Source organism: Arachis hypogaea, chromosome 12, assembly GCF_003086295.3.
Source record: "Arachis hypogaea cultivar Tifrunner chromosome 12, arahy.Tifrunner.gnm2.J5K5, whole genome shotgun sequence".
NCBI classification, from domain to species: Eukaryota; Viridiplantae; Streptophyta; class Magnoliopsida; order Fabales; family Fabaceae; genus Arachis; species Arachis hypogaea.
In genome coordinates, this window is record NC_092047.1 from 115,596,734 (window position 1) to 115,668,419 (window position 71,686).

Genomic DNA, 71,686 nt, shown 5'->3' on the forward strand with positions numbered 1-71,686 from the left:
TGAAGGAAACACGTGGTACGTACTTATTTTCCATACTATGGATTTGGAAGCTTTTATCATTATAAACGTTATATATATTAAATTAAATAAAATAATTGTGTGTTTTATCTTCTTAGTATTATATATTTTTTTATGCAGTGTCGTTTGGCTTAATTATTAATAACTAAATTCATCATGAGAGGTTATATTGATTATTTAAAAATAGACTTAATTATTTTGTCATATGTTATATCTAAAGTTGTTAAACGAGTGAATAGGTAAGGTTCGAGTCGACTCATTATGAGTGATGAGCAAAAATATAAATAAAAAAAGGAAAAGTTTGGGAGGCCAGTAATTTTCTGTTCAACTAGGTATCCTTTAAAAATAATACAACATTCAGTTTTTTATTACAATAATTAAAAAAAATTAAAATAAACGCAACTAAAAATTATGAATAGATTTACTGTTTTTTTAAAATTAAATACACATCTAAAATACAATCTAAAAAAATTGAAATTTAAATTTTAAATTTTAAATTTCTGTTTCAGATTTAATATATTTAATTATTAATATATTATAATTTAAATACATATCTAAAAATAAAATTATTCAAAATTCAAAATTTTGATTTTAAAATTATAAAATAAACCTTAAACTATCAAATTATTAATTAAACTCGTACAAAATACTCAAAGAAGCAGAGAAGTCACGTTTGCGCCATGTCGTTCATCCGTGCCACCTTCCTCTTCCGTACTCATCCTCAACGCTGCCTTCCTCCTTTTTGGCGCTCATTTACAACGCTGTCTTTTTAATGTTTAAATTTAAATTTTAGATTTATAATTTTGGATGTGTTTTAAAAATATTTTCTGTATAACTTCGTAATTTTAGATGTGTTACAATTATTTTTTAACGTTTAAATTTAGATTTTAGATTTATGATTTTGGATGTGTTTCAAAAATATTTTCTGTATAACTTCATAATTTTAGATGTGTTACAATTATTTTTTAATGTTTAAATTTAAATTTTAGATTTATGATTTTGGATGTATTTTAAAAATATTTTTTGTATAACTTAATATTTTAAATGTATTACAATTGAAAAAGAAACTACAATTGAAAATATTTTAGTTTATGTATATAATTATATTCGACCATTCATAATTGTATTATTAACATTTATATTGTATTATTAAAGTTGACTGATTTGATTTTTTTTTTACCAAAGGAGACTCGAACCCGCAACCTCTTAATTTTATTAAAGTTGATTGATTTTAGATGTGTTTTAAAAATATTTTGTATAAAATATCATACTATCAGATGTATTATAATCGAAAAATAACAACACAATTTTAAATTAATTGTTGATTATAATAATTTTGAAAACTAATAAGAATCGAAAAAAATTTAACTGATAATTTAAATAATAAATATTATATTCATTTGATCGAATAAAAAATCAAAAGCTTAATTGTATTATTAACGTTTAAATTTAAATATTTAAAGTTAGCCTGATTTTGGATGTGTTTTAAAAATATTTTGAATAACATATCATATTATCATGTGTTATAATTGATAAATAACAACAGAATTTTTATGACCATATCAACTACATCTTCTGTCTTAAATTCCAGATTTTTTTTGCTTTTTTGCTCAAACTACTTACGTAGAAAGTACTTTATTTACAACAACTTTATTAATAAAATTAAATAAGATCAACTTTGTTCCAATTAAATCAGCAGAGTGTTTTTATGTTTAAATTAAAATATAATTAAAAATGTTGAACATGATATTTCTTAACAAATTACATAAACACATGTGTGGAAAATAATGATACCTTTTTGGTTTGGGATTCACTAATGCGTGTGAATGTCCCATAGAATAAGGAATTTAAAAAACTATATCTGTTACGTGAAGTTACGAAAGTAAAGCAAAGTCACCGTAACTACCAATGAAGTGGGTGGGTTTTAAAATTTAAATTTAAATTAAAATCTAATTATAGATATGTATCTATAAAATAGGAACATATTACACTAAAAAAATAATTAAATATTATTTAAATGGCTGATTAAAGGCTGATTAATATTGTACAACTAGCGGTCCCAGTAATTTTATTGAATTTTGGCCAGCATGTAACTAACAGAAAAAGGTGAGTCATTGGATGAAATCTTACACCAATCTCACATTGATGGCTATTTAATGGCTACCAATCACAAAAATTGCTGATCCCCTAGCATTGCTAAAAGATATTTTTTGTTCCTTTTCTTCCCTAATTATTCCTTATGAGTTCAATTTACAAAATTATCATATATATATATATATATATATATATTAACAACAATTGTATGTTTTTATGAATTTAATTATCATGGAAGTTCAATAATTTTGTATATGATTTTGCCAGGGAGTTCAATTGTGGAGTACAAATTCGAAATAGGATTAGATGAATTTTGTGACCCTAGCAAAGGGTATGTTGTGAATGATACTTGCATTGTTGTTGCCGAGGTTTTGTATAATAAACAGCTGCCCAGTAATTATCCCACTTTGCCTAAGCTGATGATCAAGTATTTTTCATTTGACATTTATCGTTCAATGACGGATTTCAAGAATTTATGCAAAACAGAAAAACTTTCTGTTCCACAATTGGAGGAGCTATTTAAGCAACTATTTGTAACATGGCGTGATGGTATCAAACATCTTGAGAAGAGTAAGAGAAGTCAAAAGTATATTGAATGGTCGATGCATGCTTTGTATAGAGTTTCGGATTTTCTTGAGAGTCACAGTGTGAAGGATATGAATGATGATGCATGTAAGGAGCTTCAGATTTTATTGGAGGAACTTAAGACTTTTGGATTTGATGAGTTTAGTTGGATGAACTTTGATCTATCGGCAGAGCTTGAAACAAAATTTTGGAGGGGTCATAAATTTATTATAAGAATTGAAGGTCTAACTCATTTTTCGATGAAAATTTTTGAATTTTTGAATGTTGTATCTCATTTTTTTTTGTGATTTATTAGAGTGCAAGAACTATTTATAAGTGTTGATATTGTAGAAGTTATATGTTCACTTTTTTTAATATTAGTCTTCCTCTAAAAAAATACATCAATTCTTTGATTTTTCATCGTGTTAAGAGGATCAATGAGAGTCTAGTGGTGCATTTTTTAAGTATTCCTTATGTTTTTTAAATATTTATAAAGTATTTAATTTTGGATTTAATATTAAAGACAATGTGTGTTAGATTTTTCAACAAAATTATGTATTATTTAAGATTTAGCATGAATATTTATATGACAATTTTATATGGTATCACATTGGTCTTTTTTGTTAACAGAAACAAAATTATTTAATAATTGAATTTTTTATTGATGTTTTAAATCTTTTACGAAGTTTTTTGTCTTTTTTATTTTTTAAGATTGCGCTTATAGGTCTCAATCTTTTGCATTTTTTTTACCAATTTATTCTTAAACCTTTTAATTAAAAATAAACCTTTTGATAAAAATGCTTAATGGGATACAGTTATAAATCTCATAAAATCTTCTTAGAGAATTTTAACACAATAACTCTAAGGAATTGATGGAATTATCACCTTGACTAATCTTTGATTAAGATGTTAACAAAACTATTCAAAATAACAATAATCTACTAATCTTTAGGATTAGAAATTTAGAATTCAGTTAGATTAAAAGAAGATAATTTAAAAAAAAAATTATACTTTTTTAAGACTTAGATAATTTTATTAACCTAAATCTATCTTTTATATATACAAACTTAATTTTATTTTATTTTTATTTTTTTGTAAATAGATCTATCAACCTTCTTAACTTTTGTGGGTAAAAACGTACTTTTCTCAATTTTTGACAAACTTTTTCATTTTTTCCTACAATTTCATTTAGTGGGTGGCATAACTCATAAGAAGGAAAAAAACATCATATAGCAGATTAGCAGCACAAAACTCCTTTTTTATTCCTATTGGGCTCAAGCTTTTAGGCCCAGTCTTATTCTTCCTTGAACTTGGAAAGTGAAAACTGATAACCACATTCTACATGACCAAAAAGTATATAAAAAAAAAAACCACATTCTAAGAATCCATATTTCTTATACTAAAGGTCAGCAATATTTGCCAAAATAATCATAATCTTTTCAACCAAGTTGGATTGATCTAATGGTTAGTTTATTAGTTCATTTAAGAAAAGATCGGGGTTTGAATTCCACTTTATGCATGCAACAACTCATTGATCAACGACAAACTCTTATTGCAGCAAATTAGTCATTAGTATGCCAAGTTGACAGATATCGACATATCGTAAGAAACAAAAAAAAATGATGATCTTTTCTATTATTTTTAACAATTATTTATTTTACTTTAATGATAATAAAAATAGTCACTAATATATTTATCTATAATTAAATATTAATTATCTTATATTTTATCGCTACAAAATTTTAATAGTAGTTATAAAATTATTATAAATAAAGATTATTTAATAATAATAGAAAGTATATAATTATTATAAAAATATAAATTAAATAAAATATAAAATGACTATTATGTTATTGTCATTAAATATTTTTTATTAAATTTTTAAAAAGTTTTTTTTTGTGGTAAATTAAGAATATTTTCTATTTTATATTATTACTTTACGAACCACTACTACGCTAATAAAATTCAGCATTAGTCGCTTTTATTATTTTACTGTATTTTCATGTCGTGGGGACAAAGGAAACAATTGACTCTTTTGCTACGCATTTTAATTTAATTGTTTTTATCATTAATTATATACATGATATATGAATATGATGCCGAATTATTGCTGATATATCTCTTTCTTGGAGAGCACACCATTTTCGTATATGATATTTCTTCTTCTTCTTCTCGTGTGTGGACCTTTGCATTAAAAATTAAAATATGGATGAAATTTAAAAAAATAAAAATAAAAATACAAGCTGTGCAGGTTGACCTAACTAACTTGTGGGGTAAGTTTGAAACTTCTAAGTGTATAATATTTAATAGCCAATTATATCAACTAGTATTTAGTTGAATATTCAGTTTTTAATAACATGTATGTGGAGGAAAAGATTTTGTGACCTAATGTATGTTTCTCTTTTGAAAAAAAAAAAGTAAAATAGAATTATTATTTTTTTGGGTTGAACTGGTCATTATTTATTTATTTAATATATTTCTAATTTTAATTTCTTAGGCACGCACTTTGAGTTTGAGGGGGAAAAATGAAAGTGATTGGTGGAGAAAAACTATAAGTCACATGACGTGCATGCATGTATAATAATATTCATGTTTGATTTGACTCCATGATTATATCTATCTCCAATTTCATTTTTCTATATATTTTCGGTTACAATAACATCATGCTATCAATTATAAACATTTTTCTAGATATGGTTAAGTGAACGGATCTCATATTTCTCTTAATCAGGCATTGAGAAAAATTAATGCTCAATATATAGTGAATTATAAATTATGAGATCATTATTATTACCATAACTTAATGGTTATGTTCAACTTATATAGTAGCAACATATAATTAAATATTAATATTAATATACATCTACTACTTACTTTATAATGGAATTATATTTAACTTAATTTCAACAATAATAAATTTAGAGAATATATACATATAATATATCATCAGCTGCTTATTTCAAACGAAGAGTTATACATAAACTTATGGGTTGAGGAAATTTTTCTTAAATATATAAGTTAATAAATCAATATTCCTAAAAACAAATTAAAATAACATTAAATACCAGACCATTTTTTTTGGGAGGAGAGAAAATTGGGTATTGGCTGATTATGCTCAAAATTGGATAAATTTTATCCTGTTATACTTTTTTTAGTTTATTTAAGAATTTTTTTAATATTGATTTTTTAATTTATTTAGAAGATTCCTACATATATATATATATATATATATATATATATATATATATATATATATATATATATATATATATATATATGGACTGAAATGCAATAATGCAAATATAAATTAATTCAATTATTATTACCCCTAGAGAACTTAATATATACATATATATAGACATAGTAATATCTTGATATATTAAATTTTTAATGTATGAATAAAAAGTAAGAATAATGATAATCAATTTAAAAAGAGAATAAGCTAAGTACTGGTTAACCCTTCTTATAATTAGTAGTAACTAGTAAGTACTAATAAGTAGTGATTAACCAGTTGTCCATGCATATTGGTATTTTCGTTAAAGTGATAATTAAAAATTAAATGATGCGATGTTCAAATATTAATGGTGTGGAAGCATTCAATATATGCAATTATATGCAATCACATGGATTAATGTTCTTCCAAGATTGTCACTATCATTATTATTGTACTTAGACAGACACGTGAAAATTATAAAGATATCATTTCTAGTTCGAGGAAAATAGCAATGGGGAATATTATTATGACTAGTTTTGATTAGTATTATTTGATTACTAATAAACAGAGGACATCATGCTGACATCATGCATGACGAAAATTCAAATGTACATAATGGATAATACCCTTAAATTCAATTTAATTATAATAATATGTTAATGTAAAATAATTTTATATATGTATTTATGTATATATAATTATATTATTAAAAATAATTATTTTTAATATTAACCGTGTGAATGATAATTAAAAAAATAAATATGATTGAATAGATATATAAAATATTTTACATTGTTAATATACTAAAATTAAAATTTTTAATTTAATTTGTCATGATTTGAATGTATAAAAATTTAAAAAATATTTTTAAAATTAAAAGTTAACTTATTTAAATTACTTTTTAATATTCGTTAGTATTCAATACCTAATAAAAATAATTTAGATAATTTATTTTTAGGTTCAAGAATTTGAATATGGTTTGGAACGTGGTGTTTTGGTAAAAAAATGGAGGAAAATTGTGTATTATCTCTAGGTGGATATCTCTGATGCAAGGTCAACACGCAGTGGACGTGTTACCTGCTACACGTGGAGGCGTGAAGATGACGTGGCAATATGTGGTTGGACGGAGCAAGAATCACATGGGAGGCGTGATGACTCAGCATGCCGGGGGCGTGATGACATGGCTAAAGACAATTAGCTGGCTTGGGCAGCACGTGGGAAGCGTGTTGCCTCAGCACGCGGGGGCGTGCTGACACGTGGCAAGACGTGATTGGCTGAGGCAATCAGCACGTGGGGGGCGTGGTGAAAGCTCCCCTCTATATAAGGCAGTGTTTGGCTCCATTTTCATTTTGAGTAAGAGTGTGTGAGTGTTTTTTGAGTGTGTTTATAGTGTAATGGAGGGTACCGTAAACTTGATGGTGTATCGCAACGGTGAGATAATACATAATACTCATGGGGAGTGAGGTTTGTGTGCCGGAATCCGTTTTCGTTTGTGGTTTCATGCACCATGACGTTAATGGAGCTTCAGAACGGTCCCTGTCAAAGCATGAAGAACGGTACATTAATGAGAGTGAGCAGAATTCTGTACCGAAATCCAGTTGTAGTTTTTGGTGGTCTAATACAGTTTGATACCATGCCAATCACAGACGAAGTGAGTATGTAGAATATGTTTCAAATTCACCGGCAGACTCAGATGCGACATTCATAGATTGAGCTGTACATTGAGTTTGAAACCGTAGAGGCGGAAGGGATTCAAAATGATTTAGAGGTGGCGGATGATAGAGCTGCAGTGTACGAGGGAATGAATAGTGACAACGAAGAGGACTTCGAAGCCACTTATGAAGCTGGCGACGAAGACAATGATGGTGATGTGAGAGTTGAGACAGTAGCGAAGAATGTAGTGGTTCATCCCTCGATCAGTCAACCGATGAACTGGAGCGGCCGACCCACCTGCCTCTGCCGGAGGAGCCAACCCACCTGCCTCTGCCGGAGGGCCCGACCACTTGCCTCTGCTGGAGCGGATGCACCAGGGTTGTACTCGTCAACAACTGTGTATGTTCGCTGAAGGAATCTACTATCACACGACGCACCCGCTGACGTGTGGTCGGAAGCAGGACCCCGCAAACCATGGCTCGTACCGACTGATGCCCCATGTGGATCAGTCGACCCTAACGGTGAATGCATAGCACAAAAATCTAACTAACCACCCAAATTAGCGTTGGTTTAATTCTGTTATTGCTGATTTTCGTGACCGCCAACGGAAAAGTCAAACCAATCATGACCAGTTGGAATCGTCAGTATGAGTTGATGCAACTGGCTGGACTGACCCGGATGACTGTGCATATACACTTATTTTTAAATATATATAAATGAATGACCGAGCCATTTTTTTTTCGTGCGTCAAAAATATATATTTTTCTAATATTTAATAACAATGCATATTTTCTAATATTTATTTATTTATTATTTTAACACGTATATATAAAATTTTGAATATGTGCAACATACATATTTATTTATTTACAGAATATATATTTATTTTACTATAATATTTTTATATTTTATTGTAGAAAAAATATATTTTATTATAGAATTTTTATTATATTATATAATATACATTTTATTATAATATTTTTATAACATAAAATTAATCTAAAATTAACAAAAAAATTATATTCTAATATGTTAAATAACAAAAAATAACAGAAATTTAAACACACAATAAAAATATAATTTACCAACTTACATGAATTGGATGATCCAAATAATTTATAATATATTCTTCTGGAACACAATAATTACGAACCATTTTTTAAAATAAATATAAAGTAATATTTTTTTTCTCCTTTTCCTCTTTGTTGATCAGCAATCCCCTTATGATAACACACTACTTCTGCAACTCTTCTACTCTCCCTAACACGGTAACACACTACTTCTTCTGCATATCTAAATGAGGGTATGGGAGGCTCTTTATATAGAGTCACTACTCTCTCTAACGCTTGTTGTTTACCGAGGTGGAAGGCTGTCCCCTGCATGGAGGCAGCAGTCAACACGCCCGCCCGTGGTGCAGGCCACATTGAAACTCTGCGACGCCAGTTCCACCACGCCTCCTGCATGGTGCCAGATTCCTGCATGCGCACCGCGTCACCACGTCTTGGGCGTGTTGCTTGAGTCTTGACATGTGGCTGAAGAGCAGGGACACCACGCCCTCTGCGTGTTGACTGCTACCTCCACTGCTTGGTAAATTACCCCACTCTTCAATAACCTGCCAAAACACCAACCACCTTTCGATAACAAAAATAATTTTTATCATTTTTATTTATTAAATTATTATTTGTTGTTATAATAATATTTTTAAAAAATTAAAAAGAAACCGAAAAAAGGCGCTACTTCAGAAACTACTCTATATATATATATATATATATATATATATATATATATATATATATATATATATATATATATATAGAGTATAGTACTCTATAAATAATTAAGTGCAGTGAATTCCACTTTTGATGATTTTGGTATAAGTTATTTTTACCTTTTTAATGTTTAATGCTAAAATTGAAATGAGATTTTAATTAGCAAAATAGTATGTTTTTGAATTGTAGAAATTGGTGTCAAATTTTTAGTTATAACTACTTTTATTTTCTTCTTTAATTAAATTGTTAGTTGTTCGGGACTTGATGAGATCCCACCAAATAACACTTTAAAATTTAAGGTGAGGCCAAAATCCTAAAATAGCTAATCATAATTCTCCTTTATATTCAGAGAACGGTAATGTTTTTGATAAAGACAATAAAAAAAAGAGCAATGCTAAGAACAAAAGGATATTAGCCAAAAATCAGCCAAAATATTTTTGGTGAATTCAAAATTTATACGAATTAATATATATGGATGTTTCTTCTGCTAAGTATCATAATATTTTTTTTTCATACTAAATGGATGTTCTTTTATATATTTTTCGTATTTTTTTGTATTGCAAATGTGAATGTCTTTATTTCTTTAAAAATTTTATTTTTTTTAAATTTTATAGATATTTAATTATTTTTGCTAAAATATAATTGGATGTTTCTTTTGTTAAGTATTAGGATGTTTCTTTTTTCATATTAAATGAATGTTTTTTTTTTATAATTCTATAATTGTGTAGTTTGCAGTCTCTTTAATCATCAAAACAGCACCTAATATCGCAAAACGCAGAGAGCAACATCTGCAACAAAAAAAACATAAAATAAAATTTTTTTTTTATTATTTTCACTTTTTTTATAAAAATAAAAAATAAAAAACACTAAAAATAAAAAAGCAAAAGCTGCGATGGTTGGGCTATAGCTGTTCATGGCGGCGCCCGCGACATCTTCCGTTCACTGCCACATGACCGCCGCCAGCCCTGTGAAGAAGCCCTCCACCACTGCCTTCAAATTGGCATCAAAGCTCTTGAATCCAATTCGCCTCCTTTGGACGTGGTTGAGCTCGTGGTACAGTAATAACTTCAACGGTATTTGTCTTCACTTTCATCAAAGATCCTGTGATCTCATGCTTTTACTCTTTTGTATAGGTTCGTGAACGGGAGTCCGCACTTCAATGCTGGTAGGGGTTCTGTGTTGAGGGCGTCACGGAGAGCATAGAAGTCGCCGGCGCTTCCAGCAGCATTGGCAAGAGAGAGATTTGTGTGATTGTTGGAGATGAGTAGGTTAACGTGAGAGAAAATAGGAAAGTTTTTATAGGTTTTAATTAGGTTTACCTAATTAATTTTAAATTTTTTAAATTTTAAATTTAAAAAATTTAAAATTAATTATTAATATAAATTAATGTGGTTTTGTTTAGTTTTTGGCTGATCTCCTTTTGGTTCTATATACTTTTCCTAAAAAAAATAGTTCAAACAGTAAAATTTTATTTTATTTAATATTTATTAAGTGATAATTAATAAATATTAAATACGATAACTTTAAACTGTTTATTTTTTATATTATTCAACTAAATTATCTTATCAAGTCGTTTTATAGAATTAATAATTTTTTATTTTAAATATTTTTAGTCTAACTTAAATTGTTTTCTTTTATCATACAAAATACTATATATATTATTATTATTTATCCTAAATGTTGGATGGAGAAGAATCACTTTTTTTTACTCATATATATATATATATATATTCTTTTTTTACTAATTTATGTTTCTACTCCTTCTCCAAATAAATTTAATATTTTACAATATAATTTTTACACAATTATTAATTATTAAAATATATTTATTTTTTATTTTTATATCATATAAAATATATATAATTATAGAAAATATTAAAATACATGTGATAAACACGTAATTAGGGGTGAACACAGGTAGCGGATACCCAATTATTAGTCTAAATTCAAACCAAATCAATTAAATTGATTTTGAAACTAACGGGTATTCGGGCATGATCCAAATCAAATCAATTGTTCTTTCTAGTAATTGGTTCAGGTAATAGTTATGAGGTGTGAAACCCGAACCAACCCGTGAATCCGATTATGTATTAATTAAATAAAAAATTTAAAATATATATGCCTTTTAATGATTTTGAGTTTTTCTCTATTGCACTCTTGTATTTAGCTTTTAATATGTTTGGTATTTAATATGTTTAGATTTTAATGTGTATAGTATTTAATATGTTTTGATTTTAATGTGTTAGTTTTAATGTGTTTTGTATTTAATATGTTTGAATTTTAATGTCTTTAGTATTTAATATATTGAGATTTTAAATAATGTGTTTAAGTTTTAATATGTTTGATGTTTAATATGTTTAGATTATTTCTATTGATTTCATATATTTATTGTATTTACAGAATTTTTAAAATAAAAAATTCATTTTTTTTATGAATTTTTATTTCATCGGATACCTAATTATCCAAACTGAACCCGCTCATTTTTAATCGATTTGGTTTCTTTTAAATATATACACAAAAAAATATAAATTCAAATCAAACTGAACTAATTATAATTTATTTAGTTTGGTTCTAATTTTACTGTAAATCCAAACCAATCTGACCGTACTTATTCCTACACGTAATGCTCAACAAAAAATGCTAATTATTATTTTCATACAGCGAATAAAGTTATGTAATACGTTAATACAAGTCTAAATTGATAAATTCAACACTAGTGTGATAACAGTAAGTCAGATAACACAAATTGTGGATACCAATTTATATATCACAATTTTATAAATTATAAGTTTTTTTTTAATTAAAAATTGAAATGATAGTAGTACTGACTAGTGACTACTGAGAAAGATACGGTTCATTATTTAGTGCACAGTTCTTAATCGAAGAAATGCGGTCTGCATCAAATATTGACTTAGCTTCACATATCACGTGCTTAAGAGTTAAGACGTATCATAACAGGGAAAAAATTGAACGGAAAAAATTGAAAAAGAAAAAAAAGAAACAGTTACTTTTTAATTTTTAATGATATTTTTTTAGACTTTTAATCTCACACGCACCTGCACAGAAACTGAATTGATCTTCAAATAATGAAGTCATTTCTATATTATGGGGAAGAAAATGAAAGGGGAATGGTGTGGTATGGAGATTACAAAAAGCATATGAATTTGTGCGCAAAAAATCATTAGCAAACAAACAGGACAATGAATATCTTTTTGAAGAATAATATATAGAGAATTTGATACGAAATAGAAAAGCTTCACATTCACATCAAAATGAAAAAGATGGAATAAATAAACCTATAGAAAGAAGACAAAGCAACCAAAGAGATAGGTTTAATTTCTTCATGTGTTGTAGAATTAAAGAAGGGTCATCATTCAACTATATTTAGGTTTGTTCTAATTTAATTTGTATTTATCCTATCTTTATAGATTCACTCTCCTTCTCTTTTGGAGATGCGTTTGGATTTTGATAACATATCATCTTTTTTGTATTATTTATTTAATTTAGCTCTACTACATTCTCGTTAATATATATGCATGAAGAAATATGTACCATGCAACTAAGGAGATTTTTTTTTTCTTTTCCAGAACTTGATTGAAGAGTGAAAATTGTGATTAAATTTTTTAAGAGAATATGCATGTATATTATATATAATATCTTTTTTGTTTCAAGAAATTAAAGAACAATTTTTATTTTTTATTGAAAAATATTCTTCACTATAACATAGCCTTGTAACTAATACCACGTTATCCTACATGTGTATAAAAAATTAATTACTAAATTAGTTATATATATATATATATTATTAAGGTATAAATAAATATACATTAAAAATGAGTTAAATTAACACACATATTTATACAATAAATATTTTTTTATGTACATATAATATATTTTTTTAAAAACAATAAGTACTATTTTTCCTTAATCAATATCTCATGATTGAATCTTCAACCTTAGATGTAAGTAATGAATATTGAAAAAAAGTTTTGTTAACTAATAAATTTTCTAAAAAATTAGTTAAAGTGTTTAATATAAAAAGTTTTTATAAAAACTCAATTACTCAAATAAAGGTATCAAATGAATGAGAGGGCAAGTTCGAGTTTACTCGTTACGAGTACCGAATCAAAATTAAAAAATAAGTTAATTCATATTTTAAACGAGTTAAGAAAATGCCAATCTGATTCGACTCATTCGAATTAACGAATTAGATGAATCAATTTATTTGACTCATTTTTTTAATTTTTTTTAAATCTTCATAATTTTAGTTATTTTTAATTTGATATCCATCCAAATAAAAATTATATAAATAAAAATCAAAATGATTATACATTCATATATTTTATATTATATTAAATTATTTAAAGTCTAAAAACTTAGTTAATAAAAAAGATATTTTGTATTCCAAAAGAGATTTTATATATTCAAAAAAAAAAAAAAAACGAGAGCTAGATGACGAGCTAACCCGTGCTCGCTATATCCGAATCCATTTAACTCACGAGTTATATAGGTCGAGTTAACTCGTTTATATAAATAGTTGTGATTTTACTTATTCGACTTTTCCATTTTTACCAGTGATTTGAGTTGATTGACCATTCACAACCCATTTTGATAACTTTAAAAAGTAATTGAAATTTTTATCTATTTATAATATATTTGCAAAAAGGTTTAAAAATTTCAACTAGTGATAACCTTAAACAATTGCCTAAAAACACTACTTGTTAGCAAAATCTTTTAAAAAAAATTATAACTCCTATAAAATATTGAATGTTCAAGAAATAAATTACATAAGAGAAAGGAAAATAACAACACTATATGGATAGATAGTATAAGAATAATGTCCTTTTTAGAAAAAAAAAAAACCTTATTAGGTATAAATAACCTTATTACATATATCATACATAATAAGATACAATAATATTATTTGATCTATATTGTTAGCTCACTGAATAGAATAACCTTATGTTATTATTGTTCTTTTAACAAGATTCTTAAAGACAATTATTAATATAAGATTTTTTAATATTTTTTAAATATCATATATGACCTTTTTCAATTTTTTGTATGTGTGAATATTTTATTAATAGTAGATCAAATATCTTGTAAGATAATTTTTGATAATATTTCTTACTTTGGAATGTATTCAAAGAAATAATACAAATTATATCATGTGTGGTTTCACATAGTATTTTTAATATGTATTATATATACAAATAATTAATTTTAATGTATATATATATAATTTGATAATATATAATTTCTATATTTAAGAATAATAATGAATATATATAATAAACCAGTAAAAATAAAAAAAGACACACGTGATATTGTACACCAATAACTGTTTCTACATTTCCATATAAAAATAAAGAGCCATAATTAAATATATCCGTATAAAATAATTACAATTGAATTCATTTTGATAATTTTGAAAAAGTAGATTATATATTATCTATCTTACTAAGAAATATATAGTCCGGATCTTCATCACGGTTCAGGATAGGTTCCACTAAATTGAGTGAAAAAATTTTAAGTATATCGGTATATCAGTGTTTTAATAAATTTTAATCGTTTATTTTAATTATATATTATATATATTTTTTTTATAATTTAAACTAACGATTAAAAATTATTAAAATATTAATATATCGATACATTTAAAATTTTTTTAAATTGATTATTAGAGAGTACAAACCTTAACTTTTATGCTTTTTTATCCATTAATTATTATAAATTTAGAACTTGAAGAGACAATCAAGCTGCTATATATAGATAGAGATAAAAATAACAGACCACAGATATTTTATGTTCATAGTTTTCCAAATAAAAAATCATACTACTACTACTACCTAGTCACATTCTGATTGGCTTATTTGGAATGTAATTATTGAAAAGCAGATTCCCTCATAGAAGAAGATGCAAGTTGTTTACAGTTCATCAATCAATTTTTTAATGCATGCAAAGATAAGCACGATATATTAATTAGTTATTAATATTACTTGTTACTGTTATTTAGATTCCTGAAAGTAGTTGAAATACATTCCGTGCGTGTAAATTATTAAAAAATATTGGGTATATTATTATGAATGAATAAAATGACAATTAAATTTTTGAATATTTTAAATTTAAACTAATTAATTTTTATAAAAAATATCAATTTAATTTTTATAATAACAAACATAAATACATAATATTGTATCATTATTTATTATAACATATTTATTTATAAAAAATTGTCATACAGATAATAATTTTTGGAGCAAAATTTCACTTATTTTAATAGGATTTTGATAAATAGAGAACTTGATAAATGTTATATAAAAGTTCAAAAGATAATAAATGTCTCTATTTCTAAAATTATATCATTTCTATGTTCACGTGATAATAACAAAATACACATCAATAATATAAATAACGAAATACATAAACAATTCCATTTTATTTCGCATTATCTATTTATAGAAAGACATATATGTCCACCATTTATTATTATAAAGAATCTACTTAATACTTTTTTTTTCAAAAACTAATTAGTTCGAAACCAAAATTTTTAAAGATTTAATTGTAACTTTACTCTATTATTATTATAACTTATTCATATTGTCATATAATCAATCTTTAGATTTTATTTTCTTTTGGATTTTTTAGAAAACAAATCACTTGCTAATGTTATTATTAATAAACTATTTTAATTTTTTAATAAATACATTATAATTTTTGAATTAATAATAATTTTAAAAAAATTATAAATATACTGATATATTAATATTTTAATAAATTTTAAACATTAATTTTAATTATATTATATATATATATATATATATATATATATATATATATATTTAAAGTTTTCCTACTTTTAATATAGAGATTATCGTTTCTAGAATGTATTCGCAGAATTTGTGTATCCCAATTCACCTCTTTTTTCACACAGCTACCTCACGTTTTATATATATGCATGTACACCACGGTGTAAATTTTTTTAATAAAATTATTAAGAATATTTTTTAAAGAATTTCTATAATATATTGGTGACAAAACATTGTAAAGTTAAAATCTTATGGTTTTTATCTAAACATCTTATTATTAGATTAGTTTTTTCCTTTAACAAATATAACAAAATAAGAAAGTACTTTTAGAAAACCTTAAAAAGAAGATAGAAGTCTAAAAAAAAAAAAAAAAAATTCTCAATGTTGAATGTTAATATTATCCTACCTATATTAAATAAATAAAGAAATTCTCTTACTGGTTAACATAGATTCCAACAATGATAAAGTCATGAATGACATTTTTTATTAATTTCAATATTCTTAGTGTTTTGCACTAGAGAATAGAGATTCATCATATCACCCATTAGCCGTTCCTACTTCCTAGGTAATTCCGTGAAAGGCTTATTTTATATATAATATTATTTACACCTTAAAATCCACTACTAAAATTAATTAGGATAAAATATATCTTTTGTTTTTAAATTTTACTACAAATTTTAAAAATATTTTTTAGTTTTATTTTATTTTAATTTTGTCTCAAAAATTTTTGATTTGCAGTATATATATTTTTTATGATAACTAAATTTTAAAAGAATTTAGGATTAATCTAACAATAATACATGATAAATATATTTAATTTGCTTATGTTAAAATTTGTTTTTGTAGATTTATTACTAAATTAATCATAAATTTTTTAAAAAATTAGTCGTTAAGAATAAATTTGATATAAATCGAAAACTTTTAAGATAAAATTAAAATGTAAAAATATTTTTATAATAATTTTTATCAAATTTTAAGAATAAAAAATATATTTTACTAAATTAATTATTATATATTTATATATAAATATATATAATTTGATTTATTTTTAATATATATTTTATATTTTAATATATAATCGATTTTGATGGCTAATTTTTATGATTAATTTTATTATATATGTAGCATAGTTTTATATATATATATTTGGTCAAGATGAATGAGGTTCAACCTTGGTGTGCAATATTATTATTATCAATGGAAACTTTGTTTTCTTGGTGATAGTTTCCTTGCACTTTCATGAAAGGGTCATTTTCAATTCAGTGTGCAATTTCTTAGACAAATTATTGCCTACTTTTGACTTTTAGTTTGACCTGAGGCATGTGAACCTTTCAGGCTGTTTCCTCAATAGCAAAGTTAATATCCTTTACAAGTTATTATTGTATAATTTTTTAGATAGTAATTAAACTGTTAAAATTGTTTATAAACTTTCTAATGTTGATATTTTATCAAAATGATAAGTATTTTGATTTATTATACATGTAATAATTAAGTCTCAATTATTACTTTTCGATCCCATATGCTTACAACAAACAAGCAAAAATAAATATAGCTTTTGTATGAAAATCGGAGACTTCTTCAGTAATTAATTTCACAATATAGATTACATATAAATATAATATAAAATGAAAAATAGTAAAATAGAAAAAAAAAAAAAAAAAAGTAGCATGTGGCATGCTCATGGGTTTGTGGGGTAGATTTGCAATTTTGCACCTCCCTAGATACAATAGAACACAAGCCTACTCTTCTTTTATTTTTCTTTCCAATTTGTTAATTATTTAAATAAAATTATACTGTTTACACTTTTTTATTAAAATATATTTTGTAGATCAAATCATATATATATATATATATATGAGAAGTAATTCATTTATATTGGGTGTAAATTTTTCACTTACACTGTTTAATAATTTCTTATATATAATGAATTTTATTAATATAATTATTACATTACATGTCATATTATCATGATAATTAAATTTACTAAATTTTTGTAAAATTCGAACTACTTAAAAATAAAATATTATGATGATACATCAAATTAATCTTAAATTTTATGAAAATTTCTTAAACGAATTTATTTAGTAAAATGTTAAAATTTAACGATTAAATAAAATTCATTACACATAACAAATTATTCAATAAAATTAAGTTCCCTACTTATAATATTGAAACAAAAGTTTAAGTAGATCAACAATTTTAGTTCATGAAGACCAAGATGCAGAGAAAGAATCTTCCTAATAGTAGAAAGGACTCTTTCCTTCAGAATAAATCTCCAATAATTTATATCTCGATCATGTTAATTTTTATAGAATCAAAATCTAAGCACAAAATATGCTCTAAACTTATAATTCAAATTCAATAAATTTTTAGGAGACCTCTTAAATATTTACTTTCTGTGTGAATTCTTATTTATCAATCTCTTTAATTCTTATTCTTAATATTAATGATTAAATAAGTCAAATTATAGTTTGTAGATCTTTACCATTTTAAGATGCATATTTAGCATTTACCACTTAACCAATTTGGTTTGAGAATATTTCAATGCCAAAATAGAATCATTCCCTTTCAAAATAAAAAAATGATAAAATAAAAAAATTAATCACTTTTAAATTAAAATTATAAAATTCATATATGATAAAAATAATAAATTTACAATAATTAAATTTTATTTTAGTACTTTACAAATTTTATTATTTTAGAACATTTTTTTCGCCAAAATAAAATTATATTTTATAACTCTGTTTCAAACATATATAATTCAAAAATAAAAAATTTATTTAATATTCCCAAATAAAAATTTATTTAGTATTCCCATATAATACCAAATAAAAAAATTTATTTAGTATTCCCATATTTTAAATAAATAAAAAATAAAAATATTTTAAAATATTTTTAAAATATTAATATTTCAATAATTTTAACTGTTAATTTTAATTTATATATTTCAATAATTATATATATTCTATGCCAATGAGTTATAACTCAAATAGCATAGACTCTTCATACTCAATTAAGAAGTTGCGGGTACGAGTCTCCTATCTTTGATAAAAAAAAAAAAAAAAACTATTGAAATATCAATATTTCATAGGCATCGAAATTCTTCCTACAAGATACAGAAAGAATTTGTGGTAGACTTTGCCGCCTTGTTCTTTGTGAAAGAAAACATCAAATCAAACCAAACCAAAATACTTTTCCTTTTAATTATTTTAAAATTCAACATTATTTTAAACACAAAGAAAGTTTAAACTTTAAAAGTGTTTTAAACAAGTAACGCTTCTGACAGAGGAAAACAAGGGAAACAGACACACTCAAGTTGTGTCAAGAGCACGGTTATCTTGTTGCTCAGGACCACCTTGTTTTTCTTGTTCTGGCTTCAATTTTTGGAGCTTTAGCTTTTCTGGGTTGTGATCATGTAATAGAAACTCTGTAGTTTTAGTATTCAAAAGGTAAACTTGTTTATGCATGCTAGCATGTCAGACAAAAGAAAACAGTGAATAAAAGCACTTGTTTTGATCATTTTCTGCTTTTGGTTCCTTGTAATGTTGTCTTTTCTTTCATATTCATCTCAAAAAGTATCCATTTGTATCAATTCAGTAATTTTTGTTTATTTTTTTTGTAACCATGTTCATCAACTGTTTGATGATTTTTTGCAGAGAAGAAAAAAGAAGAGGGAGGTTTGTGAAGTTTTGAGTTATATATAACAATTAACAAACTCAATTTCATTGCAATAGAGCTGCAAAAGGAAAAAATATAGAAAAAAAAACATGTCCTCTGCTTGGATCACTTCCCTTTCATGTTCTTCAGCATCATCATCACTCTCAAGTCCACCTCAATGGTTGAGATTTGTGTTCCTTTCACCATGTCCTCAGAGAGCTTTGTTTTCTGCTGTTGATGTTCTTCTCTTGTTCACCTTCTCTGTGTTTGCCATAATAAAGCTTTACCAAAGGTTCTTTTCAAATGGCAACAACAACAACAGCAGCAGCATCACTTCCAACGGCCACAATAACCACCATAACAATGAGCTCAACAAGCCCCTTATCAGAAACAACAGAAGTTTCACCAAAATAACAACCTTATGGTTCAAGCTAACTCTCATTGCAACATCTGTTTTGGCTGCACTTTTCATTGTTGCTTCCATCTTGGTGTTCAGCAGTTCTATAATTCAGGCTCCATGGAAGGTACTTGATGGAGTGTTTTGGTTGGTTCAGGCAATAACACAAATTGTGCTTGCAATCTTGATCATCCATGAGAAGAGATTTGAAGCTGTTAATCATCCTGTGTCACTTAGAATCTATTGGATTGCAAGTTTCATTGTTGTTTCTTTGTTTACAGCTTCCGGGGTTATACGTTTCTCCACTTTAGATGTTGACACTTTCATGGTGGATGACATAGTTTCTTTTATTTCCCTCCCTATATCACTTTTTCTTCTTTGTGTTGGGATCAAAGGGTCAACTGGGATTAAGTCCAGTGAAGACTCACAAGTTCCTATTAATGATGAAATCAAAGAATCTGAGACCATATCGAATGTCACTGGTTTCGCTTCGGCTTCTATTGTATCCAAGGCCTTTTGGATTTGGATCAACCCTTTATTGAATAAAGGGTATAAGTCACCACTTAAGATTGATGAAATTCCATCACTTTCTCCTCAGCATAGAGCTGAGAGGATGTCAGTAATATTCGAATCGAAATGGCCTAAATCGCATGAGAGATCGAAGCATCCAGTTAGGACTGCATTGCTCCGTTGTTTCTGGAAAGAGATACTATTCACTGCTTTCCTTGCTGTTGTGAGACTCTGTGTCATGTTTGTAGGGCCAGTTCTCATACAAAGCTTTGTTGATTACACATCCGGGAAAGGAAGCTCTATATATGAAGGCTACTACCTTGTTTTGATTCTCCTCTGTTCGAAATTCGTGGAAGTTTTAACCACTCATCATTTCAATTTCAACTCTCAGAAGCTTGGAATGCTTATAAGATGCACCCTCATCACTTCTCTTTACAAAAAGGGACTGAGGCTAACTTGCTCAGCAAGGCAAGACCATGGTGTTGGTCCAATTGTGAATTACATGGCTGTGGACACTCAGCAACTCTCTGATATGATGCTTCAGCTGCACGCCGTGTGGATGATGCCATTCCAAGTTGGCATAGGCCTGTTCTTGCTCTACAACTGTTTAGGTGCTTCAGTGGTCACTGCCCTGCTTGGACTTCTTCTTGTTCTGATTTTCATTGTGATAACCACTAGAAACAACAAGCAATACCAGTTTAAGGCCATGATGAATCGTGATTCGCGTATGAAGGCTGTCAATGAGATGCTTAATTACATGCGTGTGATCAAGTTCCAGGCCTGGGAAGAGCATTTCAATGATAGGATCTTGAAATTCCGTGGCTCGGAGTTCGGGTGGCTTTCAAAGTTCTTGTACTCAATTTGTGGCAACATCATTGTGTTGTGGAGCACTCCTTTAGTTATATCAACACTCACATTTGGCACAGCTATTCTTCTTGGAGTTCCACTCGATGCAGGCACGGTTTTCACCACTACAACTGTGTTTAAGATCCTGCAGGAGCCTCTAAGGACCTTTCCACAATCCATGATTTCGCTTTCACAGGCAATGGTGTCACTTGGAAGGTTGGATAGGTACATGTCTAGTAGGGAATTGGCAGAAGATTCGGTCGAAAGAGACGAAGGGTGCAGCGGAAACATTGCTGTGGTGGTTAGAGATGGAACATTTAGCTGGGATGATGATGCCAAAGAGCAAGACTTGAAGAACATCAATTTGGAGATCAACAAGGGAGAACTCACAGCTATTGTTGGGACTGTAGGGTCTGGAAAATCTTCTCTCCTTGCATCAATTCTTGGTGAGATGCACAGAGTTTCTGGAAAGGTATATATCTAAGTCTTTGGTTAAGCAATGAGAAGTTGAGAACTATAACAAAAAAGGTTTTGTTCCATGATGTTCATTTCTGACTGTATATTTTGGTGACAGGTTAAAGTTTGTGGGAGTGTTGCATATGTTGCACAAACAGCTTGGATTCAAAATGGTACCATTGAAGAAAACATTCTCTTTGGTTTACCAATGGACAGACAGAAGTACAATGAAGTCATCAAGGTTTGTTGCTTGGAGAAAGACTTGGAAATGATGGACCATGGGGATCAAACAGAAATCGGAGAGCGTGGCATCAACCTGAGTGGTGGCCAGAAGCAGCGCATACAACTCGCCAGGGCCGTGTATCAAGACTCTGATATTTATCTTCTTGATGATGTCTTCAGTGCTGTTGATGCACATACTGGCTCTGAAATATTTAAGGTAGTTGTTCTTATCATAAGTTATTCACTGGAGACAGTTAATTTTGTGAATTGTTTTGTTAAGAACTGATTTTTCAGAAAGAAAAGAAAAAGAATCAGTTTTTTTAGTTACAAATTTAAATGTGTTGAGATCAATTCATAATGGAGTGTTTTGGTTTCCCTTTTATGCAGGAATGTGTGAGAGGAGTTCTAAAAGGCAAGACCATAATTCTTGTAACTCATCAAGTGGACTTCTTACACAATGTAGATCTTATAATGGTAAGTATCTTTAGAAATTTGGCACTAAAAATTCAACATATTTAGATACAATTTATGTCATGAATGTACTATATTTCGAAATTGACTGTAATTTTGAACTGGAGGGAGTACTGCTCATTCAGTATTTTATGTAACTTAGTGATTCTAATACACATATTTGCTTTGAATAAAAGGTGATGAGGGATGGTACCATAGTCCAATCAGGAAAGTACAATGATCTACTTGATTCTGGACTAGATTTTGGCGCTTTGGTAGCTGCACATGAGACCTCCATGGAGCTAGTCGAACAAGGCGCTGCCAATCCTGGCGAAAGTTCGAACAAACCATTGAAATCTCCAAAGGGTGTTTCCAATCACAGAGAGGCCAATGGTGAAAGCAATTCTCATGATGCACCAAATTCTAAGAAGGAAGGTTCTAAACTCATCAAAGAAGAGGAGAGGGAAACTGGGAAAGTTAGCTTACATATCTATAAACTCTACTGCACTGAGGCTTTTGGTTGGTGGGGAATTATTGGAGTAATTTTTCTCTCTGTGGTGTGGCAAGCATCCATGATGGCAAGTGATTATTGGCTGGCATATGAAACCTCGGCCGAGCGTGCTGAATTCTTTGATGCCTCTAATTTCATCTCTGTTTATGGAATTATTGTAGCAGTTTCGATTGTTCTGATAGTGCTAAGGTCCTACTCTGTCACAATCTTGGGACTAAGGACAGCACAGATTTTCTTCTCACAAATTCTTCATAGCATCTTGCATGCTCCCATGTCTTTCTTCGACACTACTCCATCCGGAAGAATTCTTAGTAGAGTAAGAATCTGAAGGCTCAAATATACTTTGTTAAACATTAAACCAAATAAATGTTCTATACTGATATACATTTCTACATTTCTGTCATGTTTCCAGTGCATACTTCTAATGAGTTTTATTTATTTATTTTTTAACCTTGTACAGGCATCCACTGATCAGACCAATGTTGATATCTTTATCCCCTTGTTCCTCCAATTTGTTGTGGCAATGTACATTACAGTGATCAGCATCTTCATCATCACATGTCAAAATTCTTGGCCAACAGTCTTCTTGCTACTTCCTCTTCTTTGGCTGAACATCTGGTATCGGGTACGAATATAAATATGATTATTTTACTAAATGTGTTTCTTGAATAATTCTGATAGATTTAGATTTGAGATATTTAAAGCATGAGCATGACTCAGAACCAATTGCATTTTGTTTCTTATTTTGACAATGCAATGTCCAAAACCAAAGCAGCTGGAAAAGATGAATGATTGTGCTTACTCACTTTCTTGACACACGAAATCCATTGCACCTTTAGAATTTTATTTGTTCACGACTAAATATATCTCATGTAAACTATTGGCCTTATTTGATCAGTGTCAGTGTGTCACCCTTTTAAGATTCAACAATTCTTTAAGATGCTAGGCACTTAGTGCTTGTAATGGATGGAACAATTTTAGCAGTATTTTTTTTTGTTCTGTTCCACTTAAATGGTTAGAGCTTGATCTAACACTAACAATTCTTGTGTTTCTTTCTTCTTGCTGGATCTTTCAGGGTTATTTCCTATCTACATCTCGCGAATTAACTCGCCTTGATTCGATTACAAAGGCACCAGTGATTCATCATTTCTCTGAAAGCATATCTGGGGTCATGACGATTCGAGCATTCGAAAAACAGAAAGAGTTTTGTGACGAAAATGTTAACAGGGTGAATGCTAATCTGAGAATGGATTTCCATAACTTTAGCTCCAATGCATGGTTAGGCTTCCGGTTAGAGTTGCTTGGAAGCTTAGTTTTTTGCATATCTGCTATGTTCATGATCATGTTACCAAGCAGTGTCATAAAGCCAGGTAAACTAGTCTGACTATACTTTTTAAGAGTACTTTTACAATTTTCGCCTTCTCATGATTCCACAAATCTTACAATATGCATATGCAAACTTGATACATTCTGTGTTTCTATGTTTCTGTCCTTTTAGTTGTATTGGTACAAAGAAGTGGGAAGAAAATTAGCAATAGTCAATAATTATTTTTAAGTGCTTGGTTTTATCTTAATGATAAACTCTTTTTTTTTTCCTTGAAGAGAGGAAGTGAAAAGATAATTTATGTCATTGTATCATTATGTTTGGATATTTTTTTATAAAGTTGAATTGAGTGGATTTGGTTTAGTTGGGAATGGGACAAGGTTTGGTAATATTCCTTTCCCTTGGTTTAAAATAATGTCCTCCACATAAATCAAAATTACCAAGTGAAAAAATTAGTATGAAACAGTAAAAGGGTTCCACTTTGTTGCACAGAGCACAAGAAATGGGGTTCTACTATGACACTCCCCTTGTTTGAAGCATATAAATTTCAAACTTTTGTCTTCCTCACCTTTGTTGTTCCACTGTCTTTGTATTTGTGTCTCAGATAATTTGCAAACATTACATATATACACATTCAATAATGTACCAAGTAGTGATATATACAAAATACAAGTAGCTCCTGAAAATTATAATATGTTTCAGTAAAAAAAATTCTTGAAATAATTAATAAACTGACTAAGATACTTTATGTTTCAGTGAAAAAAACTCTTGAGATAATTAATAAACTGACTAAGGTTGTTACACTTGGTGCAGAAAATGTTGGTTTGTCTCTTTCATATGGATTGTCCTTGAACTCGGTGTTGTTTTGGGCAATATACATGAGCTGTTTCATAGAGAACAAAATGGTATCTGTTGAGAGGATAAAGCAGTTCACAAACATTCCTTCAGAAGCAACATGGAACATTAAGGATCGGTTGCCTCCTTCGAATTGGCCTGGTCAAGGAAATGTTGATATCAAAGACTTGCAGGTAATCTAGAACCCTCTGATGAAATCATAAGTTTACATTCTAGTTAATAGATTGAGTAATGCAACTAATGCTACATTTTCTGATAAAGAAAAGGGGTAAAGTTTGGTGTTGTGATATTTGTATGAAAGCCAAATTTGTTGTAGTCTAATTCTTTAAAGCTTTTTAACTTTGTGACTAATTCTTTCATAAAAACGTATCGTATTCAATACTTGTATTTGTATTTGTGCGACATACGTAGAACTATACAGACAAAATAGTTAACTTACCTAAATAGATCTCAGTGTAAAAGAGTGTTACAATGAGAGAGCATAGAAATTTAACTCATAGCTGCTTGGAAAACAAATTAATGACTATTTGTCTATGTAACAATTGATGATAATAATAATCTTATGATTAATAACTTGAAATTTTGTACAAACAGGTGAGATATAGACCAAACACTCCTTTGGTTCTTAAAGGCATAACTTTAAGCATTAGTGGAGGAGAAAAGATTGGTGTGGTTGGTAGAACTGGGAGTGGAAAATCAACTTTGATTCAAGTGTTCTTTAGGCTGGTGGAACCTACAGGAGGGAAAATAATCATTGATGGCATTGACATATCAGCATTAGGGCTTCATGATCTTAGATCAAGGTTTGGTATCATCCCTCAGGAGCCTGTTCTTTTTGAAGGCACAGTCAGAAGTAACATTGATCCAACTGGACAATACACAGATGAAGAGATTTGGAAGGTAGATATTCATTTTTCCATGCTATTTTTGTAGGGCCTATAGAATTATTTTGTATTGAAATTCAAATATCATAAACCATATTTCCTAAGAGTTTAAGATTAGAAAAGAGAAAATGTGTAACCTCTTCACTAAATATTAACATGGGAGCTAAAATATTCACTAAAAATTTGAAAGTGACAAATTTGTCCCTCATTGAACAAGTTGGTGTTTTGCGGAACAAGTTTATCTCTCGTCATTCAAAAGAAGTGAACATATTAGTCCTGTCGTACATGTACAAAAAGACTAATTTGTCACTCTTTTTGAATGGCGAGGAATCAGTTTGTCCCTCGTTTTTTTTTTGTTAGTGATGAGATTAGAGGTTTATGCTTTACACCAATAATGTCTAATAACAATTTTTTTTTCTTGCTATAGAGTTTAGACCGTTGTCAACTAAAAGAAGCAGTGGCTTCTAAGCCTGAGAAGCTTGAATCTTTAGGTAACACAAGAATGTCATTCATTATTTTCCTTTATGTTGCTTGAATATCACTTCCATTCCATTTTCTTCTTAACAAACATTGGCAATGTTGTTTTTATTTTTTTAAAACTTATAGTGGTTGATAATGGAGATAACTGGAGTGTTGGACAGAGGCAGTTGCTTTGTTTAGGGAGGGTGATGCTTAAGCAAAGCAGGCTTCTGTTCATGGATGAAGCAACAGCATCTGTTGATTCTCAAACAGATGCTGTTATCCAGAAGATCATCAGAGAGGACTTCGCGGCACGCACCATAATCAGCATTGCTCATAGAATACCAACTGTCATGGACTGTGATAGAGTCCTAGTTGTAGATGCAGGTATGTATGAATATGACATTCACTTGCTATTTCTATCATTTTTCTCAATTTCTCAATGTGGTGAAATTTGTGAGCTAAGTTTTGTGCATTTTTTTTCCCCACCTTAACAGGGCTTGCTAAAGAATTTGACACACCCTCCAATTTGATTCAGAGGCCATCACTCTTTGGAGCATTAGTTCAAGAATATGCCAACCGTTCTAGTGGACTATAACAAACCCTTTAAATGCATCTCATCAATATAGATATAGAGAGAGGGAAATGGAAGGGCAAGAATGAGATCAATTAAGATTTTTCTGCTTCATTCATCCTTGTGATGCATTATTTTAGAGAATTGAAGCAGGAAGAATGCTTGTAAATTGGTATCCTAATTCAATTGCATTTGGCCTAAGTAGTGCCAGTATAGTATGCCAAATGCAGCTATGATAGGTCCTAATTTTTGATGCTACAATAATAATGTTGTAATGAATAATGAATTGATCCTTTGTATTTTGTTTAATTATGTAACATTAGAAAGCTTTGAATACATCTTTCTAGCTGAGCATTTTTATTACAACATTAAATCTTGATTATTACCTTCTTGAGTGTTAGTTGAGGCACTCTTATAATTAAATCCAAAAAGGCATTTAGAGAATTACTTTGATTATCTATTATCTAATGGAAAATTGTGAAAGTTTTGGTACACAAATTTTTGTTCTTAAAATGACATTTATCATATATATTCATAAAAATATTTTTTTATAGGAATTAATTCGTTGTATATTTCCTTTAATTTATATGTATGTACACTGTGTCCCATTAAAAATAAAGTGGTTACTCTCACGAAGACATCTTTATGTGAAGATGATATTGTGAATCTTAAGATGGTTTAGTCAAACATGTTTAATTAAACATATCAAACTTAACGGTTCACAATATTTTCTTTTTATGAAGATAAAACCAAAATAAATCACAATCCAAATAGTATCAAATTCAGATTAGATTCCCATGGCTGTCCTACAGACAGATTCCCAGTGCTCCTTGGCCTGCCTAACCCTTTCTACCCTCTCCATTCTAAGTCTTTCCTCCCAATATTCCTTGCACCTGTGAAAAAAAATATTTAAGGCATGCAAATTTTACATCTTATCAATCTTAAAATTATCAAATACTTAAATGGTATCATACCTTTGGCCTAACAAAATATTTAGTTCTTCCAAGTGCACAGCACCTTCATGAACTCCTTTCTACAATCATCAAAACAAAAAATCACAAAAGTTACCGGCGCAAACATTTTTCGTTTTTAAAATTTAAATTCGAGAGACTTCTATTCAAGAAACTAAAAAGTGAAAATTCACATGCAGATGTTTTCATATAAAATTAACCGTTGAGAATCATTAGATGACAATATAATTAAATATGTCAAATTATCTAAAAAATTTTAACTATTAATTTCACATGAAAACAACTATACGTAAAATTTCATCAACTAAAAAATACCTCGCGGCATAGAGGACACTTTTGTTTAGGATCTGCTGCCTTAAGTCCATCAACAATGGTTACTGATGCAGCTGAGCAAGCACATGTGTAACAGAAAACATGGCCACAAGTCAACGCCACAGGATCAAACACTGTATCCTGTATAATGGAATATAATTAATAGTCACATACATTAATTTTTCAATATACCCTTTACCAATGCGACAATTATTTTTGAATGGAAGAAGTATACAATACAAAAAAATGATATTTATACACTAAAATCAACCACTATATATTTATGTCATTTATCGTTTAATTCACTTTCAATAGTATTTTATACTAATGGTTAATTTTGATAACAGCTAATATACAATAATATTATTGGATTATCAAAAATGCCACGTGCCGTATGCATACCAAAAATGAACTATTAATCCGTCACCATATATATATGTATAATTTAACTTGTTTTTATATGTATTTTGTATTTCAATGTATTTTATATTAGTGACTGATTTTGATATACACCTAACATAGATATGTTGCATTATTTGCGAAAAATGATGAATTCATAGGCAAGTTAAGTATCTTACTAAGCATATAGAACAAGTCAAGTCAATATCAACTTTGTAGGGTTTAAAGATTTCACAAGTGAGTGATGGTTTTCCATCCTTAAAAGTAAGGCAGCATCCATCAAACAAAGAAGATGTAGGGTCTTTAGTGTTAGTGTTGATGTATAAGGCCATAACCTCAATAAGCCATGGACTCTGAAGAATTTCCTTGTGCATAGCCTGCACTTGTGACTTGAATAATTGCCCTTGCTTTGAATCATGTATCTGCACTCATATATATATAGTACTACCCTAATAATTAAATGATATAAGGAACACTAATAATTTCATGCTTTAATTATTTAGAAATCCTTTGGTAGTTTAGTATATTTCAACTATATATAAGAAGCTAATTAAAATGTTATGTAAAGACAAACCTTATCATATTTCTTTAATATTTTTCGGATAGCGACAGCATTGATGAGTGCATAAGTGACAAGATCTTTGCCTTGTTGAATGATAGTGTTATGATTGGATCTTGTCAAGCAAAGAAGGTACTTCTTGAAGCCAGAATTTGAAGAGAGGTGTAACTCTAGCAAATGTTGTGCACGCTTGTTGAAGCACCCTACTACTTCTGATACTTCATTCAGCAGAGAAGGGAAGAAAGTTCCATCACAAACTGAAAATAATTCATTCATTATGCTATGTTAGCATATACAAATGTAATTGGAGTAGTTTAAGTAGCTATTCAATAAATTTCTTTTTTTTTTTTAAATAAATTGACAAATAAATTCTTAAAAATTTATACTTTGGATAAATTAGTTTTTGACAAAAAAATATATTAATAAAGTCTTTTACAATAATATACGTAGATAAGTTACGTTACATTAACATCTTTTATACTAATGATAGGAACTAATTTAGAGGTAATATATCCACATTTGTTATCGAGGAGAACTTTATTAATATTTTTTTTAGAAATTAATTGATTTGAAATATAAATTTTGGAGGATTATTTATTACTTTTTTTTCCCCCTTTAAATGGCTATCTAAGTAGGTACAAATAAAGGAAAAAAATTATTTTGAAAAAATACGAAAGAAAATGACAAATAATTCTTGCATAGATATATATAACTAAGACTCGCATATCATATATATATCTCCATCTAAGAATCAATAAATGTCACCCTATGAGTAAAATTCTTTTGAGTTTTGACACTATTTCCTTTTCTTTCTTTTGTTTTTTGTGCGTGCTTTTTTTTTTCTTTTTTGGACAATGTTGAAGTCAAGATTTTATTTATGAGGAAATTGAGGGCTAATAAATTACCAAACATCAAACCACTTGAACCAACCAAACGTTGAATTTTAATAGAATAAAAGAGTTTTCCTAAACAAAAATTTAAATAAAAATATAAAGTTTTTCTTGAAAACTAGAAGTTTAGAACATGTACCTTTAAATGTTCTACATTTTGTTAATAGTTATTACAAAAACTCAATCTATAATTAATTAAAGGTTCTACATACATGAACTAAACCCTTTGATTTTCAGTTGATTCCTTAACAACTGAACTTGCTCTCTTCCCTTCGTTTCAAACATATTGTATTGTAGGGAATTTAAAAAATTCATTGATCTCACTTTATTTGGTATTAAAAAGGGACAAATATTATGAAATTTCAAACTCTTTGCTAAAAAACCAAAGGAGTAATTAACAAAAAAAAAATTATATATAAACCTTACAATATGAAAAAGAAAAGTAAATTGAATGAAGAGAAAAACATTATGAAGATCATTATCACCTGGGCATTGAATAGGGCAACTTTTGGTGGCATTATTATTATTATTATTATTATGGTTCATCATGATAGGAGAATAACAACCTCCACTTCTACATTTCTTCATAATCTTTTTGTGATTTTTGAATTCAAGTCCAGGTAGCTTCTCCTCTTGCCCTTGCATGTACTTTTGGTATGTTTTGCAGAACTTCATCTCTTAATTAATAAAAACTTTCTAACAAGCTTCAATAATAATTGAGATTATTAACAAACAATCAAACCCTATCTAACATAATAATATTTTTTTTTAAAAAAAAAGGAAGAAAAACATAAAATTAAGGTTTTTCAACAAGGTTTCAATAATCTGAGGTTTTACATACATATGCTATATAAAACCCCTCTCCTCACAAAAAACAAAACCAAAAACAAAAAGGAAGAAAAAAAAAGTTTTATAGTATGGTAAAGTTATGAACCTTGTTATTAGTTACCAAAATCAACAGAAATTCAATGGTAGTTATTAGGTATACCCTATTTGATTATTAATTAGTTATCCATATCTAATATGTTATTATTTTTTAATTATTAATTAGTTATTAGTTATCCATTTCTAATATCACCATGAAAAAGTCAAACTAATGCAATCTAAATTCTCAATTAGAAAAAGTCTAATATAGTTCTTGATCTAATTATATAGATGTAACCCTCCTAAAAACAATAAAACATGATTCTAATATAGTAATAGTGAAGTTGCTTGCGGATAATTATTAGTATTATTTTAGAAAAAAAAAAAGAGTAGTTTGATCATTGATATCAGCCATCCGATTGAGACAGTAAAAGGACATTTCAATTCCATACGAGGCTTATATCTATCTATACTTACATAATAATAATAATAATAATAATAATAATAATAATAATAATAATAATACCCGTATTATTTTCTAATTAAGTTTCGTCTGTCTTATCCTAAAAATAAAAGATATATATAACTGGATTTATTTTAGTTAACAAAATTTTTTTTGAGTGTATATGTTACGGGCTGTCAACCCAGCCCAGGAAGTCGCCGGGTCGAGTCACCGCCCCGTCCAGACCCAAGAAGCTACGACCGGTCTCCACAGGTCGGTCAGCCACGCCCGACCTAGAGGGAGATCAACTCACCGCGCTAAACGCGCCACCACCCGGGTCGGAACCCTTAGGATCGGCACCCCGAGTACCGGCTCCAAGTATGGACGACCCGCACACGTGGAGGATGACAGCTTTACTCCTCAACCAATGGGCTAGGCCCCTATTAGGCCCACCCAGCACAGCATATAAAAGGGGAGGACAGCTCTCTCCCCAACATATGTCACATCCTTACCTAACTCTGCCACCCCTAGTACAGACTCTGACTTGATCGTCGGAGTGTCCTTGCAGGTGGTCACCCCCCGCTCCGTCCGCCCTCCGACGTTGCCAGCCTTCGCTCTGCGCACGCTCGGGACCTCCCTCACTCTCTCAGTCACCACCTACCGACAATCCGTGGACCCCAGGTAACGAACATTGGCGCTGTCTGTGGGGATCCCGATGCGAACATGGAGCGACACATCACCTCGGAGGAGCTCCGCGAAGGAGGCGGAGCCTGTTTGAGCAGAGCGAGCTCAACGGCCTGTGATGCCGAGCACCCGAGGCCATCCGTCCATCCCAACCAAATGTATACCCAGACCCCTGAGAGACGCCGCCCTTTTGGGAGAACAGGAGCCGACAGCGCCAAGATCATGCAGGAGCTTAGACACAGAGTTCAGAACCTTGAGCAGGAGTTGGCGGCAAGGGACCAATCCCAGGGGAACGCCAGCCGCTCACACGGCGGCGCTAGCCAGTCCCATGCCCGCACCCACTCTTCTCCCTCTCGTGCACGCGATAGCCAAGGAAGAAGCCTAACAAGGCACGAAGAGACACACACACAAGCGACCTCCAGAACCACCCGAAGCAAGTCGGAAAGCCGTTGGGGGTCCCAGAAAGAGGAGACCCGGAGACAAGAAAACCCCATCATCATGGGGGCAACCCCTTTTCACCCCTCAATTCTCAAAGTCCGGCTCCCGAGAAACTTCGACAAGCCAACGGACATGAGATATGATGGGACCAAGGACCCCCAGGAACACGTCACAACTTTTGAAGAAAGAATGAATCTGGAAGGAGTAGGCGACGCAGTCAGGTGCCGGGCGTTTCCCGTAACACTAGCCGGCCCGGCGATCCGATGGTTCAACACCCTCCCGCAGGGATCCATCACGACCTTCGCAGACATATCCCAGAAGTTCCTAGCGCAGTTCACGACGTGCATAGCCAAAGCAAAGCACCCGATTAACTTGTTAGGGGTTACCCAAAAACCCGGTGAGCCGACCAGAAAATTCTTGGATAGGTTTAACGATGAATGTCTAGAAATTGACGACCTCACGGACTCAGTCGCTAGCCTATGCCTAACAAATGGCCTGCTGAATGAAGACTTTAGGAAACACCTAACAACCAAGCCTGTATGGACCATGCAGGAAATCCAGAGCATAGCCAAAGAGTACATCAATGACGAGGAGGTCAGCCAGGTTGTGGCAGCCAATAAACGGCAGCCCGCCAACCCGCCAGCACGGCAGACACATCAACTCGAGCGATATAAGGAAGCCCCCAGAGATGGCATCCTAAACAAGCTACCCAAGCAGCCACGGGTAGGAAGGTTCACGAACTACACGCCACTTACGGCACCCATAGTGGAAGTCTACCAGCAAATCGCAGACAAGAGAATCCTATCCAGACTCAGACCCCTGAAGGAGAGAACGGGAGGCAACAAGAGCCTTTACTGCGATTACCACAAAGGGTTTGGTCACAAAACACAAGACTGCTTCGACCTCAAGGATGCCTTGGAACAGGCCATCAGAAAAGGGAAACTGAGCGAATTCTCCCGACTTATCAGGGAACCGAGGAGACGAGAGAGAGAGCGCTCCGAGGAAGACCGAAACCGGGCAGTCAAACCTAGACAAGAACCCACAGGGGATGCCAGTAATCCCCCAACTTTCGTGGTTAATATTGTGGTCGGACTAGACAGTCCCCCCAAATCTAAGTCAGCAACAAGAAAGGACTCCCGGGTGCTCTCCATCTCGACGGATAGCCCCACCACCAGCAAGAGACTCCCGACAATATCATTTGGTCCAGAAGACATATGGTTCAAGGACCTCCCTGAAAATCCTCCCATGGAAGTCACAGCGATGGTCGGGACAGGGCTGGTCAGACGCATCCTCGTCGACACAAGAGCCGACTCGAATATCCTATTCAGAAATGTGTTCGACGCAATGGGGCTCAAGGAATCCGACCTCAAAAGCCATCAACACGGAGTCATGGGACTTGGTGATAACTACATAAGACCCGACGGAACGATCTCTCTCCCGATCAGCCTAGGAACTGGCGACGCTAGGAAATCGGTTATGGCAGACTTCGTAGTCCTTAGAGACTCCACCGCCTATAACATCATCCTAGGAAGGAAAACCATCAACGAATTCTCATCTGTAATATGAACCAAGTACCTAACAATGAAGTTCATAACGGACAAGGGATCGGTTGGTTCCGTAAGGGGAGACCTAGAAACGGCAGTCGCCTGCAACAGCGCCAGTCTCTCCTTAAGGAAAGAATCCAAAAAGGCAGCTGGCGTGTTCCTAGCAGATCTGGACGCCAGGGTGGAGGACAAACCAAGACCTGAACCAGAAGGGGACATGGAAAAATTCCAGATAAGGAAGTCGGTAGAACAATTCACCTTCATTAACAGAAACCTACCCCATGAACTCAAGGGTCCTCTCATAGAGGTCATGAGAGCAAACAGCGACCTTTTTGCGTGGACCCCATCAGACATGCCAGGGTTAGATCCCGAGGTCATGTCCCACCGACTAGCCATAAAGTCAGAAGCCAAACCGGTAGCCCAGCGGCGAAGGAAGATGTCGCAGGAAAGGGCGGAAGAAGTCGCTAAGCAAACAGCAGGGCTGCTGGAAGCAGGGTTCATCAAGGAACTCGAATACTCAACATGGCTGTCCAATGTTGTCCTAGTCAAGAAAGCCAGTGGGAAACGGAGAATGTGCGTAGGCTACTCCGACTTGAACAAAGCATGTCCAAAAGACTCCTTTCCCCTCCCCAACATTGACACCCTAGTAGACTCGGCAGCGGGGTACCGATATCTCAGTTTCATGGACGCCTACTCCGGCTACAACCAAATCCCGATGCACCAACCTGACGAAGACAAGACAACTTTCATAACACCAGGAGGCACCTACTACTACAAGGTAATGCCCTTTGGGCTAAAAAACACAGGGCCACCTACCAAAGGCTGATGAGCAGAGTCTTCCATGACCTCATCGGCAGAACGGTAGAAGTGTATGTCGACGATATCCTGGTAAAAACAGCAGAACCAAGCAATCTGATAAACGACCTCCAGGCCGTCTTTTGGGCATTAAGGAAATTCAAAATGCGACTTAACCCACTCAAATGCGCATTCGCCATGGAAGCAGGCAAATTCCTGGGATTCATGATAACCTAGAGAGGAGTAGAAGCCAACCCGGACAAGTGCGAAGCCGTCCTCAAAATGACGAGCCCCGGGAGCATCAAAGATGTACAACGGCTCACCGGGAAGCTCACGGCTCTATCCCGGTATCTCGGAGCCTCGGCTGAAAGGGCCATTCCATTCTTCAACTTGATGAAGAAAGGAATCACCTTTGAATGGACCCAGGAGTGCGAAGAGGCATTCAACCATTTCAAGAGGATACTCTCAGAACCCCCTGTGCTCAGCAAACCCAGAGAAGGCGAGCCCTTGTACCTGTACTTGGCCGTGACCATACAAGCAATGGCAGCAGTCCTAGTTAGGGAGGAGGACAAAACCCAGCGCCCAATATACTTCATCAGCAAAACACTTCAAGGGGCAGAGACGAGATATACCAAGTTGGAAAAGCTAGCCTACGCCCTATTGGTTTCATCAAGAAGACTAAAACAATACTTCCAAGGGCACACAATCATCCTGAGAACCGACCAAGCCATCCGACAAGTCCTCCAAAAACCCGACCTGGCGGGAAGAATGATGGCATGGGCAGTGGAACTATCCCAATATGACTTGCGGTATGAACTAAGGCAAGCAATCAAAGCCCAAGCCATGGCAGACTTTCTCGTTGAAGTCACAGGAGAAGCCCCCGACGTACCGAGCACACGGTGGAGGCTCCACGTTGACGGAGCATCCAACCAAACGTTCGGAGGGGCCGGGATCATCCTCGAAAACTCGGTAGGAGTAGCATATGAACAATCCATCAAGTTCGAATTTCCGGTCTCAAACAACCAAGCCGAGTATGAAGCTTTGATTGGAGGGTTAATGCTGGCCAAAGAGGTCGGAGCATCAAGAGTAGAAGTGAGCAGCGACTCCCAAATCGTCACTTCCCAGGTAAACGGCAGCTACCAAGCCAGGGACGCACTGCTACAAAAATACTTGGAAAAAGTAAGAGAACTATGCAAAAGCTTCGAAGAAGTCACAATCCAGCACGTTCCCAGGGAAAGGAACGCCCGAGCCGACCTCCTCTCCAAGCTCGCAAGCACCAAACCCAACACGGGGAACAGATCTCTGATCCAAGGGCTAGCAACGGAACCTGCGATCATCATGTGCATGGCTCAAGCACCAAACCCGCCCTCATGGATGGACCCTATCTCCCGATATCTGGAGCACGCAGAAGCACCTCCCAACCAAAAAGAGGCGGAGTTTGTCAAAAAGGAAGCTCCAAAATACACAATCATACAGGGGCAGCTATACAAGCGAGGGCTCCACCAACCACTACTAAAGTGCTTATGCCCCGACCAGACGGACTACGTCCTAAGGGAGGTACACGAAGGGTGTTGTGGTCACCACATCGGGGGAAGATCTCTAGCAAGAAAAATCATCAGGGCGGGATACTACTGGCCCACAATGATGTCAGATGCCCAGAAATTCGTGAAGAAATGTAAAAAGTGCCAGGAGAATGCCAACTTCCACAAAGCACCTCTCGAGGAGCTCAATATAATGATGGCCCCCCGACCTTTCGCCCAATGGGGAGTCGACCTCCTAGGACCATTCCCACCAAGACCCGGGCAGGTGAAGTACTTAATAGTGGCCATAGATTATTACACCAAGTGGGTAGAAGCAGAACCACTAGCCAGCATATCCGCAGCGAACTGCCAAAAGTTCATGTGGAAACAAGTGGTCACAAGGTTCGGGATACCGAAAACCGTCATATCGGACAACAGGACCCAATTCACCGACAAGAAGTTCAAAGGGTTCTTAGAAGGACTAGGGATTAAGCAAAAGTTCTCCTCAGTCGAACACCCTCAAACCAACGGCCAAGTCGAAGCAGCCAACAAAGTTATTCTAAAGGGGCTAAAAAAGCGACTCGAGGGAAAGAAAGGCTCATGGGCAGAGGAACTAGCCCCAGTACTATGGTCATACAGGACCACCCCCCCAATCATCCACCGGAGAAACCCCCTTCCGACTCACATACGGGGTCGACGCTGTCATCCCAGTCGAGGTCGGGGAACCAAGTCTGAGGCTGCTCCTCGGAGGGGGGAGCGAGGCAGTTGAAAAAAGACCTAGCCGACGAGACAAGGCAAATGGCACACCTAGCAGAAGCAGCAATCAAACAGAGAGTGGCCCTCAGATACAATGGCAAAGTGTCGAAAAGAAACTTGGGAGAAGGCGATCTGGTCCTACGACGAAACGACATAGGACCCCCAACACCAGGAGAAGGCAAGCTAGCCGCAAACTGGGAAGGACCTTACAGAGTAAAAGAAGTCCTCGGCAAAGGGGGTTATAAGCTAGAAAGGTTGAATGGGAATGAGGTACCGAGGACATGGAACATGGCGAACCTCAGAAGGTTCTACTCGTAAGAAGGGGCGATCACACGACCCCAATCCCCATCCCCATGTTTCGCTTTTACGTTCTCCTTTTATGTTTCACACGAATATCTTCTTTTGCTTGAATTTGTTTATGCATTACATATTTCCTTGTCTGACAATATGATAAGCTTATCTTTTGCAAGTTCACTCTCTCCCAAGTCTCAAAATAAAAACGCAACGAAAAGAAACAAAACAGTCGACCCAACGGTAACCCGGGACTGATCACCCCGGGAACCATAAGGGACCAAAAGTAAACGGCTCAAAGTAGTAAGTACCATAATAAACGGATTAAGCAAAAAGCCACGACAGCCCGACCAAGCGAAATAAAGAGCAAAGGCCACGACGGCCCGAACAAAATCCGATAAATGCCAAACAGCACGAGCACAAGCAAAAAGTGTTCAAATACAACTAAAGGGCGCCTACCAGCAAGCCCAAAATGATAAGTATTACAAACAAAAAGTAAAACAAGACAGGAATATCCAAATGATTTAAAGGATGTCAACAATCTTCCCACCCTCCACAGTCTTCATCGCACCAACCTGAGAGAGGTCAAGGTCGGGAGCCAGCACTACCACCTGGAGCTTTATCCCTTCCTCAGTCAGCTTAACAGCATCGCGAGCTCCCTTCGCAAGATCTTTGTTCCTCTTCTTCAAGGCAGCCATCTCCCGAGCAACCACCTCCGCCGAACTCTCAGCCAACTTCAGCTTCTCTTCCAATTCCTCAACCCTCTTCTTCATGGCCGCAGTCTCACCACGAGAGGCATTCAGGTCCTTCATTAAAGCCACATCCCGATCTACCAGCCTGTTAATCTCCTTGGCGTCCTCCTCAGCCTTCTTCTCACGATCAGCCAACTTAGTCTTCAGAGACTCCTCCCGAAATCGTAAATCTGTCAAATCTTTTTGGGAGTTTCGAAGCTTCACCTCCATGGCGTGATAGTTACTCAGGACGGGCTCCACCTTCTTGGCAATAGCAGCAGCACGAAGGAGACTACGATAAATCCACCTAGCTTGACCAGAGAGGTCGGATTCGTGAAAATACGCCTCGGTACTGGGAAGCAGCTGGGACTCAATGAAACCCCCCAACATCAAAGTTCTTCTCCATAACCGAGAAGGCTTTTCCGAAATCCCTCTTCCTCTTCTTGGGGTTACCTACGGCCCTCAACTCATCATCACCAAAATCATCCTCAAAGATCTCCGTCTCCACGCCAGTAGCCTCCTCAAGCTCCTCGGGAGAAATAACATTTTCTTGGTGAGCCGGATCAGGCCCACCTGTCCGACCACTAGCTTCCTCAGTATCCCCTTGCTCCTGGCTTGCCGAGGGAGTAGGCGGGAAGTCACCTTCACCTTCCTCATTCCATTTAATGAGGTTCATCAGGTTAGCCAAAGTCTTCTTCCCACTAGCCATAGAAACTGCAAACAAAAAAGGGAAGAGAGGTGTCAACAGTAGAAAAATAAAACACAAGAACTACAAGGAGGAAAAACCCACCAACATACGACCGACCGGCCTCCCGGTCCCCCATCAACATGCGAGGATTAAGGTTCTTTTCGCCAAAAATGGCCAAAAGTATATCAGCAATGTTCCGATCTTCTGAGCTCAGCCAATCGTAAGACACCTTAATAAGATAATCGGATCCCGCACCAAAACTCCAGTAGGTCGGGATCCGCCGAGCTCCCTCAGCCGTAAGCCAAAAAGGCTGGTGATCTTTAATCGGTCTAACATTGAAGAAGGTAGACTTAAAATCATGAAAAGAATCTTCAAAAAGGCCAAAGATTCTATGCCTCTGTTGGGCCCTAAAAGACATGTAACCCTTCTTAGCCTTCCCCTAGCTAGAAGGGTTCGTGAGCAAGAAGAGATAAAGGAAGACGTTCACTGAAAGCGGCAGTTCGAGGTACTCGCAAACCATCTCAAAGCACCGAATAGAGGCCCAACTATTCGGATGAAGTTGCGACGGAGCGACGTCGCAGCGACTCAGTAAACTCATAACAAAGGGAGAAAAGGGTAAACGAAGCCCCAAAGTCGTGAACATAGGCTCGTAAACCCACAGCCAATCGACAACTCGTGGAGAAGCCAGATTCTTGTGGCAGACACGCTCCTGACCAGCAGGGACATAGACCTGGTCATGGTTGTCAAACTCACGAGTTAACTCGTAAACTCGTACGAGTTTACGAGTTTAGGTAGTGGAATCGAGTTGACTCGGACATAAACTTGTTTCTGGGTAGACTCGGGTTGACTCGGCTAGACTCGGATAAAATCGTGCAAACTCGCGAGTTTGCTAGCAAGTCAGCGAGTTTAATTTCGTTGCCCATTTTCGCCAAAACGGCGTTGTTTTGGCCCAGAAAAAAAAACACCCTACAGAAGCGGCTAACCTAAACCCACACCCACTAATGAAGGAGTGAACTAAAGTTCGAAACCCTAGTGACTCCCTCAACCAAACCCTTACGGCCAGCCTCACTTGTCACACCCTCCACTATCTAACGGCGGCGTTGTCTGCGCCGCCACGCAGAGGCCGGACGCCAGAGTCCAGACGGACCCCTCGCCTTCTCACCTCCCCTCGCCTCATCCCTCGTCCCCCACCGCTCACCCACGCAGCGTCGCAGAGCCCAGTGAAGGACCACCACGCAGAGTCGCATTCTCGTAGAGCCCACCAGGCCACCACCACGCAGAGTCGCACAGCGCCAGAGCCCACCACCAGTCCACCACGCCGTTTGCCTCCCCTCCCCTGTTTTGCCCTTGTCGGCCTTGTTCTGTTTTTCTTCACTGAAGCACTGCCAATCTTCTTCAAGTGATAAAGTCTGCCCATCTCCAAGGTAATTTTGTTAAACTAATTCAAATGCTAATAATTTTGGTTGCAATTATTCAATTCTGCAAATTTATTAAGGCCCTGATCTGCGTTTGATCTGTTGAAAAAAAAATTAATGTGTGAAAAAAAACTGATGCTGCTTGCCTGCTTCTGTAATATGTACTTCATGCTTCATGCTTCAATCATGGTTAAAATGTGTGGATAGTGCTTCTGTTATATATTTTTTTTCTTTTGTTTTCTGCTTCTATTATGTAGTTATGTTTAGTCTTTAGTTTACTGAAATTCTGAAGTCTGAATTAGTGAATTGAAACTCTCAAGTCTGAATTGTTAGTTAGTGTTACTGACTTACTATGTTAGTTTAATTGAAAGTCTGAAGTCTGAATTGTTAGTTTAAATGAAAATGTATCTGTTGTGTGATAAAGTGAGTATTGGAGTATTGGTGGTTGACTCTGGTTGCCATTGTTTTAATTTGTTTGTGCTTGATCATATTGATGACCTCAAAGGGGGTTCATATGACAATGAGAATGGACTTTTGGGTTAACTCATAACTGGGTGGTATAATATTTCGAATCACAAATGTATTGCTTGCTGTACTGCATTTGGAGTGATGATTATTGATTAAGTCTTATGATGCTGAAAATTTTTCATCTTTTAAACATTATTGTTGTAAGTGTAGCTGAAACTAGTGTTAGTTATGAATTAAGTTAGTGGATAATCTGAATCTGAATTTAGTTAGTGGATAATCTGAATCTGAATTTGTTGTTTGGGTTGTTGATTTTTAGGGATAAAAATACAAAATGTCTGAGAATGTTGGTTCAGGGATAGGGTCTTCGCTTCCTAGTATTCCTAGACCTACACCTGCTGTTTCTAGGAGATGAACATGTGAATGATGATGAAGATTTTGTTGACCGTGTTGAACCTGAGGCTAAAAGAAATGATGTTTCTGATGAAGATGGTGAAGATGATGATGTTGATGCCATGGAAGATGAAGATATTGGAGGATTTGAGTTTTAGAGTTTATTAGAAATTTAATTGTTGCTTTGTTGTTTTCTTTTGTGTTTTGGTTATGTCTTATGAACCTTTGATTGTGTAATTGTGTGTTTTATGTTGAACTAGATAAATACTTGTGAAGGATTTAAATGTGTGATCCAAAGTACTTGTTGTAACTTGTAATTTTAGTATTAGGTTAATTTATTATGTGTTTTGATGTTGAAATTGTTAGGTTTGAATGTCTATATCTGAGTAAATATATATATATATATATATATATATATATATATTTTTTTTTTTAAAAAATGTATAACAGGTAAACTCGTACGAGTCTACGAGTCGATTCTACGAGTCGAGTCTAGGTCAGCTCCACGAGTTTACCTAGACTCGCGAGTTTGACAACCTTGGACCTGGTAAAACGCCTCCTTGGGACCACCTCCACATAAGAGCCCGGATTGTCGTAGCTTCTGGAGCCCCTCCTTGGTCATCTTAGAAGGAGTATCCTTCACATCGGAGGAGACCCAAGCATAATGGTCGATGAAGTCAGCCAAAGGGCGCTGGGCCTGACTCGAGGAAGCGACACGATCGTCCATAGCTACAACGGGGGCACCACTTAGTCAACACGGAAAGTCAGGAACCCTCAAAACGAGAAAGCGAAAGAAAAACTATGAACCTCTCCCTATCCCCCCGGCATACTAACTTAGAAAAACCCAGAAACATGAACAAAAATCCAGGAAAACCCAGAAACATGAACAAAATCTAGAAAAACCCAGAAACGCGAAACCAGTGGCACCCCCTCTAGAAAGAAAGGAAGACCCAAACATACACGAAGCAAATGCACAAAAGATAAGGAGAAATAACCAAAAAGAAAGGGGCTATGAGAGCTTACCAGGAGAAGCAGGACTTGCAAAGTTGGAACAGGGAGCAAGAATGCTTGAAACAGCAGCGGTGACAGGAACAAGGAGCAGCAGCAGCGTGAGAAGAAAGGGAGAAAGGAAAAGGAAAAGAGTAAAGAGAAGAAGGGGTTACGAAATAAAAATAATAAAAGGAGAGAGTAACCGCCAAGGAAGAACGCCAAAAGACAGGGGCACGTTCGACATTTCGCCCAAAATTTCAAATCAATGAAATGATGGGCATTTAATGCCCAGGCGCTAAAACCAAGAAAGCAACACGAAAACCGAAGCCACCAAGCGCGCGAGAAACAAAACGCCACCAACGAGCTACCGAGAAAGGAAGAAAGCTTACCATTCCAGCAAAAAGGCAAACGCGCCCAACCATGAGCCCCAAACCTCGAGGCTGGCGCGTTGGGGGCACTGTTACGGGCTGTCAACCCAGCCCAGGAAGTCGCCGGGTCGGGGCACCGCCCCGCCCAGACCCAAGAAGCTACGACCGGTCCCCACGGGTCGGTCAGCCACGCCCGACCCAGAGGGAGATCAACTCACCGGGCTAAATGCGCCACCACCCGGGTCGGAACCCTTAGGATCGGCACCCCGAGTACCGGCTCCAAGTATGGACGACCCGCACACGTGGAGGATGACAGTTTTACTCCTCAACCAATGGGCTAGGCCCCTATTAGGCCCACCCAGCACAGCATATAAAAGGGGGAGGATAGCTCTCCCCCCAACGTACGTCACATCCTTACCTAACTCTGCCACCCCTAGTACGGACTCTGACTTGATCGTCGGAGTGTCCTTGCAGGTGGCCACCCCCCGCTCCGTCCGCCCTCTGACGTTGCCAGCCTTCGCTCCGCGCACGCTCGGAACCTCCCTCACTCTCTCAGTCACCACCTACCGACAACCCGTGGACCCCAAGTAACGAACAGTATATAATTAGGATAAACTTCAACAAAAATTTGTATATAATTTAATTTGTTCATTATTTCTATAGGATATTTTCTTTTTGTTATATTTCTATTGTATATTTAAGTAATTATGCAATAAAAAGTACAAATATTTAAAAATTGACCCTAAAATTAATTAATTAATGAGTCAAATAATGCTTATCAATTAGAAAATTAAACAATGCTTAAGTAATAGATGAACTATATTACTTATATACAAAAGATAATCAATTACTAATTCCACTGTTCGTAATCAATTTAAATTAGTTGCGTGATTAATATATAATTTATTCATCCAATTTTTTTTATGTGCACATAATATTTTTAATAATAATTAAGTATATAATAATTTTTTTTATGCTGATAGAGATAATAATTAATATGCTTTTAACATATCACAGTTATTTATTTATATTTTTAGTAATAAGTATATAATTTTTTTATCCATCTTTCATGTATATGTGTCCTTAGATTAGCTTCAAAAAAAGCTATGGATATGTTATACACTTATACCTTTGGCGCAATAAGAGCCAACAGTTTCAGCTTTCGCCATTGCCCATTGGTTTACCTAATAATGTTCCCATATATTCAGCCAACTAGCCAATTCAATCATCAAGAGCAATAATTGTTCATAAATTAGTTCCAAGAACTTAAACCAATTTTGTCATTGTTTTATTTATTTTTGTTACTTAAAGATCCCAATTTAATGAGACACGATAATATAACAAAAATCCGCGTGCCCAAGAAAACATACAAGATAAAGATGCATGAGACTGTTTGTGACGATTTTTATCTTTATCTTCTTTTACTTTTTGCATATTATTAAGCAATAATTAAAGCTTCATATATTATTGATTTATTCATTATATTATTCAGCCATGATTCTTGTGCAACGTAACCAACGTATAAATAAGAAAAAGAACTTCCATTTTTTTCTTTTCAACAGCTAATTTTGGCGTAATATAAACCTTTTCTTCAAATATATTTTCAACTAATAATCATATTAAATTTATACTGTTTAAAATAATTATAATAAATAATAAAATTTTTAACGACAAGATGCATAATTGGATGATTTTGTAAACAGATTTATACGAAATTATTATTAATTAATTTTATTTTTCCAATAAAAATTGTAACACCCTATCACACAAAATCTTACGCTCAAATTGTAAAGAAAAAATGGTAAGATATTACGACCTCTAAAAAAAAATTATAAGTACATAAATATAATTAAAAGAAATCATATCTAAAAATCTTGAAGAATTAACTAAAAAAAATAAAAACGATAAACAAAAAATAAAGTCACATTCACATAAAAAATAATATATTAATAACTCATATACATTTAATTTTATATATATTATTACTATAATTATATTATTATTATTATTATTATTATCATTACTATTGCTAGTATTATTATTATTATTATTATTATTATTCATAAAGTACGGAAACAAAAAGCGGTTTGGATTATGCATCAAGTTACATATATATTATTTACTATCATTATGCACTACGTTGTATTATCGTAAGGCATATATACTATAAAGAAGCGAAGGCGGTTTACTAATTATATATATATATATATTATATATATATATAGCGTATGCGAGAGGAAAAAAAGAAAGAAAATGGCGAGAGAGAAGAGCGTGACGGAGAGAGAACGTAAATTCTTCCGAACTTTTGGCTTTAATTTTTTGCGATCCGTAATTTCAATAAAAATCTAATCCGGTAAAAATATTTGTATCATTCTTTTCTACACGTTGGTATCATTTTTGATCGGTAGAAGTTGATAGTAACGTAATTTTTCTACTCCTTGAGTTCGGCCAACGGAAGTTTTAAGAGGCACAGACGATTTTGGACGTTTTTTTCTTCGATAGCTCGGACAGAAAGCTTCTTCAGAACTTTGAATATTTTGATTCCGTACGAAGGTATGGTTTTGATTTCTCGTAGTTAATGTTTAATGTCACGTGAAAACTTAGGCTAGAAGACCTTAAGATAGGAACTGAACTGAATGTGTGGTTTAGCTATTGTTAATAATTTGTTGTTGAAGTTGGTTGGTTTTGGGAAAAGATTTAATATTGGTATTTGTTTGATTTTGAAATAATTTGTTATTAGAAACGATTTGAATGACTGAGAGGTGTTTTGTTTGGTAGTTTGAACCCTTAAAGTGTGGCAGGAATTCGAGTTTTAGAGGAGATACTGCCAAAATTTCTATAAGGATTGAAGTTTTGATTTGAAGTGTTATTTTAAAAAGGAAAGATTATTATGTGGCTTGTGTATTTGAGACTATTTGTTGACCCTCTGTCGCAAGATGTGACTGGGCACTTTAACTCCCCGGATTCCCCATGGGCATGCATATATATATGAATATTGAATATTATATTTGAGCTTGGAGTTTGACTCCATGGAATATTATTGAGCTTGGGGATGCGCGCACAGAGGGACTGTCCAATGGTTAACTACTAGGGTATGTCGGGTTGGCTGTATAACCGATAGATGAGACTCATCAGCCATAGGACAGACATATAATAATTTGTTTGCTTTGTTTGAGTGTGCATTGTTTTAGTTTGCTTAACTGTTTAATTCTGCTTATCTGCTACTTGTTCTACTTGCTATAAATGCTTCTCTATCTGTGTTTTCCTTACTTAAATTGTATGTGTATGTTTTCTAAGAAATCCCTCTTGACGGAGGTGTGGGGGCGGGGGGGGGGGGGGGGGGTTGTTCCACCGGAGTCTCGGAGAATTGGAGGGATCAGAAAGTGAAGTGTTAAGTTAAAGTTAGATTTAGAACTTTAATACCTTAGATAACTTACCTAATTTTTGGTTTAGTTTATTTTCCTTAAGTTTGATTCTGAGTGTCGAAGTTCTAGGACTGCTTCTGGCTCTCCCGGGACCTTTTATATTAACTATGCGGGCACTTTTACCATATTGAGAATCTCTGGTTCTCATTTCATACTATGTTGTTGTTTTTCAGATGCAGGTCGAGAGGCGTCTCGTTAGGCGTCTAGCTCCTGAAGCGAAGTGGTTATTGGACTATCTTGTTGTATAGTGATGTATATATATGTACTTAACTTTCTCTCCGCATAACTTATTCTTTTTTATCCTCTTAGAGGTTTATGGAGAGACAGAATTTTGTTTATGTAAGCAAGGTAACTCGTTTCTTGAGCTGTTGCGCTTTTATTTCGCGATTTTTATTTCCTCTATTCTTTAAGGCTCCTAATATATTATAATCTTTCTGCTATTATATGTACACATTTTATTTTAAAGGTCGTAATATTACACCACTTTTATTTTATGACTTAAACGTAAGGCTTAAGGTGGTAGGGTGTTACAAAAATAATTTTTTATACAACAAAAAAAACTAATAATTTGTATACTCATAAAAAGAACACTTTTACTTATTATATGATATTTAACATATATACATATTTTTCAGTAATAATAAAATAATCTCTTTTAGATAAAGTTATATATCAATTATTTTATCACATGAAATGAAAATACATAATTGTCCACATACAATTCATAACAACTCAGAAATGATAATACCTGCCCGGTATGTACCCTTACATTTCCCTTTAAAGACGAAATAATTTTGCTCAGTCGTTTTCAGGCGTACCTTTTTATTCCAATAATATAAAAAAGATAAAGTAATACTGAATTATTTTTAAGAAGATAAGCACCGCTTTGTTTATATATATATATATATATACACACCATTTAATTATATATTATTAGCTCCTTATGCAAATTTAGTTGGTATTAAACTTGCTTAATTTAACCATCATCGAAAGGTCAGCTCAAAACTTAATTTAAAGAGAGTAAATATTGTATGTATTCATATTCATAGAAAAGTAACTATATATCGTACCCATAAAAATACAATTTACATTTCATAGATAGCGGTTGTTCAAGACCAAAAAAAAAAAAAGATAGCGGTTGTTAATTCATTCTATAATGGTGTCAGTGACCTTTTTATGACTTACGTATAGTCATTTTTATTTTTATTAGCCTTACTTACATAATAAATTAATAATACATATGAACGGTGAAAATTCAAGTCCATTTAAATTTAACGTAGAATGATAATTAAAAATAGTTAAGTAATTTAATTAATTTGATTAAATTTTATTTAACGTTTTTAATTATTAATTTTACATAATTATACTTAAATTTTCACTTGTATATATATGATGATTAAATCTTTATTATAGGTCTGTTTTTTCAATTTTTAAATTTTCGTAAAAATTGAATTTTATTTATAAAATAACTTCTGAATTAAATAACGTAACATTATTACTTTCAGTAAATCAGTATGAGTATTCTAATCATAGGACATAGGATGAATAGAGTTCCTTTCCAAACACAAACTCTTGTTTCTGTCACAAAAATTGCAAGTCTTTCGTGTAGCTCTTTGGTGAAGTTCGTAATGCTAATAGTTCAAGAATACATATCTCGTCGGAATATTTTTCGGTCATTCATCTGATAAAATTAATATTAAAGCAATTTCTTACATTCAGAATTACCATGTGCTAACAACAGTTAAGAATTTTTAGCATTTTAGTACTATTTCTAGAGTCTTAGATAAATTCGAAATACCATAAATCGAGTATATTATGAGTCACAGTCAGGCCACTTTTTAAATGTATTGGATGGCATATCAGAAGGTCTATTGTACTTCATAACACTCAAATGGGGACAATATTTCTTAATAACAGCAAGGACATTTTTAGAAATGTCCAGTTCGTTTTACAGAAAAAAATTTTCAATAATTTTTTTTTAAATTTATCGGAAATGAAACAATTCTGAGAAAGACACTATTTCTAGTTGATGTAATCGAGAATGTTCTCATTGAGTTTACGCTGAATTTAATGATATATCGTGACATCTTACGTTTAAATTTTATTATGAAAAATTGAAGTTAATTACTAAATTGAAGTTATTTAAATTTCATTACAATTCATATGAAAAAAATCTCTATAGTTAAAAAACATTTACAACATATTCATTATTTTTTACCCAACAAATTGAGAAAATCAAAGAATCCTTTGCTATTTAAAAATTAAATATATTCAAGTAAGGAGTATACTATAATTTTTTCTTTTTGATAGATTAAGTAAGGACAAAAATATTGTTAAAAAATTAAAATGATAAAAATGCTCTACAATATTTTAAAAAATTTGATAAAAATAATAAAAAAAAAATTATAAACATTTGTGTATATATTTAAAAAGCTTACAGAATTCAAAAAATACACTTATTTAACATTCACTAAATTTTAAAAATAAAATATTTTATTTTTTTAATTATGTCTATAAAAAATGAAAAATTCTAAGTGACTATCAATTTTTTATAATTTTAGTAATTATATATATTAAATTATCATTGATGTATATAAATTTTAAAAAATATGGGTGTAAATTATATTGATTAATATGTGTAAATTTTTGGTAAATATAGATAAATTATATATTTTTTGTGTACAAATACTTGTAAATATGAATGCAAACTATTGTTATCAAATGTTAGTCTAAAATTATGTGTATAAATTCTATAAAATATAGATACAAATTATATTAATTCATGTGTGTAAATTTTGATAAATATAATTACAAATTATATGTTAGTATAAATTATTATTGACAAAATAATGACAAAAGATAATAAATTTTAATAATCTTTTATCATTTTTTATAAAAAAATATATTAAAAACGATCTATAAAACGTTTCTTAATTGAGAATATATATATAATCAATTATATTAAATGCATATTGAAATAAGTCACTAAAATTAGAATAGAATATACATTAAAATATTATTTATACATTAAAATTAATTTCTATATATTTATGTACAAATATATACTAAATATATATGATTAGAATATATATTAGTATATATACTAGGTGTATACTAAAAAATCAAATATATATGTGTTAAAAATATATTAAAATCAACGGTAAAATATACCGTTGGAATATATATTTGTATACATACTAAGTGTATCTTGTAGACATGACTAATATCTGACTTATACTAGTGTATATCTATTATAGTTAAAAATTAATGCGTATTTACAAAGTTGAAATATATATTTATATATAAATACATTAAAAATAACAAATTTATTTTGACGTATAAATAATATTTTTTATGTAAAAATATTTTTGGTAATTTAGTAAAAAAAGGCGCACGTAATAATTAGGAACACGTAATCTGTTCCAGTCCAGGAGCTTCGATTGATTTCCCTATATATATTCCGACTTGTAAGAAATGAAGTCAAACCAAACAAAACACAAGAAAGAGAGAAAAATTTGACAGAATCAATTTCCGGATCCATCATCCATGGCTACCACCTCATCTGATGAGAAGCAAGTGATGATTGTGGCAGTTGATGACAGTGAGCACAGCAGCTACGCTCTCCAATGGACTCTCGATCACTTCTTCACGACTCTCCCCAATCCTATCTTCAAACTTGTCCTCCTTCATGCCAAGCCTTCTGCTACCTCTGCCGTTGGCCTTGCCGGCCCCGGTTGGTACCTTCACCTTCACCTTCGTCGTCGTCGTCTTCGTCATCGTTATTCATATATCATGTTTCATGCATTTTGTTCTAAATTAATGAATTTTGCAAATTTTGATGTTTTTGTATTAAGAATTTAATTTTGATGCACTGATTAAAACAGTTTTGTATGTGTACTCTAATTGACTAATTGCAAGGACGGTTTGTGATTTGACGATTGTGTAAAGCGTTTTATACTGTGAATGCATCGAAATTATACTCTTAGATTAATGGTTTTTAGTTTTGGATTTACGATTTTGATTCATGAGATGTTTTGGTTTGAGAATTTTGGTGTTGATGTTGAAAATTGTTGTGATGCGTGGGCTTAGCGTATGCAGGAGCTGCTGAGGTTCTTCCCATTGTGGACTCTGACTTGAGGAAGATTGCTGCCAGAGTTGTTGACAATGCCAAGCAGATTTGCTCCAAGAGATCCGTAAGTATTCCATCTCGTTTATTTGTTGTGATTGATATGTTAGATCGATAAGGATTATGTTTTTATAAAATGTTAGTGGCATATGTCCTGATTTTACACTAGTATAATTTTATCCCAACTTTATAAGATGTTTGTATGTATATGTTAGTGTGGTAAATACTTTATAGGAGAGGATAGAGAAGATGAAGGGAAGATTCTAACAATTATCTGATTAGTTAATGTTTCTCTGTGACAACAAAATTTGTTGGTACTTAAACTTATCAATGGTGCTACTTATGATTTGATAGGGTTATAACATGTTAGGGTTTAGGATGAAATATTAGAAGGGATTTAGATGTTAAAATATTATGAACATAAATAGGATTTATAGTAGAGCATTACCTTTACTTGCTCTGGTATTCATTTATTCAGTGAAAAGAAGTTAAATCCAACATATGGTTATGAAATTATGTCAATTCTTGTTGTTACTTTGCACGGATTTTCATAAAAGTTTATGTGCATCTTTGGTCTGCTGTGCAAGTGAATTCATTTGAAATTGGTTTTCCATATGATGCCATACCATTTTACATCAATTTTGTTGATTCAACACATCATATGTTAGTTATGAAACCTGTAGAATAATTATTTGGTAACTATGTGTTTTTTTTTTGGTATCAGGTAACTGATGTGATTACAGAAGTGGTCGAAGGTGATCCTAGAAATGTTCTTTGTGATGCTGTGGAGAAGTACCATGCTTCAATACTAGTTGTGGGAAGTCATGGTTATGGTGCTATAAAAAGGTATAGTTTCATTTACATCCTGAATTGAATCTTGCATTTTCAAGATGAACCAAAAAAACATCATCGTCACTATAGTTTCTGAGATAATGTAATTTTATTAGAGACTTCATCACAAAATTTCAACCTAAAGAGACTGGATCGAAAAGGTGTATTACAAAGTACAAACTATTGAACTATAACATTTGAAGGTGCATTTTGTTCATTACCATTTTTTACTAGCCAAGTCTGTCCTCATTATTAGAAGAAAGTGGACAAATTAGAACTCCCACACTATACGTGTACATATTTTTATATCAAAAAACTAATTTGTAACCCTCTTTCTAAATTTTAAGGGACGACTTTGTCCTGTTTTTTATCAGGAATAAGAAGAGTAAGGGTTATATATATATATATATATATAATTTTCAATGAAATAATGTGTGCTATTACAAGAAGAGACAATTTGACTTCAAAATTTCCTGATTCATTATGTTTGGCACTATCTTTGATTTTGCAGGGCAGTTTTAGGTAGTGTAAGTGACTATTGTGCTCATCATGCTCACTGCACTGTGATGATTGTGAAGAGGCCAAAGACCAAACACTGATCTATACATTGGCTACACTGCATCTATATATACTACAGCAATAAACACAATCCTTTCAGCAAAAGGAGGAAAAAAAGAAAAAAGAAGAAACAAAGAACCTATGTTCTTGGAAAATTCACAACTATGTTATTGATCTGATACAATTTGACATTATAGTTTATATTATGTTAAGCTGCAGTTTACTTTCAAAGTTGGAAACATAAAGAACAATATTGGATTGCTTCCCTTTTACCCTCTGTCATCATGTACATGAGAAATTATTACTGGATTAATGAATCTGAAGTTATTGTTCTCTGTGTTAATAATTATTGAAAGCAAATATTTTAGGGTTTAGGGTTTAAAAAGTGACTTTTTAAACTTCTGATAGAAACTATTGTTTATTAAGACTAAACATTATGATAAACTAAAGCACATATTCAACATAATATGGATTTTTCTCTTTTTTTAAAGAAAGAGTGGTGCCCCATATTAAAAAAAAGGTATGAATAACTCTCCACTATTGAAGGGATGATAATAGTTTCGTATTTGCTGAGAGTTTTAGACGTTTGGATATATAAAACCTTTCCGTTTGTGATTCTTGAAGTTGATACTTTTTCTTTCGTTACAAGGAAGGGGCATAGGTGCATAGCACTAGGTGCTACCTGTGGACTGCACACAAGTTTTTCAATTAGAAAAGGTGGCTCTAGCTTTTTTGGTGAGCTGAGAATCGTAAAATATTAAAATGAAAAAAATTTTCATTGGCTGAATTTTGTTAGAGATATGAATGGTTATAAACTTATAATCAATGAATATGACACCTGAAATTGATGGAATTAAAAATTATAACATGTTGTTATTGGATGATAAACCAATATATAAAAATCTCAAATGAAATAATTTAAATAGAAACTTTTCTAATCATACCAAGAATAAAGAAAATTTATCATTTGTCAAAAAAAAAAAAAAAACATTTATATTGTAAAATGTTTAGGGATCATGTTAAATTATATATGATTACATGCATATGAGTTGTAAACTCTTAGACTCTCTACTTAATTAAACATTTAAAAAATTTAATTATACAATTATATCCTAAACTTTAAACTTATAAAAAAAATGTTATATGTATTACTTTTATGCATCTCTCTTGTACACCTTCAACTTTAATATTAAAACTGATTGATAAAAAGTGAGAAAATATATTAAAAAAAAAGAAATCTGTCTTTTATATTATAAAAGAAAGGTGTGTATATAAAATAATACAAATATTATTTATGCATAAGAAAAAACAGAGAAAAATTATGTAGGAACTAAGAAGGGAAAAGGAAAAGAAGAGGGAGGGGGGGGGGATTATTTGTTTTGGGAAATTCATATCTATTTGTGAAATCTAAGCATAGCTGCATGAGTAGATGAAACTCCTATATATGTAAACAAGTTAAAAGTGCCTATTGAAACAAATGGCCAACGGAAACAGAGGATGGATCTTTCTCTAGTTCTATGGCTCCAACAACAGAGGTCTTTCCACCCTTCAAGAAATTCCCATACCATTCTGCCGAGAGTTTTGGGTACCTCTTCAGCTTTGGATCATCCCTATCAACATAGTATAGGCCAAAACTCGCATTATACCCATCCAACAACTCAAATACATCCATGAAAGACCATCCAAAGTATCCCTTTATGTTTGATCCATCTCTGAGAAGAAAAATTTAGGATCACATGAGAAAAATACAAACACACAAAGCAATCATGTTTTCCTTTTATGAGGGTCTAATTTATTAGCACTATGAGCCTTCTAGAATCGATCTATTCTGGTTCGAACTGAATCGGCTACTTTAAGGTAACTCATTAGCCAAAAATCAGTTTTCACATGTTATGTAACCAAAATTTCATAAGCTTTATCTTTAACTTTTTAAATAAGCTAAACAGAGTAGTAACTCAAGAAAAAATAAGCTCTCATTTTTTTTTCAAACCACAAAAAACTAGCAACTGCATTACCTTATGGAATCAAGCACAGCACCAATATATCCATGCAAGTATTCCACCCTTGTCACATCTTGAAGTGATGAATTCCTTTGTGTCCGTTGACCTAACAAAACAAGCCATTTGTCACACTACTTTACCAATGGCACAATGCATTATAATGATTCACATTCACCCCTGTTGCTGAAATAATATATGAAAGAGAGAGAGAGACCATTTTCATAAATGAATATGGGAGGATTGCCATAAAGGGTCTTCATGATATTCAGCTCTTCGCGTAAAGTCCATGGTGTGACAGGGTACTGAACAAAGGTAATGCCGTGTGGTTATGCAACTAAGAAATCTAAATAAGTGAACCAATAAGTGTGGAGGAATAACTACAGCAAGTTTTAACTTCAAATTTACCTCTTCATTCGAAAACAAGGCCTGTGCAACTGCCAAAACCAGGAAAGAAGGTTAGTTATTTAAACTTGCTACCCCCAATTACTAAGGAAGGAGTGGCAGTTGCTTGTGTGAACAAATGGAAATTATTGGAGGGTAAGGTGCTAAATGATATGGAAATTAAATTTGTTGGAAATTGTTAGGATCCGTGACAAGAGACGAGAAAATTCTATATTTCAAAATGATAGTTGTAAATATGTGTGGAATGCAATTAGTACAGCATGCTTATATGACCATGTCCAATCTTATACGAGATCCATTATCCTTAAACATAGTGAAACACATACAGGTTAGCTGTGCAGCCATGTCTGCGCCATAGTCTCGCAGATTCCTCTTCAGCGCAACAGAATTGTCTGTGACATTCAAGTTGTTGTAAAATATCATGCCTATAAAGTCACATGAACCCTTCAACTGTGCAGATTCGCGGTCCGAGAAGGTTGGAATTCTGGCACCTGCATTAGTCTTCATGGAAATGGGATAGTCTCCATGCACCAAGGGTCCCAAAATCCTGCAGAATAAATTAAAAATCAATGAGTCTACGGTGTAAAGAGAAAAACCAAATAATATAAGGAGAACATGAGAGTAGAACAACTAGTTGAAGGTCTATAACTTACCAACCAATAAAAAAATCACGGGCTCTTTGAGTGGCTGCCCGGTCTTCATCTGTATCATTTGCAGGAATTAAACCGGATGAACAGACAGCAATGCCAATAAACCCATGTTGCTTGTCCTGCAATATAACTTCACCTCTATATATAGAATCATGAACATTCTTTGCCCCAACAAAGGTTTCTATATGTGGAAGAATAATCTAAATTCAATATAAAAAGACTATGAACTTCAATTAAGAGTTGGTATAAGTAACTAAGTCAAAGCTTTTTCCTTTGCAGCAAGTAATTCCTATATACCTTGTACTTTCTTCTATACAATCTCACTGCTGAAGAACGTGATAGCAAAATATGATGAACTGCCAAGTAAGGCTCAGTTGTGGAGTCACCCCTACTGCTGTTATATTTCTGGCAAAATGGGGGCGAACATCGTGTAGGTGGGGTTGTTCCTTGATCATAACCACCTATGGTGAACACTCATTTACTTGAGTTTGAACTTCTCGTTCCTCGGCGATAGATGTCAAAGTCCCTAGCTTGGGACAATCCTTCATTTGGTGTGGTCCCTTGCACACGAAGCATCCTCCTTTGGGCACGAAAGCCTTCTTTTTTTCTTCGTACTCTTTATTTGAAGAGTATTTTCCTTCCTTCTTGGTTGAAAAACTCTTCCCCTTGTCTCCCCCACCTTTAGCAGAACTAGGCTTGGAGGAAGACTTGGGTTTAGAGTCTCCCCTATGATACTCGGTGAGTGATTCGGCCACCACGATGGCCTCATCGACGTCCTTAACATTTCTTCTTTGTAGTTCTTGTTTTGCCCAAGGTTGGAGTCCATCAATGAAGAAGAACAATGCATCCTGAAGGTTGTGGTAGGCTTAGAGAAGGGGGTTGAATCTATGCCTTCCTTTTTAGTTACTGTTATGACCCTTTTAAAACAAACTTTTAATTCTAATTCTGTTTGTACTCAGCAGCGGAAATTTATGAGACAATTTATTTTTGTCTCATGAATATCAGAAAACAGAACACAATAGAGAAGAGAAAAGCTAACACCAGCATGTATCCTGGTTTAGTTACCTTGTACTATGCAACCTACGTCCAGTCTCCTCCATAACAATGGAGGAATTTTCACTATAGTTAACAGTATTACATACACCAATTCCACAGGATTGACACAATCCTTTTACACTCATGTTCTAACCTAACTTGACATTGGCTATGCTAATACCTAACTATTCACTCTTAGTGCTAACCCAACTAAGAAAGGGATACCTCACAGGTACAGGATACAAGACATAGACATACCTAAAGAAATCAGAAAATAACTCTAGGCTTTTCTCTCAAGTGTATCACTCAACCTTTTTCCACTCATGGCTTTTACTTGAGCTTTCTCACAATGCCTTTTCTCACAAGAAATTACAGAAAGATAAACATAGAAAAGTACATTACAATCAGTAAAATATGAAGGAGATTGATTTCATCAACAGCCTATTCGCTATGTGCAAAACCAGATTTGCAAACCTCAGCTTGAGTTCTTCAGTATTGGCCGAATGCTTCTTTTAAAGAAAGCATTATCCAAGTAGAGGAACTTCTTTTTTCAGAACACAACTCTCTAACTCTGGTTTTCTCTACTTGGCTTTTGAATGAACAGCAAGACTTCTTTTATCTCCTTGCATGTTGCTGGGTTCTTCTTCCAAGGTCAACACCTTGAGCCTTGAGCTTCATCAACCCACAAATTCACTTTTTCTCATTAAACCTTAGAGTAAAAACTTTGCTTCTGACTTCCCCATCTTGACTGAAAGCCATAAAGTAGCAACCACAAAAGTCTTCCAATGGTCAACTTGATCTTAGCCCTTGAAAACTAACTTGGTCCCCAAGACATGTTTGAGACAGTAGATTTACAGTAGAGAGGAACATAGATCCTCTTTTCTATATAGCTCTAAACGGAGATACAGATAGTTGAAGATGAAGAGAAGAAAGTGTGTTGCATGTAAAAGGAAATGGGTTACCTTTAACCTAATATTGATTTGGTTTGGATTTTCTGATTAGACTTCTATGTTTCAAGCTTGGACTTTCTCTTTCTTGCTTCTTTGATGATCACCTTAGGGAAGAAGCTTTCTCTTTCTCTTTCTCTTTCTCACTTTTCTGAGTTTGTGATTTGACTAAGACAGAGGAGAGAAGAACGTTGCTTTGGTAAAAGCAAGTGAGAGAGAATGAAGACTTCAATCTTGTATGAGAAGCTTGGTGGGATCAACTTGGGTTTATGGATACGGGCTTAGATCGGGTTTGATTTGCTTGGCCCGTTGGTTCCTTTATTTGTTTTCTTTTGGGCTTCATTTGAGTTGTCAACCCATCAGCCTTGTTTCATTTTCCATTTCATTTGGGCTTCAGTATTGCAATAATAAATAATTAGCTTTATATAATTATAAACAATCAACATTTAATTATTTATTTTGTCCAATTAAATAATGTTTGTCATCACTAATGAATTTAGTTAATTTCTTAACTCAACACATCCTCTGATGCTAAGTTGGGAATTTGAAGCATGAGAGTAGTGAATTCCTTTACGTAATCGCTAATCGTACTCTTGTGCTTCAACTCCCTCAACTTCTTTCTCGCTTCATAAACCACATTCTCGGGGAAGAACTGTCTTTTCAACTCTCTTTTGAAATCTTCCCATGTGGCTATGTTGCAAGTACCATTTTCCATATCTACGCACTTTCTCCTCCACCACAAAGTAGCATTATCAGAAAGGTAGAGAGCTGCAGTGCGTACCTTTATTGCTTCTTCGACCACCCCTTGGCCTTCAAAGTACCTCTCCATTTGCCATAGGAAGTTCTCCACCTCTCGAGCATCCCTCACGCCCTTGAACTCCTTTGGCTTTGGGAGATCAATCTTTGTCGTCTCCCTTATAATGGTTGGTCGAGATTTTGCCTCCTCGAACCAAACTCGAACTTCCTCAAATAGCTTCAAGGAATTCTCAAGCTTCTCTTCAATTTGGAGCATGCTTTCTTTGAAAGCATCTAGTTCTCCCAATACGTGAGCCTCGAGGGTCTCCTTGTCATGTTCTATCCTTTGGAAGCGCTCATCCATAGAGGATAGAACATTTTCCAACATAGAAACTCTTTCTTCTAAGAAGTTAGAGTCCTTACCTTTAGGCTCACTTGAAGAACGGACCTTCTTGCCTCCCCATTGAGAAGGAATTGCATCCCTTCCTCTTTGAGACTCAACATGCTCCATGGTGATACTAGAAGCCATACCCACAAACCACTTGTGCCCCCTCTCAAATCTTGCTCTAATGCCAAATTGTCACGACCTTGGACACACTCCAATGCTACCGTGCCGGCACTCGAATTTACTCAACCTCTTGAGTTAAGACCAAGTCAACCTAACCCTCAATACATAGCAAGAAAGCTAAGAACACAAGAGAACACAAGAAAAAAGAAGCTTTGGTGGAAAGAACACTTTATTACTCAAGTGTTGGTTACAAATGATTCACACATACTCACACTAACTCTCACCTCCTATTTATAGTCATCCACTTCCTCAATGGATGGTTAGGATTAAATCTAATCAACGGTCTAGATTAATCATCTAGAACCTTCACAAATATCCATCATACCACAACTTTCTAAATACTTCTAGATTCTTCCATACTACTCTTTATACTCCTATATACTTCCTCACTCTTCTAGAATATTCTATGACCTTCCAGAGTCTTCTAGCACCTTCTAGAGTATTTTGGGACCTTCTAGGACATTTTAGAATATTCCGAAACCATCTAGAGCATTCTCAAACACTCCAGAAAACTATACAAACACTGTTAAATCTAACCTTCTAAAATTTACCGTGACAGTAAGCTTCAAAGCAATATTATTGCTCATCAAACTCAAATATTGTTCTAGTTTCATCATCTATCTATGTGACTAGGTTTGTATGTGTTTGTTTCTGGATCAATCCTACTATCTTTGCAACTACATATGCCAATATTTTATTTTTTGAAAGGTTGCTGTCTACAACAGTGTGGATATCCCTACCTACCTACTACTACTACTACTACTACTAATAATAATAATAATAATATGTTTTGTGTTGGAAACTAAAACATTCAATAAATAAATAAATAAATGATTTAATTTTTTTTTCTTCTTCTAAAAACCTTAAACATTCTCCACACAATAGATTTGATATTCGATCTGTAATAAATTTTTATTATTTAAAAAGTTATTTTATCAGAAATTTTTGTTTTTATCATTTTTAATAAAATACTTTATATATGTATTAAATAAATATTTTTTTAATAAATTTTGTAATAAGATAATTAAATTTAAAAAATATTATATAAGACAATATTTTTTTCTTTTTATAGAAAGACTAATTTGCCTAAAAATTTTAGAATAATAGATTTATTCGAAATTAATGTATGTATTTATTCTAAAATTTAAATAGACAATAAATAAATGTTCAGTACTTAGTAAACGAGACCCTACTTACTATTTGTGACAGAAATCTTGAGGCGTCGCAATAGCTTACTGTTGTGTTTGTGTGACACTTCTCCATAGTTACGTGGGTCATCAATTATCATATGCGGTGTCGGTGATCTTGAAACAAAATCTCTTCCATGCAATATTAGATTTTGTTCGGAGTATAACAAAATTAATTATTACTATAAAATATAAAATATATATTAAAAATAAATTAAAAAATATATGTATTTATATATAAACAAAAATTATATTTGTATATCAAAATAAATTATTTATATAAAATTTATGTGAAAATATAAAATATATATTGAAAATAAGTTAAATAACATATGTATTTATACACAAAATACATAGTAGCTGATTTTGGTGTACACTTAACATAATTGATATACAAAATCTATAGTAATTAATTTTAATGGTTAATTATAGTGTACAAATAACATTTTTTTTATTAGATTTAGTAATTATAAAATATCTATATTTGTATTTAATACTAGTTTCTCCTTCAACGAGCCTCTGATTTATTTTCTTCTTCACATAATCAATCTCCAAAGTCGATTATTCAAACTTTTGTAATGAACACTACATAAATAAATAAACAAACAACTAAACTAAACTGTTATATTGAGTGGCCAACAGAAACATGTGATGGATCCTTATTAAGTTGTTGAAGATCTCCAACTATAGAAGTTCTTCCACCCTTCAAGAATTTGTTGTACCATTTTGCAGAGAGCTTAGGATATCTCTTCAATTCAGGATCATTTCTATCAACATAGTATAGTCCAAAGCTTGATTCATATCCATCCAATAACTCAAATACATCCATGAATGACCATACAAAATAACCTTTTATATTTGATCCATCTCTGAAAAAAAAAATTATCATGACATAGAAAGATAAGAGATCACATTAGATGTGTGTCAATGTGACAAGTCCCAAAATGAAAAATAATAATAATATTAAGAATTTGATTTTGATACACTAACAGTGTAAATCATTTTACGTAATCGTCTAATCACATCCATTTTTTTGGACGACTATTCACGCTTATTTTCAATACGATTTTGATTCGTAAGTGGAAAATTGATAAATTTAGTTATGGCAGTACCTCAATGCATCAAGCACAGCACCAATGTATCCATAAAGGTAGTTGACCCTTGTCACATCTTGCAATGAAGAATTGCTATTGGTTCGTTGACCTAACAAGAGTCAACCCATGAATATGCATAATTATTCATGTCAATAATTTTTTTTGTTACTCTAGTTCAATTACCAAAATATGTGACATTTTTTAACTGAGTAATTGGATTATATATCACTTTATTTGATTAATCAGTAAACCCTTAATTCATGTTAACAAATTCTAGCAATTTATGTAATCACTAGTTGTACCATTTTCATATATGAATAATGGAGGATTGCCATAAAGAAGCTTGAGTTTGTTTAGTTCCTCCACCAACTTCCATGGGGTGACAGCAATCTGAGTCAAGGAAAAGCCGTATACAGTGAAGCAAAAACAATAATCTGAATAATTGAACCAATGAATTAAGAAAATAGTTACTAATTTTTTTCACCTCTTCATTTGAAAACAGCTCAACTGCAAAGAAAAGACAAAGCAGGATTGTTATTTTCAAAAAACTAATGTAAATGATGCAAAATTTGAACTATTACACATTTTCAAAATGATAATGGAAAAAAGAAATGGTGAATGGAACTAGTAAAGCACAAGAAAACTTACAGTAAAGCACTGCAGCTATGTCCATGTTGTAATCTCTCAGATTATTATTCAAGGCATCAGGGTTATCTGTGACATTGATATTGTAGTAGTGAATCACACCTATGAAGTCAGCTGAACCTTTAATTTGTTTCGACTCGCGACTTGTGAAGGCTGGAATTCTTGAGCCTGCATTTCTCTTCATGGAAATCGGGTAGTCTCCGCGCACCAATGGTTCCATAATCCTGCAATAAAGCAGCAGCAGAAGGCATGTAAAACTGCCATATCTTTTCTCATTTTAGTCAAAGTCATTGACAGAAGACAGAAACATTAAGACCTGTTTGGTTTATTTTTACATTTCTTGTTTTTATTTTTACCAAGGAAACAATGAACAAAGGGCAAAACACAGAACATGAAAATTGATTTTAGGATTTGCAACTTACCAACCAACCATATGATCATAAACTCTCTGACATGCTACCCTGTCTCGTTCCGTGTTTGTTATCGGATGACAACCAAATGTAAAGATTGATATACCAACAAATCCATGTTGGTTTTCCTGCAATGTTACTTGTTTCTCAAGAATCATGAATATTCTTTGCCAACAAAATTTTCCTTTCCCATATTTACCTTCTATCATAACACACATTAATACTATTATATTCTATCTATCTGTCTATTAAAATTTGAAATATAGAACATAGAAATTAGGAGGTGATGTGTACCTTATACTTTCTTCTGTACAATCTTGCAGCTGAAGAATGAGATAACAAGATGTTGTGAACTGCCAAGTAGGGTTCTATTGTTGAGTTACCCTTGTTGCCAGTTGAATGACAGAACGGGGGAGAGCAGCGCCGAGGTGGGGTTGCTCCCAAATCATAACCGCCGATGGCGAACACGTTTGGCTCATTTATAGTAGTCCAATACAAGACTCTATCACCAAACTCTCTAAAACACACATCTGCATAGTTTGTGAAATCTCTTCTGCATTCACATTAAAAAAAATTCTTTTTAACTCATAACTTTTGGCTCTGTCTATGAACTATGACCGTAATATAATAGCAGTGAATATCAAGCACAAAATACAATCATGCACAAAATGAAAATAAATAACTATTTAAACTATACAACCACCTACGTTGAATTAAGATAATCACAAAGTGCCTAATTTTAAATTCTTAAGGACTAATGTTTATACAATAGAAATTCATACACTTGAAAATTTCAAGAGTTAATCTCAAACATACATGATTTTACGACTAACCCATCCTCCATATTCATCCTCAAGTACTTGTGGAAGATCAAAGTTGTGTAGTGTTACATGTGGTTGGATTCCTGTAAAGGGAAAAGAAATGGAATGTATATTAATTGAATAGGCATGATTGATTCCAAAACTCTTTTTCTTAAAGGAATTTCTAGAACCATTGCTAATGAGCTCATTGATGAGATTGTTGTAGTACTCCAATCCCTTGGGATTCACAGGTCCTCTGCCATCTGCAGAAAAAAAAAGGCATTTTCGACGGCATAATTAAAAATAAAGGCAAAGTAGAGAAAGAGTACAAAAATTAGGGTTCATAGCATAATACTTGGTATGAGTCTAGACCAAGAAATGGAGAATCTATAGGCATCAAGGCCTGTTTCCACCATCAGCTTCACATCTTCCTGTATTACACATTCTTAAGTTTAAACGATTGTGTGTACTATCCCCCTAGCCCCGACAGGCCAAGGACTAATCCGTCACAGATTTGATTTCCATTTAAGGATCTGACCATTGAGTTGCTACATACACAAGGCGGAATTCGAACTCGCGATACTCGACCAACTACCATTGAGTTGCTACATATACAAGGCGGAATTCGAACTCGCGATACTCGACCAACTCAAGTTGATTAAAAATTGAAGATTAATAGCATAGTACTTTACCTTATACTTGTGGTAGCCATCACAGGCTACATTTCCATTTTCTGTCCCTTCAAACACTGTTAATATAGAGATATATTATGAGTCTCTTTAGTTTGTCAAGGGAAAATGACAAGTTATAGAGTCAAGAACTAATTAACTAACTAACTAATTATACTGTTACAAAAATACTATATGTACACAAAAAAAATCAGTTATTATGTATTTGTATATAAATACACGTATTGTTTAATTCATTTCAATGTATATTTTGTATTTTAGCATGTATTCTATACGGATAGTTGATTTGATGAGTAATATTTGGTATATACATAGTATGATTGATTTTATTGCATTACAATAATTTGACTATTAACAAGATATAACTACTAACTGAATTCAATATCTTCAACTTTAATTATTTGACTCAGTTTTGGATTTGCTTTTCAAAAAAGAAAAATAAATTTTTATTTAAAAAAACAATTTTATGTTAGGATAAAAATAAAAAAAAAAACTTTTTTTTAATCAATTATGTGTATGATGAATCAAAAGAAGAAAGGAGATAAAGAAAAGGAAGTAACCATCATGAGCAAAAGTATCCCATATGCTTGGAGTTCTTCCATCTTCATTAGCAGCTCCTTCCACCTATTCATAAACACACACAATATAACAATATTGATTAATAGGAGTAATCATATTATTGCAATGGATTAATTAAGTTAAAGAGAACATAGAATCAATAGTGGAGTAGAACAGTTAATACCTGATAAGCAGTGGTGGCTGCACCAAAAATAAAGTCATGAGGGAAATCATCTCTGCTATAATAATTCTCATAAGCACTTAGTTTTCTCAAAGTAAAGTTTAGAAGCAAAAAGGTTATTAGTTTCAAAGTAAGGAATGTTGAATAACATGTTTTTGGTTCCATCATCTGATGAACTAAGTTGTTTTCTGACTTTTCTCAATGTGTGTAAGCTCTGTCTTAAATTCAATTATCTTTACAGAGAGTAAACGGACCGAACAATTATGAAACTCAGAAAGTCAAAAGTCAAAACATATGAAAGCAAGTGATGCCACATAAAATATTTTTTTTTTCTTTTTGTCTTTTTAGAGTAATATTATATAGATATAGTTTTTGTATACACTTTCTTATACATTTTTTATTCGTTACGTTAAAACTAATCGATAAAAAATGAATAAAATACACAAAAAATATAATATAAATATTATTTTTTGGTGGGCGAAATAGTATTAATTATATTAATATATTTAGATATAACAATATAAAAGTACTTTTTTATTTATTTATTATATGAAAAACATCTTTTTTTTAGAATTTTTTTTAAAAAAAAAATGTAAATAACAGCTTTTTAAAAAAGATGTTTTTTTTTTAATTTTTTTAGTACTTTTACTTTTACTACTAGAAATTTGCCAAACACACTAAAAACTAAAAAAAGATATTTTTTATTAAAAAAAGATTTTTTTTTATCAAGATAATGACGTCCAAATAAGCACTCATCTATCTATTCTTAATATATAAAAGTAGGTACATAAATTTACTCACATTACTTTTAAGTTATTTCTCTTCTTCTATTAATGCCATGTCAACAACATCGCTTACTTAGCAAAATTTTAGAATCAACCACTCAATTTTTGGCAAATCATCTATCATTTCCAAATCAGCAAAAAAAAAAAAACTAAATAAAATGTATAAAAAATAATACAATAATTACCAATGACAATAATTAAAAATTAATAGTGTCTAACCAAATTTGTAATTTATAAATACATTAAATTCATATTTCTATATTTATTATATCTTTACCGTTGTAAATAATACAAGAAATTTATAACTCCAATAATTAACTTATTAATTTCTATTAATAAATCATTCAATGTAATAGACATCCATATTATAAATGTCATAATAATATTATTAATTATAATAAATTTTACGTTACAAATATTCAAATTCCATACTATTTGGACTACTTATATAAGTCTCTTATCACTATTCCTTTAAATTACATCAAATTTAGTACAAAAAATTTATTTCCGAACTACACAACATCTCAAACTTACTCAATTGTCCTCACAACAATTTATCACCATCGTTAGCATCATCTAACAACAATTTCACTATGGTATCTCTCTCTTTGTCCCTGCCAACGAATATGTCAGATTTTTTAACTAGTGAAGTTGAAGGAATCCTCCCAGACATGTTCTTGGCTGCAATCTTTTCTAGACGAAGGATATCTTTGTGTTTTGCAATATCATCTAGTCTAGCAATGATTTCTTCAATTTTAGTAACCATCTCCCTATCTTGCAAATTGAGAAAGCGAGACAGGAAGTTACCTGGTGGATCCTTTTGAGTGGCAGTCATCGGCATCATAGACAGCATCTTGGAGATCTTCAAGCCACCTCTTGACAGCAGGGTCAGTGATCTGTTTCTTCTCAGCATCATTCATCACAGCTTCAACCACATTCAGAATGGTCTTCAGCCTTTGAAGCAGCTTTTGGTCAACCTTCTTTCCTCTCATCAATGGCGGATCCAGAAATTTTATAAGAGGGGGACCAAATTAAATACAAAATAAATTAAAATATAATATAACAAAAAATTAATAAAATGTCATTTATAGTATATAAGTCAAAATTAATAATTATATTATATAAAAATCAACATTCAACTACATACTTTAGGATTTTAGTATTTTTAAATTTGTTCTACGATATTTCATATAACTAAAATTTTTAATTTATCATCTAAAATAAATTTTGAAGTATTCTCTTTTTCAACATATACAATCATATAATCTACTAACAATTCATCTTTTATCTTATTTTAAAGTCTTATTTTAATAATTTTTATTATTTAAAAAGTCTATTCAATTATTACTGTTGTTAGTTGTTACTGTTGCTATAGAAAAAGTCAAAATAATTTTTTTTATAGCTATTACTTTTTTATATTAATCCAAACCTATATTTTTTAATAACTTTTTAATTATTTATATATTTATATGTTTTTATTATTTTTTAAATTTATTTATTAATTGCTACTAATATATTATAATTCACATTATAATTTATACTAACATATAAATTTTTTTTAATGCGGTAATATACTAAAATATATTTAATATATATATATATATATATATATATATATATATATATAAAGTATATAATAATAATAAACTAATAATACTAATATTTTTTTAAAAAAATGGGGGGGACCATGGCCGCCTTAGCCCCCTTGGATCCACCACTGCCTCTCATCATGTTGATGATCTCAGGATCAGACAGTCTGTCGAAAAGGACATTGAGAAAAGAAGAGAGGAAAGCTCCTCCAACAAGTTCAGCAGCCATGTTCACAAGATCAAGAAAGTATGAAAGAGTAAGGGAAGTGGTTTGTGGTATGCACCAAAATTTATCTTACAATGTCCAAATTTTTACAGGGAAAACAATAATCTAAATAAGAATATTGTAGGATGATTTTATCAAAGTAGGATGATTTCAGTTTTTTATTATTATTTTTATATTACACTACTTTTACACATTATAGTTCTATCTTTTTATTTTTCTTACTGGAATTTCAAATGAAATTTTAATTTATTAATTGAAATGAAAGTGAAAATAGAGTACATCAATGATAACTTTGCTGTTTGCAATTTACATCATTGCAGCGTCACTTCCAATTGATAGATGCCATAACTGCAGCCTTGGTATGATTTTCAATGTTTTTGTCTAAGGCATATAAAATGCTATCTGCATCAACTCTATAAACTGCAGAAGAATCACATTAACAACGACCTCAGCGACTAAGCGAAGGAGGAAATTTGACAAACACAAGCTGAAGAAACGAAGCTTTTTTGTAAAAAACTGTACCTGATTGTGCAGCTAGTTTGTACTTCTTTCTTATAATTTGGATTGACCAAGTAATAAATTTTATAACTTTCGTTTGCCATTGGCTTTCTTATTTAAACTTGTCCATATTTTTTACCAAAAATAACGCTTATTAATAACCTGAAGCAAAAGTGAATACACAATTTGTAGGTTATTCATAAAGTTTTTCTCAGTTTGCACACACAAACTCAGACTTCTCACAAACACAAACACAAAGTTCACAAGATGTAGCGGTTATAGTTTGCACTCAACTAAAGTTTCTATCAATTGGTAAGGAAAAGGTGTAGTTATCTGCTGGATTGCATGGCCAAATTTACATCTAGAGAAAGATACAAAGCACCTAAGTGTAAACTTTATTGCAGAAGTAGATTTTCTTATCTAAAATTTTTAGAGATTAGTTTTGATGCATTTAAGTGTAAACTTATTTACATTATTATTTCATTAATTTCATCTTGTCATCTTTTGAATGTCTTTCCGAGTAATCGGTGTAGAATATAATCACTTTTGTTAATAGAACAACACATGATCAAATATGCCTGTCAACTGATTTACGCGTGCACATAAATTAAATCCAACTTTTTTGTAATTTTGCTATTAATTAAGAAAAGAGAAAGATCATACATGCTACTTAGTAATTTATATGTGTGTGTGTGTGTAAAGTCCATACTGATACAAGTACATGTAATGATAAATTTAGTAATTTTTCCTTTAATTAGGATTTTGTGATATATTGTAGAAAATGAAAAATTATTCCATACTCATTTTTTCTTCTACTGCAATACATTCCAACTTTAATCTCTGATGCAAGCAAAGTAAAAAAATCTACTTATCAAATAGGTGTCTAATAGAAATATGAGATTGATCTTTACAAGATCGGTAGGCCCAACTAGAAGTGCACTCTTTGTACCTCTCAAGAACCAAATAAATATTTTGCAGAGTGTTTTGTAAAACTCTTTAATTCAGGGTCATTTCTGTCAACATAGTATATAGGCCATAACGTAGTAAGATTATTTTGTAATCAATTAATCATCCAATAACTCAAATAAATCTAAGAAAGACCATGCAAAGTACCCCTTTATATATAAACTAAAAGAATCAAGATGCACTTTACATTAAACTATGGAACCAAACATGAAAATTAACAAAATTATTCTCACTTCACACAGAAAACTGTATCATGTCATTTTATATTTAAAAAATGAACAAAATACACAAAAAAATAATATAAATATTATTTTTCTTTTATTATTTTTTTGGTGGGCGAAGTAGTATTAATTATATTAATTAGATTTAAGTTTTTATTCAAACAATAATTTTCCTTATTTATAAAATTTTCTCTCATTACTATAATATTTTTCTTGTTACGTGTGTGGATACTTCATGAAAGGTTTTTAGGATATTTCTTAAGTGGGTTCAAAAGAACATAAACTAGACACTTAGATTTTTAACATTGCCATTCTGTTAGCTTAGGTAGTTCTGAGAATTCTGTGCCTTGCATTCTCACTCCTTTCTTCAAGCCCTGACTGTTCACCCTTATATATAGGGGAAAGCCTCTACGGTTGAAACCAAATAAACCAAACTAATCTTCTTCTTCTTCATGCAAACCGGTTCGGCCAGAGAGAGAAGAGGAAACTGAATGTAAAATCCAACATGCAATTACCTCTGGTCCTTCCTTGGTCACCAATCTTCATCAATCCGAGCCTTCCATCTTACCTTGCTCTCCAAAACGGATTCCTAGCCCTTGATGAGTTACTGATGATGATAGCTTCATCTGCTCCAACTTCTGCCTCCTCCATCACGTAGCCACTGTAGCTACCTCTTGTGGTGGTTGAGTAAAATCAGAGACAAGCCATCCCTCCAAGGATCTTCTTTCTTTGACCGATATCTTCTTCAACTATTTTTGGTATGGAGAAGCCAAGATCTTTTCACCAAATCTTACCACAAGTAATGAGAATCTTAGCCACAGCATACTTTTTTTTTTTTCTTTTTCTTGCCATCATTGTGATGGTCTTGTGGCATGCTTCTTCTTCTCTATGGTAGCTTGCTATAGCTTCCATGGTTGCTACTGTGATATGACCGAATAGAGAAGAAAGAAATGAGAGAGAGGAAAAGAAAAGCACTTAAGTGAACATAAACAAATTAATTAAAAAAATGAGTTGCTTTTACTTCCCTTTGCTTTAGGTAGCGTGCCTCATTAAGGCAAACCATCTAATCAATCATAATTTCTCTCTCATGGTTCTAAGGAATGCATTAACTCTACTCAATAAAATTTTGAGTTCCATCACATGATTAAAAAAGAGATCCGTTGGAAGCAATGAAACTCTGCTTTCTTTGCTTAATGGTTTCGGACCAAGTTTTGGTCTAATTTAGCAAAGATCTATTTGGGTTTGTAATAATAATTCAATCTGACCCAAATACATGATCATGATTTCAGCCACAAGGATCAAAAATAATTTTTGTATCAATGCCGATCATTTTTAATTAAATTGGGCTTGTAGCATAATAATCCAATCTGGCCCAATTGCAAAATCTGCATCACAAAATTATTAATCCTCATATGTTAAATGAGAAGCAAATTAATAATTTTGTAATTAATTGATTCAATAATGTTTGTTCATCATCAAAGTAATTTAGAGTTTTCCAAACTCATCAGTTTTGCATTTTCTTAAGAGTAATAGTGTGAAAGATATGAATGATGATGCATGTAAGAAGCTTCAGATTTTATGGGAGGAACCGAAGATCTTTGGACTTGATGAATTCACTTGTTTTGAGCTTGATCTTTAATCTGTATTGGGTATGAAAAATCATATGCAAAAATAATGCTTATAGGACTTGTAATGCATTTTAAAGTATTCCTCATGTTTTTATATGATTTCAGTAATTGTCATCTTTTACTATGAATTAAGAAAACAAGGCTCATACATGGCACTTGGTAATATTTTTTAAAAATATGTACATCTAATAAAATGATATCAATTATCAAAAACTCACTTGGCAAAACCCGAACAAAAAACAAGAGTACCATGCTGTTATGATTTAAGGAGTTCATAATACAAGTTTATAAATTATAACATAAAATTTTTCTATTAACACCCAAAATAACAGGCATAAAGCCTAGTGGTGTACTCGAATCCCTTCGGCATTGCCATCAAGACTCAACAGTTTACATCACAAAAACTCAAAAAAACTATACATCCCAGCAACTACTCAAGCATGCAATTCCTCTGTTCCAAACTTCTGCAACAATATCCCCAGTTATAGAAATGCTTCTTCTCTGCTTCTCAAATCTCAAAAACCAATTGTACCATTTTGCTGATAGTTTGGGACATCTCTATAATTGGCCATAGCTTACTTTTTAATCATCCAATCACTCAAATAAATCTGAGAATGACCATGCGAAATAAATACCCCTTCTTATTTGATCCATTCCTGAAAAGGAAAAAAAAGGGAATGAAACAGAAAATTAGGAAACACAAGAAGTATATATTATGTGTTTCAAATATCAACAAATATTTCATAGAAGAAAGACGGGGCACAAAGATTTTGATAAAAAAACATAATTATATCTAAATGTTAATATTTATCTTTTTGTTATATTATGTTTATTCCTAAAATAAATAAATAAATTAACTAAAAAAATAGTGTTAATTAGCTTCATGATACTAGCTAATTAGGAGTTATTTGGAATATGTCTTAGAATATTCATTTAAGCAAGTGTCAAGAATTCGAATTTTACTTTGTATATATAATAATTTATTGGACAATAACAAACTCTTAAATGGAGTTTAGATATACGACAGATTAATCTTTAATCTGTTATGTTAGAGTATACTGTAAAAAAAAAAAATATCTATACATAAATTTTATTGGATAATGATAGACTCTTAAATGGAGAGATTAATCATTGATCTGTTATGTTAGAGTATACGGTGAAAAAAAAAGATATAATAAAATATCTATACATAAATTTTACTTTATATATTTTTGCCTCCATTGTTAATTTTTTTTGGGTCTGTCCCTGAGCGTGGCACCTATACATGCATGCAAGTATTTCACCCTTGACATATCTTGATGAATCATTGCTTGGTATTCTTTGACCTGACCACATGATAATTCAAGCCAAATCTTTATCAGTAACTACATAGCACCATAAAATGCATGCATTTGAAGATAAATTTATTATATTTTGTGCTAAAATTAAATTATCTTGGTTCTTCATGCAACTTAAGATGCTCACTTATTGGAAAGGAAATATGCTACATAGCTATACAGTAAAATAATCTGATTGAAAAGTAAAATACACTTAAAAAAACACCCCTTCATTTGAAAATGGAATCTCTGCATCAGCCAAAACATAGATGGTGGTAGTAATATGTTGTGAAAGAGGTTTTACCTTGATGCCCTGTTTTGCATTATTATAATATAGAACTCAACTCAATGAATGTGTTGGGGCCTGAGGGTTGTCATTGTAAAAAGCATGTCAGTAATATTTTCCCCAAATGAGATAATGAGCAGAGAAAAATAAGGCTCACAGAATGAGGATTTGTAAGGTTTAGAATGAAATATAGATGACAAAAAACAATGCTTTACCTGTTTTAAGACGATGAGTCCTCATGGAAACTGTCTCCTGCCATCAACTTGAATAGTGGATAAGCTATTAATTTAAAGTCGGAAAGTAAAAGTAAGATCATGTAGGGGAGAATGAATATGATGTAGGAGAAGATGAAGTGGGTTTGGGATATAGAGAGATAGCAATAAGAGTTACCTGTTTTAAGATGTTGAGTCTTTGTCAATCAGATTACTATCAACTTTAATGTAGGTGATGTGGGAAATGGATGGCCAAATGTGGGGGTCCTTCCTCTCTATGCCTTCACCCAACAACTGACATCTATAGATCTTGAGCTCCCGTAAAGAGGCAGGCAGC

General features: G+C 32.5%; 7 protein-coding genes, 1 long non-coding RNA gene and 1 pseudogene across 14 annotated transcripts in view; 4 read left to right on the forward strand and 5 right to left on the reverse strand.

Moving 5' to 3' along the window:
• Positions 1-19,229: 19,229 nt before the first annotated feature.
• Positions 19,230-27,602, forward strand: LOC112728521 (ABC transporter C family member 4). Its single transcript, XM_025778686.3, has 12 exons — positions 19,230-19,570; positions 19,778-22,003; positions 22,106-22,426; positions 22,597-22,683; positions 22,857-23,486; positions 23,631-23,795; positions 24,246-24,540; positions 25,308-25,522; positions 25,944-26,249; positions 26,661-26,724; positions 26,840-27,079; positions 27,190-27,602. The coding sequence occupies exons 2-12, from the start codon at positions 19,889-19,891 to the stop codon at positions 27,288-27,290; spliced, it is 4,539 nt and encodes a 1,512-aa protein (XP_025634471.1). The 5' UTR covers positions 19,230-19,570; positions 19,778-19,888; the 3' UTR covers positions 27,291-27,602.
• A 341-nt stretch (positions 27,603-27,943) lies between these two features.
• Positions 27,944-31,213, reverse strand: LOC112729456 (probable E3 ubiquitin-protein ligase BAH1-like 1). Of its 2 annotated transcripts, none has more exons than XM_072209887.1 (6): positions 30,883-31,213; positions 29,523-29,764; positions 29,284-29,370; positions 28,553-28,690; positions 28,241-28,299; positions 27,944-28,159 (listed from the first exon to the last, which is right to left on the reverse strand). In XM_072209887.1, exons 1-6 carry the CDS (start codon positions 31,070-31,072, stop codon positions 28,054-28,056), a joined length of 822 nt encoding a protein of 273 aa, XP_072065988.1. In that variant the 5' UTR covers positions 31,073-31,213; the 3' UTR covers positions 27,944-28,053. The 2 variants fall into 2 exon arrangements, with proteins under 2 accessions (XP_072065988.1, XP_025635429.1); XM_025779644.3 differs by having other exon boundaries at positions 29,128-29,370.
• A 1,213-nt stretch (positions 31,214-32,426) lies between these two features.
• Positions 32,427-34,391, forward strand: LOC112730647 (uncharacterized). Its single transcript, XM_025780714.1, has one exon. The coding sequence runs from the start codon at positions 32,427-32,429 to the stop codon at positions 34,389-34,391; it is 1,965 nt and encodes a 654-aa protein (XP_025636499.1).
• A 15,185-nt stretch (positions 34,392-49,576) lies between these two features.
• Positions 49,577-52,067, forward strand: LOC112728522 (universal stress protein PHOS32). Of its 2 annotated transcripts, none has more exons than XM_025778687.2 (4): positions 49,577-49,939; positions 50,296-50,399; positions 51,057-51,178; positions 51,675-52,067. In XM_025778687.2, exons 1-4 carry the CDS (start codon positions 49,753-49,755, stop codon positions 51,760-51,762), a joined length of 501 nt encoding a protein of 166 aa, XP_025634472.1. In that variant the 5' UTR covers positions 49,577-49,752; the 3' UTR covers positions 51,763-52,067. The 2 variants fall into 2 exon arrangements, with proteins under 2 accessions (XP_025634472.1, XP_025634473.1); XM_025778688.2 differs by having other exon boundaries at positions 49,580-49,939; positions 50,305-50,399.
• Positions 52,068-53,088: 1,021 nt separating this feature from the next.
• LOC112730649 (hydroxyisourate hydrolase-like) lies at positions 53,089-55,228 on the reverse strand (annotated as a pseudogene).
• A 4,517-nt stretch (positions 55,229-59,745) lies between these two features.
• LOC112728523 (hydroxyisourate hydrolase) lies at positions 59,746-63,959 on the reverse strand. The gene is made up of 13 exons (XM_025778689.3): positions 63,626-63,959; positions 63,444-63,507; positions 62,887-62,942; positions 62,550-62,625; positions 62,386-62,457; positions 62,211-62,298; positions 61,689-61,947; positions 61,407-61,522; positions 60,988-61,208; positions 60,824-60,846; positions 60,642-60,729; positions 60,358-60,448; positions 59,746-60,114 (listed from the first exon to the last, which is right to left on the reverse strand). Exons 1-13 carry the CDS (start codon positions 63,788-63,790, stop codon positions 59,868-59,870), a joined length of 1,566 nt encoding a protein of 521 aa, XP_025634474.1. The 5' UTR covers positions 63,791-63,959; the 3' UTR covers positions 59,746-59,867.
• Positions 63,960-64,951: 992 nt separating this feature from the next.
• LOC140176897 (putative disease resistance RPP13-like protein 1) lies at positions 64,952-65,399 on the reverse strand. Its single transcript, XM_072208456.1, has 2 exons — positions 65,215-65,399; positions 64,952-65,141 (listed from the first exon to the last, which is right to left on the reverse strand). Exons 1-2 carry the CDS (start codon positions 65,397-65,399, stop codon positions 64,952-64,954), a joined length of 375 nt encoding a protein of 124 aa, XP_072064557.1.
• A 684-nt stretch (positions 65,400-66,083) lies between these two features.
• Positions 66,084-66,823, forward strand: LOC112729457 (uncharacterized). The gene is made up of 2 exons (XR_003166547.2): positions 66,084-66,272; positions 66,543-66,823. It is a non-coding gene; the product is annotated as an uncharacterized lncRNA (long non-coding RNA).
• A 2,947-nt stretch (positions 66,824-69,770) lies between these two features.
• The window catches only part of LOC112730650 (putative disease resistance RPP13-like protein 1), a 5,447-nt gene continuing 3,531 nt past the window's right edge, over positions 69,771-71,686 (reverse strand). The window contains exons 1-5 of one of the 5 annotated variants that reach the window (XM_072209891.1): positions 71,528-71,686; positions 71,353-71,389; positions 71,156-71,215; positions 70,736-70,860; positions 69,771-70,191 (exon numbers count right to left, since the gene is read on the reverse strand). The exon at positions 71,528-71,686 is cut by the window's right edge and continues 3,531 nt beyond it. In XM_072209891.1, the coding sequence (XP_072065992.1) occupies positions 71,533-71,686 (154 nt within the window). In that variant the 3' untranslated portion in view covers positions 69,771-70,191; positions 70,736-70,860; positions 71,156-71,215; positions 71,353-71,389; positions 71,528-71,532. Of the gene's footprint in view, positions 70,192-70,735; positions 70,861-71,155; positions 71,216-71,352; positions 71,417-71,527 lie in introns of all 5 variants that reach the window. The other 4 variants (XM_072209890.1, XM_072209889.1, XM_072209893.1 and 1 more) reach the window with 4 other exon arrangements.

What these genes read in the sequence shown, in the direction of transcription:
- LOC112729456 (XM_025779644.3), bottom strand. Translation starts at nt 31,072, where the DNA reads ATGAAGTTCTGCAAAACATACCAAAAGTACATGCAAGGGCAAGAGGAG. An exon ending in TTGCCCTATTCAATGCCCAG is followed by an intron (nt 29,765 to 30,882) that starts GTGATAATGATC and finishes AATTATTTTCAG; the next exon opens with TTTGTGATGGAACTTTCTTC. An exon ending in TATTAAAGAAATATGATAAG is followed by an intron (nt 29,371 to 29,522) that starts GTTTGTCTTTAC and finishes ATATGAGTGCAG; the next exon opens with ATACATGATTCAAAGCAAGG.
- LOC112728521 (XM_025778686.3), top strand. Translation starts at nt 19,889, where the DNA reads ATGTCCTCTGCTTGGATCACTTCCCTTTCATGTTCTTCAGCATCATCA. An exon ending in CTGGCTCTGAAATATTTAAG is followed by an intron (nt 22,427 to 22,596) that starts GTAGTTGTTCTT and finishes CCTTTTATGCAG; the next exon opens with GAATGTGTGAGAGGAGTTCT. An exon ending in TGAGAAGCTTGAATCTTTAG is followed by an intron (nt 26,725 to 26,839) that starts GTAACACAAGAA and finishes TAAAACTTATAG; the next exon opens with TGGTTGATAATGGAGATAAC.
- LOC112728522 (XM_025778687.2), top strand. Translation starts at nt 49,753, where the DNA reads ATGGCTACCACCTCATCTGATGAGAAGCAAGTGATGATTGTGGCAGTT. An exon ending in CGTTGGCCTTGCCGGCCCCG is followed by an intron (nt 49,940 to 50,295) that starts GTTGGTACCTTC and finishes GCGTGGGCTTAG; the next exon opens with CGTATGCAGGAGCTGCTGAG. An exon ending in AGATTTGCTCCAAGAGATCC is followed by an intron (nt 50,400 to 51,056) that starts GTAAGTATTCCA and finishes TTTTGGTATCAG; the next exon opens with GTAACTGATGTGATTACAGA.
- LOC112730647 (XM_025780714.1), top strand. Translation starts at nt 32,427, where the DNA reads ATGGAGCGACACATCACCTCGGAGGAGCTCCGCGAAGGAGGCGGAGCC.
- LOC140176897 (XM_072208456.1), bottom strand. Translation starts at nt 65,399, where the DNA reads ATGAGAGGAAAGAAGGTTGACCAAAAGCTGCTTCAAAGGCTGAAGACC. An exon ending in CACTCAAAAGGATCCACCAG is followed by an intron (nt 65,142 to 65,214) that starts GTAACTTCCTGT and finishes AATCATTGCTAG; the next exon opens with ACTAGATGATATTGCAAAAC.
- LOC112728523 (XM_025778689.3), bottom strand. Translation starts at nt 63,790, where the DNA reads ATGATGGAACCAAAAACATGTTATTCAACATTCCTTACTTTGAAACTA. An exon ending in TGTACAGAAGAAAGTATAAG is followed by an intron (nt 61,523 to 61,688) that starts GTACACATCACC and finishes GTAACATTGCAG; the next exon opens with GAAAACCAACATGGATTTGT. An exon ending in AGCTGTTTTCAAATGAAGAG is followed by an intron (nt 60,730 to 60,823) that starts GTGAAAAAAATT and finishes TCCTTGACTCAG; the next exon opens with ATTGCTGTCACCCCATGGAA.